The sequence below is a fragment of the Poecilia reticulata genome, chromosome 13 (assembly GCF_904066995.2).
Source record: "Poecilia reticulata chromosome 13, P_reticulata-male-v2, whole genome shotgun sequence".
NCBI classification, from domain to species: domain Eukaryota; kingdom Metazoa; phylum Chordata; class Actinopteri; order Cyprinodontiformes; family Poeciliidae; genus Poecilia; species Poecilia reticulata.
The window spans coordinates 5,888,055-5,954,152 of record NC_088842.1 but is presented as its reverse complement, the minus strand read 5'-3'; the positions used below and the strand labels follow the sequence as shown (position 1 = coordinate 5,954,152).

Genomic DNA, 66,098 nt, shown 5'->3' with positions numbered 1-66,098 from the left:
TGTGGAGTTATCAGAGGTCAGTATCTTATATGCAGTAGAAAGCCATCTGAATAGCTTTCATTCAGAGAAAGAAATAAAGGCCTAGTCAAAGGGTTGTGCCAACAGCTAGTCAGAGAGGCGCACTAGAGAAGAAACAATCACAGCTACGTTTAATGTATATTTGCTTGATGATGTTGACTTGACAAAATGAAATGTTTTTCTTGTTTCATGATTAGTTACTACATTATGCTTTTAAAGCGTCTTAGTTGCTGAAATGGGCCACTCAGATAAACTTAATTTGATTAAGACTTTTATGAATATATTTATTCATAAAATTCATTTTTAAAAAATGTATTCAGAATAATTGACATATGAAAATCGGTGTTGGTGAAGGGGTAAATATGTCCCATCAAAATAAAAGAAGCAGTGAAAAATAAAAAAAACCAAAAAGCTTTGATTTAGCAGGTAACCCGTTATTTTAGCGGTAAATCTGAAAACTGAGAACTTTTAACCTCATGCCGTGTTGAGGGGGGAGGGGGGGGGGGGGGTTGATGGAGGGCATTTTCTAAAGCCTCAGTTCCTGACGTGTAACGGCCACGACACAAATATTACTCTTCTTCCCTTTTGTGACGCCGAGTGAAAATTGAATACAGTTCATGCCTCGCAGATCGACGCCGTTCAATCAATCAGCTGAGACAACCGAGGCGGAGAAGAGACGACGGAGCGATGAGTCACTGCTCCGCCACAGAGACAAACACTCATTCAGCCGCCCGCCGAGAAACAACTACTCGTTTCATTACAAACCCAAAGCTGCTGCCTGCCGCATTCAGGATGAGCCTCGGCCGGCTGTGAGGCTGCCTTTCCCCCCTCCTCCCTCTCCTTCCACTTCTTTCATACCATCTAAATATGCTCAGTTATGGAGCCTTTACATAACCGCTTCCATCCTGCATTTTCATTACCATTACATGAAGCACTAACAGGATTTAAATCTGCCCCCGGGGGAACGTTATTGAGGCTGCGGCTGGCAGCCACATCAGCAGCAGCTCCCTAAATGTTTGCAAGTGTTCGGAGAATAAAAAAATAAAAATGCTCACTGTGAATCACATCCAACAGTTAAAGCATATGTTGCAGTGAGACTAAATCAGGTTGTCAGCATCTAACTATAACATGAGGCGGCGAGCTGAAATTTAAACAGCGTGGTCTAGTTAAAGTTGTAGTGCAGGATTTATAGCGGAGCGAGGTGGGAGTTGTGCTGTTAGCTGTCGATGATTATAGTGAATCGTTAAAGGCCAGATCACTGTGGCCTAATATTTCACTGCAGATAAAGCATGTTATTCCAATAATTCCAATAATAATAATAATAATAATAATAATAATAATAATAATAATAATAATAATAATAATAAATAAATAAATAAATAAATTACTACAGCTGTTTCATTGAAATAGACTGGAGATTGAAGATTCTTAGGGTGTTTTCAGACCTGACAGTCCGGTACGCTCAGTTCAGTTTGGAACCAAAGTTGCAACATTTGTTAGATTTTCAGCTGCTGTGGTTCGCTTTCACTCTGCGCTGTCAAACTAACCTTTGAAAAACCTGTCCCCCTCCTCGCCTGTGGTGGCGCTGCACCGCGAACCATTGAAGGAAACAACAAGACAGAAGACACTGAAGAACACACTGAGCGCAACTTTCTTTGTTAAATATAAACAAAAACGGAGTGACGTCAGATTGTAGCAGTTGTAGGATTTCTCTTTTGTCTTCGGCAAACAAACAAACAAACAAACAAACAAACAAACAAACAAACAAACAAACAAACAAACAAACAAACAAACAAACAAACAAATAAATAAATACATATATAAATAAATAAATAAATGAATAAGTGACTCACGTGTTTGTGCTGGTTGTATTTACCCAGAATGCCCTGCTCTACAGTCCAGTTCCTGCTTTTGGAGTGGTCTCTGGTCTGTTTGATATTCACATTGGAACTGCACCAGAGTTTACTTCAACTGAACCCAGACCTAGGTTTGTAGGTGGACTGAAGTTAGCTTTTTTTGGTTAGCATCATTGTTCGATTAAGCATTCACACATCTCCAAGCAAACTGGACTTTTAAGACAAAGAAACTAGAGTTTAATTAAAGCGCATTAAACAGGGCTGGTGTGAATGCACACTGACTTTAACACATTAAATAAGATAAACAATCTTTTGTTGCCCTGGTTGAGCTCTTCCCTGTCTATATGCAGTGTTTTTAATATGAAGCTGAATTGTCCATTGTTTCACTTTCTGTGAAAGTTGAACGATGAGTTTTGAAAACTAGAAAAATCAATTTTCAGCTGCAATCTGACATGGTAATGTGTAAAAGGACTACTTGACTTGCAAGGCAACTTAGAGAGAAAGAGACAGACTATCACTGAATGACCGGCCGATACACAGGCCCAAGAAGTTGGACTAACTTGGTTAAACTTCAACTACATTATTCACAACAAGATGTTTTTTTTGTTGTTTTTTTTTAATTCCTGAGAGTTCACAGTTGTAGTTCCAAACATTGGTATGCCCGAAACATCCAACAGCTTACAGGCCTCTGGGTGACCTACCCCATGGGGCAGAACAGCTGTGACCCAAGGTTGACGACCGTTTCAGCTGAGAAACGTTAACCTTATCGTTAAGAACGATACTCTTAACTGAAATGAGTATTGTTACACTCAGTTGTTCTTTGAGAAAACAGCATCATAAAATCCAGGGAGGAAACTGTCAGAGAGGAAGCTGTCAAAGAGGAAGCTGTCAGAGAGGAAGCTGTGGAGTGGTTTAAAAAAGAGTTTAATAATGAAACAATAATTTTTTTTTGGTCTACATGAAACACACCGATAGGTGGAACGAGATACAGTGAAGCTTTTCAGAGAGGATGGATGGCATTATTACCATGCTGGGGAATTATGGGAAATTAGTTTGAACATTGTTACATCCTTTGGTTTCAGTAATGTTGGCTCTACAGGTCTGTCTGTTATCTTTGTAACAGACAGATTTGAGACTTGTGTCCAGTGCAGGTTCAACTTCCAGGACAACTTCTCTCAACATCAGGATGTTCAAGGAATGGCTACAAAGTGATGCAGCCATTCTGGACATTTACTAAAAGAAGCCTTTAAATAAATATGCTGCAGCTAGCTTGAACCTGATGCTTCGTGTTTGCTTTCAAAAACTCCATCCGTTTGTTCCACCTGCATTGCTACGTCCAGGCCTGCTCCGGTTCTCAGGATCCCACAAACGGTTCTTTTTGCTGCTTGAATGATAGATGATAATATTTCATCTTCCGGTTAAAGGATGTGTTTACTTGCAGCACCCGCCTGCACTTACATCAATGCCTCCAGAAGCAGTGGAAGGGGTAAGAGCGGGGGAGGGATGCATTTTTGTGTTCGAAGAGCAATCAAAGAACACGTCTGCGGCGTATAATTTGGACCCATCACTTGGACCATCTCTGTGGACGCCATCAGACGGTCGTCGTCTCGGTGGACGGTGGAATTCATTGCGGAGACCACTTCAGGGGATCTCTCAGAAGTGTGGGCACAAGACGAATGGTGTTCATCAATTTACGCCAGCTGCTCTCTAACCGCAGCAAATGAAAATGAATGGCAGAACGCTTCTTTGACATATGAAGACCTCTCATGGGGAGCATCGAGAGGCACTTGGAGAGGGAAATAACTGCAATCTGTTCATGTGGAAACCTCTCAGAGACGCCTCTAAGCAGAGTTTGAAAAGAAGGCGTAAGACAGCTAAAGCATTGTCTGCTTTCAGATAAATGATTATTCATGACTCCAGGAAAAGGCTTCTAATATGAATTTATTAGAACAGTTTTATGTTCAAACATATCCCTACGCAGTGAAAGCTTCTTATGTAAAACTGACTTTTGTGACATCAAATCATGTTACAATGTTTTTCCCTTATTAAGAACATACCTGGAGTGTTGCATTGATTCTTTCATGCATGTTTGAGAAGCCCTTGAATCTCCCGTGGCAACCATTCGGGCATGCCTAAACATTTGTTGTCACAAAGCTCTGCCTGTTTTCACAAATCTCCTCCTCGGAGCGGCAGTCTTCAGTGAAGCATCTTTGTCACAGAGCGCTCCTCCCCCACTCAGCTCCTCCAGACTAGCAGCAGAAATTAGCAAACACCTGGTGGAACTGTGCATCCACTGAGCTCATCATACGAACTGCTTCTCAATCCGACAGAGAACAGCATCACATGTTGCGATGATGTGCTGTGGAGCGCTGGATAGTGTAGGAGCTTCTTAAAGATTCAGAAGGCCAATTTCAATGTGCTAAATTATGAAGTCAAATTTCTTTTAAGTCGTGTTTGAGATATACATGATTTTTTTATAACCAAAGGTAGCATCATTACTTGTTTATACTATAAAAAGGCTCAGTCAATCCTGCCCCTACTATTTAATGCTAATATCTTCTCTTATTAGTTCAGAGGTTTAATCACTTTAAGGGTTTTAATTCACCAAGAAAACATTTACAGCATTCCTCAGTTTTATAGTGCTATTCATACATATTCAAAACCCTTAAACCTTCACATATTTTGCCACAGTACAACCACAAATTTCAGTAAGTTTTATGCAGACTTAAAGTAGTGCATAATTGTGAAGTAAAAGGAAAATTATACATTGTAGAAATATGTTTTTGCTGGAATTACAGTAGCAGTAATGTAGTCTGTTTCTACCAGCCTTGTACATCCAAACAGTGAAATGTTTTCAGATATTTGAATGAATAGTTCAAACTCAGTGAGACAGTCTGTGCAGTTCAGTGTTCAAGTCTTTTGTCCTCTATTTTATTTCCTCTATACTTTATACACTTTTACAGTTTAAAAATCATCTTTCTATTTCAGTGTTGTAGTAAAATCATTTCCCACATGGGTTAAATTATCTATCTATCTATCTATCTATCTATCTATCTATCTATCTATCTATCTATCTGTTTGTACTCTGAACTCTTGAAACTTAGGTGAAATTCCTTGTTTATTAAACATAGTATTTATTGGATTACGGTCTGGAGTTTGACTGGGCCATTCCAACCCATGACTCTGTTTTGATCTGGATACTTCACATTGTTGTCGTGCAGGAAGGTGAAGCCCCGCCCCGGTCTCAACTCCATCACGGCTTTTCTTCAACGATCCTCCCATGTTGAGCTGCATCCATCATCCTGCCCACCCTGACCAGCATTCCCGTCCCAGCTGGTGTTGCTTTGCATTGTTCAAAACAATGGAGGTCGCAGTATTTGTACTTTACATGTGAACTTGTGAATGCATTTACCAGCAGCGAGAACCGTCTCATATTTCACTGATCGTTTTCTTGGCAGAACATGACCAAGGTCATAGTCATGGCCTGCTGTTTTAATAGAATGATGATGAGATATTACATGCTTTGGAATTACATTATGAGGCCATAGTTTTGCCCATGAATGAAATGTGATTCAGAAGAAATACCTTCACACCAATCAGTGTCATTGATTTCAACCAGTTACAGAACAAATTGTCAAAAGTAATGAGACGGTTTCCGTTTGGTGCGCCTGTTCTCTGCGATGAATAATTCTCATGCGTTTTGCTCTAGATAGAAGGAAAATATCTTGTTTTAGCAAAGAAACAGAGTGGAAACCAACCACTGAATTTTACACTGTGGTGAGCAGAATGGGACTCATTTTCAGCCCTTGAGTTTCATGTCTCAGGCTGGTCTACTTTACGTAGCGACGCATTATTATTAAAATAATGTAATTATAATTTTCTGTAAAACCTTGTAATTCTGTGTATTTTTTTAAACTACTTCCAATTCAGCACAGGTTAAAGTTTCCTCCTAATGTAGATTTATTTCAACATGAGAACGCATCTCAAATAATCTTCTTTGCAACACATTCCTTTAATAACATCCTTTTCAGATATCCAAATCCTAAAAATGATATGAGTAAATAAAAAAAATTAAATATCAAAAAAATAAAAATGTCACACTTCAATTTTGCTCATTTTGAACATCATACTAAACTGAGACATTGACTTTTGAAAATTGCCAAGCACAAAAGAAAGTATAGAACGACGTCACCCAAATGACGGAGAGTATAGCATGACTTCCAAAATGAGCTGAAATGACATATAGTTTAGCATAATGTCGAAAATTTGTTCAAATGATGCATAACTTTGATAATGAGTATCTATGCTTGTATTATCACAGTAGTATGTTGTACTAAGTCGAAAAACAGATGTATGTGAGTTTTGGATAGAAATATTCACCACAAAGTTACCGGTCCAGTAAAGCAGCAGACATTCTTTTTATTAGAGCATGAAGTAGCACTACAATAACATAGTGTGGTCACAGGACAGAACAGTCAACCCTGTGTTACACAGGAGCTTTCACTAAACCTTCAGTTCTAGCTTACATGTTCTCAAATTTCTCCTTCGTAAAAAGCTAGATGTAACATCTTTGAATGTTTGGATAAAGTGCACCGTAAGCCTCCCTCCCACTATCAGCACATTGCAATACATTGTGTTATTTTTCTGCACACTTTTCTTTAATGCTACCATGAATTCAGAGCATGCTGCTGCCCTTCACATTAAATATTACTGGGAAACTGACACAATATCACCACATGACACCACGTCAGAAAAGGGACATCACTGTCGGCACTGCAGAGGCTTGAGCACGTGGACCACCCCCCACCCTCAGACTGCTCGTCTCCTCTGGAAGTGGGAAAACACACCAGGAAATACACCACAGTACCATCCGACCACTCTGAGCTCTGGGCGTTCAGTCCAGAACATCCATGTTACTCAATGATCATCTGGTTCACCAGATTATGGGCTTTCAGTCGCTTTGGTCTCAACTCAAAGACTAGACAGCAGCACCATCAAATTTCATCCGTTCTTTTTCAGTAAATATGCTTCAGAAACATCTACACTCACACATCTCACTTCACCTGACGAGAACAGGTCTAAACCTGCAGCTCAGGTGAGACAAAAAAAAGAGGTTCGCTTTCCACCTTTATCTCTCACTGCGGATGGACGGCCAGCGCAGAAGCTCACAGGCCCCAGTAAGGAGCGAGGGTTCTGCGGTCCCTCTCGTAAACATCGGGTATGATCCCGTAGGGCGTCTGCACCATCTTAACAGAGTTCCTGCCAAACAGCTTCCTCTCGTATTCAATCAGCTGGCGCCAGAAGCCGCCGTTGGGCCTGATGACGGGACGGCGGGCCTTGACCCAAGCGTGGGCCTCGGCCAGAGACACGCGGTGGTACTTCATTAGGTACGCCAGGCACAGCGAGGCCGAGCGGCTCACCCCGGCCGCGCAGTGCACCAGCACCGCCCCTCGTTTGCGCCCCACACTGTGGATCTTGTCGGCCACGCTGTCAAAGTACAAGGAGATAGGGGAGTGGGGCATGTCTGCCAGGGGGACCTTCACGTACTCCATATGTGGCCAGTTGAAGTTGGGCAACTCGATGGTGGCATTAACCACACAGGTGATGCCCTTAGACAACAGCAGGCTGCGGTTGGACGCCACATTGCCTCTACTGAGGAAGAGGTTTGGGGTGATTTGGGCGATGCCCCCCAGTAGACTCCCACTCTCCGGCAGCAGCCTTGGCACGGTGGCGGGCACCATGGAGCTGCGATGGTGGTGGTGGTGGTTGTGGAAGAAGCTCTGGCTGCGGGAACCCATCGAGGAACCAGGCGAGTTTCAGGACGGGATGGAAAAGCTCTGAAGAAGGCAAAAACTTCAGGTTGTCAGGATCATAGCAGTGAGGGACCCACCAGACCCTGCAAGACATGAAAACTCAATTTTACTTTTCTTCAAAACTAAATATTTTTCTGTTTCACTGTAGACTCAGGCCCTGAAAACTGCACTGACAAAAAGTTTTTTCACTAGTTTACATGATCATAAGTGTCTGTACAGGTTCATGTATATAACACCAGAGGCAACTGAAAATGTAGTTAAAATTTATTTTTTAAACAATATTTTCAATACATCTGTTTTATGTACTACTTTTTACCTTTTTTATTTCCCTGTGAGGTACTTAGAATTACTGAATATTTCCATTCGTGGAAACATATATATAAAAAAACAAGGACGAATAAAATTGCAACAGTTCACAAACGCCACAAAACAAAGAGAAAGACCTCCATGTTTAAGAGCACTGTGCTGCAAACGAATCCTCCTGGAAATATCTTTTGTTTCTTTGAAAAAAAACTAAAACCTGAGAGTTCTTGCACAGATCAAATCAAACAGAGGCTGCTGCGAGACCAACCAATAAAACCATACAAATATATTTTCAAAAGGTTTTCATGGATGCTTGGTGTTCATGTCTGGGACTGGAGGACCGGCCTGTCTCTGCTCTTTCTGCGTTCAGGTGGAACGGCCTCAGAGCCGCAGGCCGAGTGGCGCCTCCTGCCACGTGACTGGAGGAGCCTCACCTCATCTCATGTTCATCCATCCGTGGCTCCTGCGTACAAATTACACTTCGTCGTCATGGTGGCTGCTGATGTCAATGTACGTTTTTTTTTTTTCTTAGCTCTTTAGGGCAAAAGTTGACACCATTTGTAATTTATTTTCTCTAAAAGTGGCAGCTACTAACATGGCCAAGCAACAGTTTTAACTAGGGATGCATGCACCCATCCACTTTTTTCACTTTCAATACAGATATTTGAGACTTTGTGTCAGTTGATACAGAAAAACAGCTGAATTGACTTAAAATATATATTTTTTTAAGACACAGATATAAATGCACTGAATTACATGTTTATTTGATAACTCTGCACAGAACCAGTAGCTTCACAATCTTGGTCAAACGTCTAAAAACAACAAAACTTTAATTTGTTCAATCAGTACAGTTAGGAGTAAAACAGCCAAAGAAAAATAAAAATGAAACAGAAACAATAGGTCCACTATTTTGGTCAAACATGTAAAAAAAAAATAAACTGAAAGAAACATTGTTCCAGATGGTTCAGGAAGAGCAGTTAGGAATTCTAAATATAATGTAAAATAAATAATAAAGCACAAAGCATAGAACTAGATGATATAGATCTGCCCTTATGTATTGGCCATATTGTTACTGATTCTTGATCTAGAATTCGTTTCAACATCAGGATTGATACAGATAATATGGGATTGGTGCATTTCTCACTTTAATATGTAATAGATGGAAAATTCCTTCTGTATGAAAAAGTATTAGCTGAGACATAAAAGCTGCAGGTTGAACTTTAGCCTCTTGGAAGTCACCATTTTATCATTTTCTTAAAGTTTCTTCACTAAATTCTTGTGAAGAATTTAAAAATATAAAATATAAAAAATATTTTATATTTTCATTTCTTAATCAACAAGATGACTGGTCACACCAGTCGGGATAATAAACTGAACATAAGTAGCAGAGTAACACTTCAGGAGTTGGCTAATATCAGAACACCGGCAGGTCAGAGCTTCATAAAGTTGGTGACCAGAAATAAGCCACAAATTTGTTTTTTAATAAAGTTTTTGTTTTGACTCATTTTTCTTCATCGGCTGTTCTTTAGAATAATAATAATAATAATAATAATAATCAGCCACTTGGAAAGTCCTGGCAGAACCTATGGTTAGTAGATAAATAAGATTCTGCTTCTTTTTCCAAAGATGTCATTCAAGGACTTTTTCATGCACTTGTCTCAGCACAGTCTGCATTTGTTTTCAGGAAGAAAAGCAGCTGGAATAACATAATAACGTCTGCTCAGGCAGCCAACACCCAGTGTCCAGTCAGGGCTTTTCAGAGTGCTGCCCTGCAGGAAGATTCACTGCCGTCGACAGAAACTAGTGATGAGGCAACAAAACCAGAGTTTCCAACAGTAAAGCCGACCAGCAGCAGAGGCAGCACACAGAAACCGTTTGATTTTGAAACTTTATGTGGAAATCCGCTTCATTTAAATGCTGTTTTGCATGTGCATACCTAGTTTAGATGATTAAGAATTGTCAGTTGTTTTTTTCTATTAACTTTGTTTAAATCATAAGCTGATAAAAAGAAAAATGACTCATTTTAAGTCAACAGTTTTATGGGACATCCTAGGAACAGACATTATTCTTTTCAGAGTCGCTCAAGACAATCAAACCATCGCTGGAAAATTTTACTGGTAAATTTAATTTGACATTTTTAGTATAGATAAATAAAAACATTTTAAGGGGCAGCATTACTTGTTTTCCAAGCAAAAAGTTATGTTATCCTTGGTTACAAAAATGCTGTATTTATCAGCATTTTTGTTGTCAATATGACAAAAGAAATTTGACTTTGTAATTTAACATCTTGAAATTGGGTCTCTGTCGCTTTAAAAACTTCTGCCCTTTCTGAAACTCCGCCTTCAGGAAGTCATCACAACACGGCTCCTCTATATAACATATAGAAACATATTTAATAATGTTTTTATTAGCATTGCACTGAGAAGTAGCTCATCTAATGAGCTCAGCAGATGTTCAGTTCCAACAGGTGTTTGCCAATTGCTGCTGGCTAGTCTGAAGGAGCTGGGAGGGAAAGTTGCGGTGAAGGGAGGCAGAAGCTCGGAAGGTTGGAACCTGCAGCTCCGAGGAGTTACAACCAGCTGAATGGTTGCCATGGAGATTAAAGGATTTCTAAAACATGCATGAAAGAATCAAGGCAACAACCTGGGCAACAACCCAGGTATATTTCTGATGGGGGAATATCATTATAACCTGATGTAAAGCTAAAAGAATTTACATAACACAGCCGTACTAACAATTTAACATGTCTCATTTTTCTTTGTGGCCTTTTATAACTTAATGAAAGTTTATAAGGCCAAAAGTTCAACTGGCCCCAACCATTACCCGAATCAAACAAAACTGATGTTTAATGTTTATTCTACGTTTGTGAAGATTTTAGTAGCACAAAGTGCACAGGTGATGGACACAAAAATTGTTTGATTTAATAAATGTTGGAGGGGCTGGTTGACCTTCTATGACTTCAGGAAACTTTTATGAACATCCTGAAAGACAAACATTTGACATTAATGTTTGATTTGAAGAAGGTCGGGGAGGCGGCTTCTCTCAGGTCAGTACCGCACGCTGACCGTTCAGCTTCAGGTGGAGCATGGGAGAGGCTTCAGAGGTGAAAGACGTAGCTAAATATATTCTAATAATTAATCAGGTTTACTTGTATAACATATTTCAGCAACAAAGTTCTAAGTGCTTCAAATCATAAAAACACAAAAAAATACAAAGTCATAAAAAACACCATACAGACAACAATTGAGAAAACCAGAAACAAACATTACATTTTGATGAGTGTCATCACCAAAATCATTGATATACATCAAATAAGTTGGTCAATGTTCCATTTATTATGGTTCAAAAACAACTTTAATCAGGTGGGTTTTTAGCCTCCGTCTAAGGGAACTAAGTGTTTCGGCTGTTTTGCAGTTTTCTGGCAATTTGTTCCAGATTTGTGGTGCATAGAAGCTGATGACTCACTTCATTCATTGGCCTTTTGTGTTCCTCCGACCTCCAGGGGTCATGCTACGCAACAGAGTACAGCTTTATCTTGTTAAATTGCGAATTAGAGAGTGTGTACCTGCAGCTGACCGCCGATGCATCGGCTTGCAACGAAATACAAGATAAAAACTGACTGCTGGGGCGCCTCGCCCAACATCAGCAGGGATCAAGACGTTAAGGGAACCAAATAATCCCCGACAGGCCCTCGTCAAAGTGCTGATGTGCCACAGCACCGGGCTTTTGCTGAGATTTGCTCCATATATGTAGTTATTTATACTGCAGGCTGGGGCGGAGCAAAGCTGCACAGAGCGGAGGAGGGAAAAATTATGCACAAGCTGTCGCCACAGAAAAAAAAATTCTACCACCCGTCGAAGAAACTGCAGCTCAACGCCAATCAGAACGAGGGTCAGTGGCGGTAACGGGACCCGAGCAGAAGGGCCCCTCCACCATCCAGAATTCGCTCCGGCAGCAGGAAAATTTGACGTATTCCCAGAATCTGTCAACAGGTGGTCGCAGATCACAAATCTCCTCACGCTGTTCCCACACTGATAAGTTTCCACAGGGGGTCCGGTTCCCCGCTCCCCTCACACAAACTGGAAACGCGACCCACCCGCCGGAAAAAGCGGAGCGACAGCCACAACACCGGATCGCACCCAAACCGTCGCGCCACTGCAAACGAAGACAAGTGGAAACACTGAAACGTGAGGTAAACGGTGGCCGTTGCCAGCCTCGTTGCTCGGTAGGAAACAATCTACTTATTCAGGCTGAGTGAAGTCTGGAAGTGGCCGCTTGCTGTTTCTGTAATCATGAGAAGAGAATGAGTGGCCCTGTGCCTTTCACCGTTTCTCTGACACAATCGGGAAAAGGAAGAGTCACTGAAGCTTCATAGAAAGCAAAGCTCCAAAGGACAGGAGTTATTTACCTTAGGCTTGCATGAACATTTCAAAGCTACAAAAAATATTAAGTGAAATCTTGAAGACTCGGCTGGATTGGAGACCAAAAGTGAAACATTCGTTACATTTTCAGCTGCTGCGGTTTCACACTGTACCGTGTCAAACGAGCCAAAACATTTGAAAACCTGTTCCTCCTTCCTGCCTGTGGGGGCGCTGCCCCAAGAACCACTGAAGGAAACAAAAACCTCTGATCTCCTTCTTCGTGAAATGTAGTGGCATCAGATTTTAGCGGTTCTACGTTTTCTCTTTTATCTTTGCTAAAAGACCACCAGCCATTAGGACTCAAGTCGTGCGCTTGTTTTGGTTGCATTTACCCAGAATGCCCTGTGATACAGTCCACTTCCTGTTTTTGGAGCGATGTCCAGTCCGCTTGGAGTTCACATATGCATTCGAACCGCTCCAGAGTTCACTTCAACCAAATGGAGACGGAGGTTTGTAGGTGGATCTGACTTAATTTTTTGATCACATTTCCCCCAAGCGAACCGGACTTTGTATGTAAACAAACCAGAGTTTGATTAAAGTGAACCAAACAGGGCACCAACGTCTTTCTCATCTGTTCTTCCAACAACGTAGCCTTCAGCATTTTGAACATGATTAGATGCGTCATATGAGGGCATTTAATGCCATGAGACTAGCATTCTATTAGCATGAAACGATGCAGCGAACACTAGCTAACAAATATTGCAGTCCAAATCAGCCTTTTGGATTTTAATACAGCACACAAATACAAACATAACCATGGAGTTCCGCAGGGTTATACACTTGGCCCAATGTCATTTGTACTTTATTTGTTTTTATTACTTTTCACCCTTAGTGTATATTTAAAGGTTTCAGCTCTGCAAGACTGCCTGATCAAATCCTGGTGGTCACATTGCTCCAGATGAATGTGTGCTCTGGCTAGCTTGGTTGCTCACACTGTTGAAATCTGGAAGCACTTTCTACATTCCTTAAAAGCCTCCACTGAAAAAAATCTGGACAACTGTATAGTAATACATCATTTGGCCTGTTTGACAAATGTCATGTTCATTCATTCTTGTTATTATCATTAAGCAAAACTTGGTAAAATAAGTGGAATTATATCCAAAGTTGAGGCAGATATTTTACTGAAAATGTTGCTGCTAAACTTTTGATTTCATCCTCCAAGTGCTCTACAGATCTCTCTGCAGTTGAAAACAGAACACAGTTTATGCTCATAGAGTTGACTTCTGATTTCAGCAAAGTCTGCTTTGGATTTATCTCTAAAATCAATATAAATTTGTCCTTCAATATAAATTAATTCAATATTTAGGGTTTCAGTTGTGTTTTGAATAACACGTTTTCTGGTGGTTGATTGATTTGCATGCAAAAGACAAATTGAATCATCTGGTTAGACCTCAGAGAAACTCAGTAATTGGTTTCTGCCAATTACTGAATTGTCTGAGTTATGCATGAGACTGCAGTTATCTCTGTGTTGGTCTAGTTAGTTTTACTACAAATAATTTATAAGACTAGTAATTCAAAAACTGAACAACTAACAATCGTAGTTACTTAGATCAAAACTCACTGTGCTGCTAATAGTGCGCCATTGTGATAAACATTAATAAATTCTTTTCCGATTAAAATCAGACTTTAATTATTTCTGCGTTTTTTAGTCATTTATGAATTCCAATATCATTTGTTAAATGCAAGAATAATAATTTTGTTGTTTTTATAAAACAAACCTTACATACATTTGTTTCAAAATAATTGTTACCTTTGCCTTTGATTTAGGTCAAACTTTATGAGAACCTTCACAAGTTTCTCATAACTCATGCCTTAACTTTGGCCTATTCCAAACATGATACTGACGCTCACACACTTCACTGTTCTCTACACAAACTTAAGATTTAATGACAGTGAGAAAAAAACCTTTTTATATTCAGCATAAAGGAGATTTCATTTAAATCCTTTATAAAAAAAAAATTTGTCCAGCATTTTTTAATGCTAAAGCTAATATTTAAGACAGTATTGTGCCACATCCTGACATGGTGAATGTTGCTCAAACTGAAGAAGAACAGAGAAAAGAAAGGGAGACAACCAAATATGAGCTGTACGGTGATATGTTGTCTTCAGACCTTTTGTATTTCCTGTTGTACATTTCATTCAGTGACACTTTTAAACAGCAGTTCAAAGCATCACCCATCACTGCAGCGGACATGAAAAACAGAGAAATGGATCTTCAATTAAACGTGTTAATTATCTCTAATTGATGTTAAAAGTAATGTCAAATGAAGCTCAAATTGCTCTGTGTCCATTACAGGAAAACTCAGCTGGTCTAACATGGTGCCTTTATGCCCCGGGTTTCAATTTGTCGACATTTTAAGTGATTCCATTTAGATTTGCGGTTTTTGATGTGATTGTTGGTTGCTTCTTAGTTTTCACTTCTAAAGAAATCACTTCTGACTGTTTTAAAAAGTCATAAAATCTAATCGCCTTCTGGTTTATTCTTATTGAACCGTTTCTGCCCCACCGTGTGAACACACTCGTTAAATTGAATGAATCCACGTGTTTATTAATTTAGAAGGCTTCGGCTGTGAATGGGGAGCGCCTCTCTGCGCACGCGCTGCTCGTTCATGTGGAAATGACGCGAAATGTGTGCGCGCGCTTCTAAGTTAAGATGCAATATAATAGAAATCAACATTAAATCACCAAAATAGCCAAAGTGAAACGAGAGTCCCGTTTCTTTTACATGACTTTTTCAGTTTTATTTATATTACATAAAACATAATAAATAGAATAGTAAAGATTTTAAATAAAAATATGTATTTATGTTAAAAGAATCTGAACTAAGGTGAGCATAATTCCGACATTGTGCTCTAATCAGTCGTGAAACTCAACTTACCAGTCGGCTCTCACTTGGGCACTGATGGAGGTGTTTTTAAAGCGCCGTCAACCCCTGAAGCCAGAAGCCGAGCCGGAGAGCATCGCCGGTGTCTCACATCCACCGTCAGTCGGTCTGACCGGACTCACCGCCGGCGAGGTGGCGACAACAAGCCGAAACACACGCCAACATCACGGGAAAGTCAGCGGAGAGGGGAGCCATCGGTACATCAGCCAGGTCCTGTCCGCTGTCTGAGGGAGACAGAGTACGGAGCAGCGCTGCCTCTGGTATGACGGGCGATCAGTGCCACTCGCAGGGGGCGGAGCAAAAGGAGGAGCACGTTGCCTCGATGATTCAACGCTTTTCTAATGTGCAAGGAGGAGATGAAAGTTCAGTTAAAATGGTATTGATTTTGACAACAAATATTAACTTATTTTTTAAATATGCTATTTTAAGGAAAATCTAACAATCTTTAGTTTTAGTCAGTTAAATGATAGTACTTTTTAGTAGACAAAACTTATCATGTAGTAGAATAGAACATGTGGAGTAGTGGGTTTATTCCACAAAATGCTGTTAGAATTCTGTTTGAAAGTGCAAAATATTTATGATATTTTATAGTTTGCTGCCATTTTCCACCATTTTTTAAACTTATAGGTGACAATGGGGTCTATAGTTATTCAACATGAATGTAAAAAAATGACTGAATGAACAAATTTTACTGTTAACCAATCAAACCCTGAAATAGTTTTCTCTTGCCTTTTTACACTTACCACCTTGTCTTGTCTTTCAGTAAAATTAAATATCACTTGATTTCATCTGCCTTTTAAAATTTGGTCTATTTTTATTATTTAATGAAAAAAGTATTTTCATCATAGTTATTATCATTCATCGAAGTTTCTTGTCATCAAAACCTGCTTAAAAAGTCAGAGAAGATAAAGAAAAGGAAAGTTTGTGGATTTTTTCCTTTATTTTCATTACCATATTTTTCTCCGTTGTCCTCTTTTTTCTTCTCCAGCCAATCAGATTCATGAGTAGAGTTGCCCCCCCCCCCCCCCAATTGACAAATATGCCAAATAAACACTGAGAGCAAGCCCTATTTTCTTCAGAGTGCATACAGATGGATGGAAGGAGCACATTTTACCGCTCACTGTGTTCATGGGACTGTGAATAAATTGAAATACCGGCTATCAGAGCTATGCTCTCTCTCGATTAATATATTCCCTGTTGTGATTGCTTAATACGCTCCTCAGGAATTTTGGCATGTCACCATAGAACTGCACTGATTTGAATTAGCATAAAATGGAACCTGCTTGCCTTGAAAGGCAATTCACAACATTTGTTGTGAATTGCTGATAATTTATTTCTTTCAGTTTCAAAATCTAATCATTTTTTTCTCTTTCTCAAGCTGAAATATTACTAATTTGCTGAAAAAGTCCTGAAGATTGAATCTTAGTTACTTTGATTGACACTTTACCTCTCTAGTGGCTTCAGCTATATTTTTAAAAAGGCAGTATTATGTAAAATCAAACTTTTTTAGCTTTACAACATGTTATAATGTTATTCCCTCATCAAAAACATACCTGGAGTGTTGCCTTGATTCTTTCATGCAATGCTCCATGTTGCATGAAATCCTTTACTTTCCCGTGGCAACCATTCAACTATGCAAAAGGCCTGAGTCGACCAAGCTCCGCCTTCAAGACGAAGCCCCTCCCCCGTGACTCAACACTTCAGACTAGCCAGCAGCAGCTAGCCAACATCTGGTGAAGCTTCTCAGTGCAATGCTGGTAAAAACATTGTTAAAGGGTTAATAGAGGAGCCATGTTGGGATGACTTCCTGAAGGCAGAGTTTCAGGAAGAGCAGGAGTTTTTAAAGTGAAAGAGGCCCAATTTTAAGGCTTTAAATTATAAAGTAAAAATTCTTTTAAGTCATATTTAAGTCATATTCTTTTAAGTCATATATATATATATATATATATATATATATATATAATTGTTTTAAACAACTGAAAGTAACAAATTTACTTGATGTATCTAGAAAATACATAAAAACACTTAATACTACTCCTTTAATAGATTTGCTCCTAAAACACAATAGTTAATTTGGGAAGACTGATTAAAATGAGGCAGAACTTCAGATACAGTTACTATCAAATAGTCTGTAACATGTGCAATAAAATATTCATTGTATAAGAAGGAGGAATCTTTCCTCCTCCTTTGACCTTGTAGTGCACAGTTGTTCTATACAGCAACCACATCTAATATCTTTACACAAATCTGTTTGTTTCAATATCTCCAGAGATCTGTGAGCTCAAGTTGCAGGTCCTGAACTCTGACGCTCTGTGCACTCTACTGCAGCTCAGGCAATGTGTATATGCAGCAACTCCACACACATTACCAATTTAAATGTTGCCTTGGCGTAGTGGGCTGCAGGCAGCTAGAGAAAACAAATAAACCAACAGTTCTTTCAGGTCCGTTATTTCAAATCTCATTATTGACGCCCTGAGAGAAACGGCCAGAACTCCGAGACCTTCAGGATCGCAGCTGCATCTGCAGGGCTCCCTGTGCGAGGCCCTTAGTGAATACATCCATGTACAGAGCCATAATTAGACATGCCTTCCAAACTCAATCCCATTTCAAAGAGCTCCTGGGGGAGATATTACGCACCCTGTAAACCTATGGCCCCTGCCTCAGTCATCGCTAATTACATTCCCAGTTCAATCATGTGGAAACAAACAGCAGTAGTACCAACCAAAGCAGTAACAAAAGAAAAACAGCTTGAGGGTGACTTTTTTTTTCTTTTTTGCATTTTAGGGATGATCCCACCTGTCTAAGAGATTTCTGAAACTATATCTGAGTGTAACTTTTTCACCCAGGGGCAAGATAATGGAAAATGGGGAAACTGCATTAGTGTAGTAACAAGGTAACGGGGGAAAATTTTTTTTGGAGGTGTGGAGAAGGAGAACCAGCTCCGTGCCAAAATGTCAGATGAGTCAGAGGCATTCTGGGAAGAGCATCTGCCATGGAGGCTGAAAATTTACAATGACACCATCGCCCGTAATAACAAGCACCTGCAGCCGCTCGGTGAAGGAGCTGTCTGCTCTGAATCAGTGGGGGATGTAACACTGATTAACCCTGAGCGCCTGTAACACCAGATAACTGATGGGCTGCCACAGGGATTTAACTGTAAAATTCTGCGTGGATCCCTGCAACAGCCAAACATGGACACTTGATAACCTGCTCAATTGTGGCGACTCATTTAACTTTCTGGAGCCCCAAAACCCATGAATTGTGAGAAAGTACTGACAGCAAACACCCTTCAGATGTAGAAAAATTTTCAACTAGCATCTTTACAACCAAAACTTTCAGCAGATGTTAAATGCAGAAGTGCATTTGGGATTATCCCCTCTGAGTCTTAGTGGTCCGGTGTTTTCTACGGGTCATTGGACATAGCTGACTCCACGCTGATTCTGGAACAGTATTTTCTCTAGTTGGTGGCAGGTTTGTTTGTTTCTGGCAGTCAGTGGGAGACAAGGTACCTGCTGTGCTGTTACCCTTTTTAGAAGAAGGGTGTCGTTTTCATTTGGGCAGTTCATCAACACAGTTTTCTATTGGACTTTGGTGGCTGAATTGGTTGAACTAAGCAAGTATTAGTAAGCTTGATTTATTCCCCTAACATATTGATACAGGCTTCATCTCCATCTTTTTATTACTAGACATTTTTCACTGTTATGCCCTCTTCATCTATACAACATGACTACATTACTTCAGAGAATGTAAGTATTTGGGGTCTTGTCCGGGATCAAACATAGGTGAGCTTGTCTTCCCAATTCATACCTGGAAAAAATTACACTTCCCATATCCTACACAGTATCAGGAAATGTAAAATTTTGTGGGTTTAACTGTGCAGCTAGTTGTTGAAAATGCAACTGTAGCTGCACCAAGAACCACTGAAGGAAACAACATAGAAACTAGTTTGATTAAAAGTAGTGCTTAAATTGTTGACTGTGTTGTATGACTTTGTATTGTTGTATTTTTAAAACACTTAAAAGCTGCCTTGTTGCTGAAATGTGCTATACAAATAAACTAGATTGATAAAAACCTATGACTTCCATCTTTACAAAATGTAAACAGAATGAGTGAATGAATTGTAGCAGTTAAAACAATTTGGGGGCTCGTCTAGGATCTAATGAGAAAGCTTAGCTTGGGTTTTGTTTGTGGTGGTTTTAGACACGTTTTCACAGCTTTTTCCTTAGCTAAAATGAGCTTTTTGACTTGTTAGTATAGAAAGCTATAGTCATAGAGAAGGCAGAATGTATCCTAATTTTTTCATTTTGACTGACCCAACCCTTTTCTTTTGCTTCACATAGCAACAGTAACCTGGCAAAATCGATGGCAGGTTAACAGCCATACGTTGCTTGCAGTGGTTGTGATCATCATTGTATCAGTGTCTTCAGCTTATCAGAGTAATTATCACTGAGAAAGCTAACCAAATTGTGGATGAGATGATCCCTGCTGGCTTGTAACACTAGAGATGTTTATTTTTGTTTGTGCTGATGTGTGTGCGTGTGTGTGTATATGTGAGAGAGTGATGGTAAGATGAGGGGAATGGAAAGTGTTTTTTGTGGTCAGCGGAGATTGAGATGCAGGAGTGTGTGTATGCGTACGTATGTGTGTGTGTAGGTCTAAATAAAGTTGTTGCTGATCCCACAGGCGCCCCCCTCATTGCTCCAGCTGTGATGGTGGTGAAACAGACATGGGATCTAAATGCTCACTGTGGCGACATGCAAGAGTGTCAAGGTGGCTGAGCGCAGCAGCTCGACGCCTCTCTGTCACTCTGATCAGAGCTGCTCCGTCATCCAACACACACGCACGCACGCACACACATGCACGCCCCCCGACCCCCCACCCACACACACACACACACACACACACACACACACACACACACACACACATGCACCACACACACACGCACATTTGCTTGCTGCACAGATGAAACAGGAACCGGCTGCTATGGAGGTCTCTCATCTTATTTCATTAAGGTTATCTCTCGGAGTCCTGCATGGCTTGCTTCTGAATGTGAGTCGGTGAGGAAGAAGAAGCACACAGATGGGTTGTGGGGTTGGGGTGTGTGTGTGTGTGGGGGTGGAGGGTGTGGAAGGTGGGGGGTACAGCAGACTTCGCCGCTCTAGTTAGTCACGACTCCTCTCTGCCCGGCGGATGAGTGTGAGCAACAGGGTGAATGTGAGCTGCCCCTCCTCCTGTTGATGGGTTTACCTCCGTGTTAATCAGCACACGGCTATAACAGCCAGAGCAGAAAGGCGATATATGTGTGTGAGTGTGTGTGTGCGCATGTGTGTCTTTCTTTGTGAGGAGCCAATTTAGTCTTGAGTCAATGCGAGAGCAGATGCGTTTAGCTGTGATCGTTCAGGTGAAAGGGGCTGGGCGGTCCTCGCAAAGATAGAGACAGAAGCATGAGTGTGTGTCTCGGTGTGTGTGCGTGCGTGCGTGTGTGTGTGTGCCCTTTAAAGAGTCGTACAACAACACAGAGCAAAGATGTGGGAGACATCTTCCTCCTTCTTCCTTGAATAGATGCAAAGTTAAAAATCAATAAGACACCAGCAGAGGAGAAGCTCTAAAACCAATGGATCGATGTGTCTTGTGCACTTTGTGGTTTCTTTTTGCATGTTCTAGAAGAAGAAGAAGAAGAAAAAGAGGAAAAAACATGTTTCACTGATATAATAAGCTCATTAAACTACAGGAATAAAAAGGCCTCAAAGAGATTATGCTGAATCACTATATTAATTCATGCACCCATCTATTGCTGACACCTCATTTTGTTTGCAGTCCTGAGGCGGTTGTGATCAATCACAGCTGCATTTCCATTGACCACATATTTGCACAATTCAACATTTCAAGAATACATTTGCTTACTGAAAACGTGCCAATTTTTTTAAAAAAAGTCTGTTTTTCTAAACTTGGTTTATTCCTCAAAACTGCAACGGAAACATTTTTTTTCCGCATCGCAGTCACATGATCAACAACCGGATGTTACTGCTGGCGCAAACCACAAAGAAGAAGATGACAGAAAGTAGTTGGAGGATCGTGGCGTGGCATATTTTTTAATGACTTATGACGTGAACAAACTTATTCACGTGTGATTTTACTTGCGTTTTTTATTTAATGAAAACTGCGCTATTGCGAAATTGTGTTTTTTTAGTCTACATTAGTGCAACTTAGACAAAGTTTTGTGCACATTTGTAATGGAAACGTAGCTACAGAAACACAAGAATCACTGACTTACGCTCTGACTTACGCATTTTGACTGAAAAGTCAGTCAGTCAGCTAACTTTTCGCCAAATGCGTTCATTAACTACATTTGTCTGCATCGTGTCATAACTAGGATTAAACTTGGATGTGTGCAACTGAATTTGTTCATATGATATAATTAGTTTAATTATATTTTACTGAAAATAAATTGGAATCTTGCTGTGCGAGATGCCTTCGGGTGACGTTGTGAGCTGATGCTATGTGATTAAACTGAGCTGAACAAGCAGGCAAAATGTAAATAAAGATGCTAAGCTATCCTGAAGAACTGATAAAGAGCACTTTGAGAAGGTTACCAGAAACTCTTTCTCTTTTAAGAAGATAATAAAAAATGGGTGAAGCTTTAAACTTGAGCACACTGATGCATAATCTTTTTGCTTTATTGTGCTTCTTTAGTCTTTATTTTTACATTAGTGCCCGTTTCTCTTCCAGTAGTTACGCCTTAGCTTCATGTTCCCTCACAGCTGTTTAACGCCTCTTTATCAACTTGTTTATTTGTGCAGCACATTTCAGCAACAAGGCACTTCAGAGTGCTTCACACCAGAAAAACAAAACCCATCATGGAGCAAGTAAACACTGTATTTTACCAAATACCATAATCAGAATCATCAAGCACATATATAATAAAAAATTTATATCAATATTAAAGTTATTAAGAATCAAAGGCAGCTCTAACAGGAGGGATTTACTCTTTTAGACTCCATGTCATATTTTGTTGGTAGCTTACGCTTTCAGCTTTACTCTATTCATGATAGAAATATGAAAACGGACATAAAAAAAACATCCACGGTCATCTTTTATTGCTCTTAAGAATAAGAATAGAATTTACACACCAGAATTTCCTTTCTTAACTGAAGAACAAGAGAAAAAAAATCTGATGGTGATAAAATGGTTAAAAATTGTAAACTGACTAAGCTAAGCTGAAAAAATATTCAAGGACAATCATTCTAGAAATTGACACACTAAAACCAAAAAGTAAACAAATATCCTCCATCTTGCAAACCGAATAAATAATAATTAAAAAAAAGCAACAACACTGACATGCAAAACAAAATCCCACCTCGTTAAAATAAATAAAACATGAGTCAAAGGTGCGAAATGAAACGGATGAGGGTGTGAATATATTTTATTTATGCTCGACAAATTTCTTTCTTTTTTTTTTAAGTCTATTTTCAGTCTCCATCTGTCCTCATAATCCAGTTACATATTTGTTCCAGTGACTTCTTTACTTGTGCAAATAAAAGAAAAAAAAATGTTTGAGCCGTGATGATTGGAAAGCTTCCTACCACGAGAACACGCGAGAGGTTTCCATGTTGAACACTGATCCACGAGGTCAGCGGCAGTTTATCGCTGAGAGTTTAGGACGAGCAGAGCAGGAAGACGTCAGCCTGAGAAGAAGTGTGTGTGAGCGCGCGCGCGCGTGTGTGCATAGGAGGCCTGAGAAAGCGCTGTGCGCGCGCGCCGGGCGCTGACACCGACATCTGCTCCATCTGCTGCCACTTCAGCAGTGGTGGGAAGTAACGAAGTACAAGTACTTCGTTACTGTACTTAAGTACAATTTTCGTGTATCTGTACTTTACTTAAGTAGATTTAATAATGGATACTTTCTACTTTCACTCCACTACATTTTACAGTAAGTATCTGTACTTTCTACTTCACTACATTTCTACAAAACTGTCGCGTTACTCGTTACATCCAAGTCGCATTGTGTTTTTTTGTCCGTTAAAATGTGAAGTTCAGGGATTTAAGGTGGCGCCGTAAAATCCAAGCAATAACGTGACTTAGTGTCTGTTGTCACCCATCCCCTCCACCTTTACTCGCACGCGGAGCTCCAAGACATGCGCAGTGGTTTCCTATGAGCGTCATTAATATAATAGCGCTGCATAAATCATAAGATATGGCGACATGTAAAATCAGCAGCGCTTCGCTTTCACAGACGGTGGGGACTTTGTCCAATTTTTAACGTCACTTGGAAGGAAAGCTTAAAGAAAGGTAAGCTCCGTGGACGTGATGCTAGCAAAGCTAGCTGTATTGACTGAGACACATGTTGCACCTGCGATGACTGACATGTCGCAGATATGGGACAACGCTGTGACCAAAGTGCAATATTGTAATATGACATTCATGGACGATCCGATTCTTCTGGACGGATCTTGACTAAGTCCTATAGTACTGAAGCCTCAGTGAGAGACGTTCTTTGTTCTTGTAATGCTCTGCGTACACTGCAGTAGCTATTTTATTTCATTAAAATATTTTTATATTTAATTGGTGAATAAATAAAACAAGAACGTAAGAACACAGAGCATGCTCATTGCTCTTTGTTTTCGTCACCTGTCATGGTGGCAGACATTGCAGCAGGAGGGAGGATGAGAACAGTCACGGTGCTCCTCCTGCTTGGTTACTTCTTGCTTATTGGGCCTTGGACAGTGTTCATAGTTGAGTGTTGTTAATTGCTATGTTTAATGGTGCAGACAATTATTATTTCTGACATTGGCAATATGGGCAACCGCCCAGGGTGTTATTTCTTTAGGGATGGCAGGAGACCTCTGTGTATTGTGGCACAGAGATGAAAGCAAAACAGAATGAAGAAGAGTTTGAATTGATACTGGTTAAATTTATTTCAGCTCTAAGTATTTAATATCTAGGTGTCTTTATGGGAAAGTGAATCTTTCAGATCAATTTGAGAAGCAGTTTTGATAGGTGCACTTCATTTTATTGTCATGTAGCACGGGTTGCTGGTTTTGATTTGGTCTTGGGTTCAGTGGTCCAGACTACAACTCTGCTACGAGGCTCCTTGGTTCCATGTCCTCCTCTGCCAGTTGGATTTCTTTCAAAATAAATGTGTGGCAAAAAAAGTGAAGTTCATGTTATGTTAGGACAGGAGACGAGATGTTTCCATCCCTGAAATTATGATGCATAGAATCACATATCTAAGTCTAAACTATGTTACAGAGTAAACTCAATAAAAACATGCTTTATCTGTGGCATATGATCATATGATCGGTACACTTAATGATATTAGTGATTAGGCAATGCATTAGCAAGTACTTTTACTTTTAATACTTAAGTATTTTTAAAAACCAGTACTTTTTTACTTTTACTTAAGTAAAATGTTAATGTGGTACTTTGACTTTTACTTGAGTACATTTTTGTCTGTGTATTTGTACTTTTACTTAAGTACATTTTTTGAGTACTTTCTCCACCACTGCACTTCAGCACCGACTCCAGTCACACTGATGCAGAAGGAAGCTGCAGGTGAGGAAACCGGTTCAAATCGGATTCTGCTCAGGAAATAAACGCGGCGGCGCATAAAAAGAGCTGATTAACTCTCCAATTGATTAGCTGTTGTTCCAGGGCGGTCTACTTACTGAAAAAATGTCTCCGTTTCTCAGACTCTCTTCCATTACATCCCTCCTTTTACGCTCAGAATATCATAAAGGGTTTTTTTTTGTTATATCTTTCAAGAAGTGAGGTATAATTTGTAACATTTTGTTTGTTTTAAGGTCAAGAATGTAAATTAACCTTGTGTGCAACCTTTTATGAGAAAGACTATTTTATCAGCAAAGAACTAATAAAAAAAAGAGAGCGAGAAAAACCCCCTGAAAATATCAACATTTTAACTTGAAATTCAGAAATTTCCAAGTTTTTCTCAAAAATGTCTGAGATTAATCTCAACATTTCTAAGTTCTTTGGTGGAAATGTACTCATTGTTTTCCTCTCTACATTTGGTCCTAATGTCGTCATAGAGATATGATGCTGAGCCATTTTAATATATCAAATTTTAGTCTGTAATATGAGGCTCATATTGGTAGAAAACTCAGTCAGGAGGAGGAATTCTTATTTATTTTTCTTTCTCATCACACATTTTGAAGAAGGAATTATGTGATCTTATATATTTAAATGAGATCAATTTTCAGAGTACATTATTCACTACTAATTCAACAAAGTAAGCAAAATATAAAATAAGTGTGAACGTTAAAAAAATAAGCTAAAGAATCAGTTTTTTAAAGAAACTAATAGATACAAATCTAACTTTTCTACAATTTTCAGACTTCTAGGGGAATTTTTAAATTCATTCTAAGATTTATGTTAAATAAAAATGAGGGTTTGATACAGAGGTTTGATTTAAAATCTCAAAACCTCCTAAAAACATATGCACAGTCATCACATAGCCACCACAACAGAACAGAGGTAACAAAAGATGCTTTCTGTGGTCAAAATCAGGTAATCATCTCAACACAGCTTTAGAAAGTGGCACCAGGAATCCACTGGCTTTTAATATTTCTGTGGTTTGTCACTCTGGATTATCCTGAAACTGAAACTTGGAAAAAAGAAATGTTCCTATTTAAGGTGAACCTTTGAAAAGGAAAAGAGAAAAATTACACAAAACTCTGACCAGCAAAAATATAAATACAAAAGCAACAGGAACCTGCAGCATCTGGGGACAGAGACGTCAACAGGCTTAGATCGCCCAATCAGAATACAGATACCACCTAACAACTGACGGCACACGAAACATCTGATGACAGGATGTTTGCACATTTATGGCTTCACTTGTGATCATTGTATAAAATAACAAAAACTTTCAGTTTAAAAACTACTTTTTAAAGATGAATTATTAACTAACCTTATATTATTAATCTAAGAGCTTTCTCAAATGTTAAAAATATGTAAAAACATAAATAATTCACATTTAAAGAATAAGATGACATGGAATTGACAGGCATTTGGAGAAGACAGCCAGCCGCTCAGCAGGACCTTAAAAACATTCATGTTGATTCAGGGCTAATATAAAGAGGACAGCGTCATCACTGGGTTATGTTCCCCTGCTTATTGTTGCATTGTGATTAAATCTGCACCCAGTGTGTATAAATTAGACAGGATTTAGTGCACTACAACAAGTGAAGAGGAGTATATTGAATGATATAGTGATAGGCTTTTCCTCCAGGGGGGATTGCATTGATTTTGAAAGTGCTCCATATTTAACGATGGCCAGCTGGAGAAGGAACAAAAGTTCATGTACTGGAGGAGCAAACAAAATAAACATGGTTTTAAACTTGTGCAATTTCAGGCGTTAAAACCGGAGAGAGAAAACCTGATTAGTTTGCGCAGACTAGCAGGAAAACAAAACAAAACAAAAAAATAAAAAAACACAAGTCCTGATATGGAGAAAGAAACAATCTCCCTCTGCTGATGCCTGTTTATTCTGCAGAGTGAATTTAATAAGACGCACATTTCTTCTCCTTCACATCTTCTCAAGCGCATCTCCTGCTTCTACATTTCAGTACTTGAAGCTCAGGCTCCCTCCCTCCTCGGTCGTCTTATCATCAAAGGTTGAATCCGCCATCATAATCAGATTCAGGCTCTCAGCTGTGATAAGCCGGTAGGAGGCCGGCGGTCTCCTCACTGCCTGCGTCACAGTTTGTTCCCCCAAGTCACACGGCAGATCAAGATGTCTCTGTCAGAGACGAACATTATTCAGCTCCTTTTAGCAGGAATCGGGCAGAAGTTTAAGGACTAAACAGTGACTCAACAGCCCAGCTTCAAATAAAGTGACTGTTTTTTAATAGGAAATATGAGAAATTTAAGATTTTAGGTTATTAAAACTAATGGAGGGACTTGATTGATGTTTTATTAATCGAGTTAATTGCAGCATCTGTAATTAATCGCAATTAATTGAAAAATCAATTGCGATATGACAAAATTTGCAATATTTTCTTTTCTTAAGAACCTTCCTGCTGCCAAGTTATTGGGAAAAAAAGATGAATTCAACAACAAAAATAATTATTGTTTTTAAGCCACTAATCATTCACATAACTTCTTATAAGAATTTTATTTTCTTCGGACTGCAGATGCTGGCATTAGAGTTGTGGACGTCTTTGTTTGCTGCGCCATGGTTAGCATTAGATGCTATTTTAGCCTTGATTAGCTTTGGTGATACGCCACCTCCTTTTACCGCAACAATATGAGCAAAACCATCTTCCCATCAGATGGTTTTGGACACAGAAATGAATCTATAGCTAGCCTATGTTGGTATTACAAAGCTCTGGATCTGAATCTCATTTTTGTGGCTCAAAATTTACTATTTTTTTTTATGATTTGCTTTGAGAAACAATAGAAAGGACTATTTTGATTCAATCATCAAAATTATGTTTCATCAAATTACATTTATCAACCAATCTGACAAGAAATAATTCATTAAAACAGGAGCCAGTCAGACACAGAACAACGCAAACACGACATTTTATTATGTGTAAAAACTGACAACTACGACATGATAACACTGGAAAATAAAAACACTTTTAAAAACACTGTCAGTCTGAAGAGGATTACAGCAGAATGAACCTCTGACCACAGTCCAGCATCCTTTGCACTCCTATGCCTTGGTGATGTATCCCTCTTTGATGAGGAAGTCGTAGATTTTGCGAGTCTTGTTGACGTCGATCTTGATCAGCGCTCGGGCCTGCGCCAGCCGCAGCCCGCCCTGCCGCCTGCACTCGTTGAGTAAAGCCTGTTTGTACTCCAGGTAGGCCCCCGGCACCAGCCGCACCACCTGGCACAGCTACGCAAACACACGGGAAGAAACAAAACAAAAGTGTGTTTTTATGGCTGCTGTACGCATCAGGAAGAATTACCGTACAGGAAGTTGATCAACATCCCGTTTTAGTTTATAAAAACTACAAAAGCAGAGAGCGAAGGGAGTCTTTCAGCAGTAAACTAGGGATTATTTTAGTAATCGATTATTCTGATGAAAAACTGGAACATTCTGAAGATTTTCATTTTCATGCAACATCTTAAGAACAAATATTTGATTGCCTTCAACATATTAACAGCTTCCATTTAGTGAATTTGAAACAAGTGAAGTTAAAACTATTTTGGGTAAAACATGTTTACAGAAAAGGTGTTTTTATCTAAAATTAAAAATTTATTTATATTTTGAGTATACATGTGCGTATACATATTTTTAAATTTGTTTGGTTGAATTACTGCTCTGAGTGTGTTCTTTCAGCAAATGGCCTTTTTTAGAGTGTGTATGCTCCAGTTAATGATTAATCGATTATTAAATTAGATGGGGATTACTTTAATCATCGATTAATCTGATCAGTTGTTTCAGCCATACAGTAAATTCCCAGTAAAACTCAGGTATAAAAAAACAAAGCGCTTACATGATGCCGAGTCTGACAATATCTTTAAATCAACATGTTGTAAAAAACTAACCCTGTAGGACGGTGGATCAGCTCCCTCCATATCTTGGCAATCTAACTAAAGTCCAGAGGATGTTCAGGGTTTTAGAGATTTATTTGTAACCATTCCCTGACTTATTTTCAATAATCTTTTCTTGCTTGGAGTGTTATGTCTTTATGCTGCAAATCAGTTAATACTGATTAACCAGTGAATTTTACCTTCCAGACACAGATGTCTTTAAACACACACAATGCACTCAGGTGATCTCTATCCAACCACCACCAATTGACTGGACCTCTGTTGAATTAGGTCTGTCACTTTAAAAGGGGTGAAAATTTATGCAGTCACTAATTCCATGTTACATGGTTATGTTAGTCCTTATTTTGTACAAATTTTACATTGACAAAGTTTCTTTAGTTAATATATTGTCAAAAAAACCAATGTTTTATTAAGGTCTATTTTGTAAAACAGTGACTAAAAACAATGAATTTAAGCACTAGTTGGATAACAAATATATTTAAAAAATGCTCAAATTAAACTTAATTACTTTCATACCCCAGCATACTGTAAAAAAATGCATCTTTTGGATACAAGATTAAAGAAAACTAGAAACTTTCTGAAGAAATTTAAAACGGGTCCTCCCAAAGTGTGTCTGTCGGTTGGAACCCAGCGTTCCGATGCTAGAATTAGCATAAATGCTAAAGTAAGCTACAATGTACTCAATAGCATGTGGAGAGTCACGGGCATCTTGAGTAACATGAATTGACTAAATTCAATATGTTAAAATTAGTGTATAACATAAAATTAGCCAAAATGCGAATGTTAGCCTAAATGCTTCCAGTGGCGTGTGGGGCATCACAAGCATGTTGTCTTACATTGACTTCCTCCATTCAGCTTAATAAGCAAGGCTAATAAATAAACAAAATAGCTAAAAAGCTTATTTTAGGGAAAAGGCTACTGCTAATGTTTGTGCTAATGCTAAATCACTGACTTCTGATTTTTACTTTTGCAAAAGTAAAAATCAGACATTTACTTTGTGGCACTTGATTACCAGAAAATCTCTTAGCAACAGATTAACAACAAATATTGTTATTGTTCCAAAAACATAAGATTTCTTCTCCTCTTTTGAAATACTTCTTGTCTTATGCTACTTAACATGTAATGTGCTTTTGGTGAATTTGGCAGAAAAATGAAAATGTTTTTTTTTTTGTCATTGATGGTAAGTATGTTCTAAAACACACATTCAACACAAATGTAAAAATCCGATTTATACTTCGTGGCAGTTCGTTACCAGCAAAAAATGGTCATCTCTTAATATTATTAATTATAAAACATGAGCTCTTTTGAAATACCGCTTATGTGCTTAAACACAAGAATATTACAGTTGGTAAATTTTGCAAAAATAAAAATCAGGTGTTTACTTCGTGGCATTTCTTTACCAGAAAATGCGCTCATCTCTTAGCAACAGATTAACAACAAATATTGTTATTGTTCCAAAAACATAAGATTTCTTCTCCTCTTTTGAAATACGTCTTGTCTTATGCTACTTAACATGTAATGTGCTTTTGGTGAATTTGGCAGAAAAATGAAAATGTTTTTTTTTTTTGTCATTGATAGTAAATATGTCCTAAAACAGACATTCCACACAAATGTAAAAATCTGATTTATACTTCGTGGCAGTTCGTTACCAGGAAAAAATTCTCATCTCTTAACACCAAATTAATAACAAGTAATGTTATTGTTAATTGAACATAAGCTATTTTGAATTACTGTTTATCTGCTTGGACACAAGAAATTTACAGTTGGTAAGTTTTGCGAAAGTAAAATTCAGATGTTTACTTTGTGGCACTTGGTCACCAGAAAATGCGCTCATCTCTTAGCAACAACAAATATTATCGTTCCAAAAACATGAGATTTCTTTTTCTCTTTTGAAATACTTATTGTCTTGTATTATTTAACAAGAATTGTGCAGCTGTGAAGTTTTAGGTTTTGTTTTGTTTTTTGTCATTGGTGGTGAATATATTATAAAACAGACATTCAACACTAAAGTAAAAATCTGATTTATACTTTGTGGCAGTTCGTTACCAGCCAAAAATGGTCATCTCTTAATATTATTAATTATAAAACCTGAGCTCTTTTGAAATACTGCTTATATGCTTAGACACAAGACATTTACAGTTGTTAAATTTTGCAAAAGTAAAAATTAGGTGTTTACTTCGTGGCATTTCTTTACCTGAAAATGCGCTCGTCTCTTGGCAACAGATCAACAACAAATATTGTTATTGTTCAAAAATCATAAATTTACTTTCCTCTTTTGAAATACTTCTTGTCTTATGCTACTTAACATAAAATGTGCTTTTGTTGAATTTGGCAGAAAAGTGAAAATGTTTGTTTTTTTTGTCATTGATGGTAAATATGTTCTGAAACAGACATTCAACACAAATGTAAAAATCTGATTTATACTTCGTGGCAGTTCGTTACCAGGAAAAAAAATGCTAATATCTTAACACCAAATTAATAAGTAATATTATTGTTTATTGAACATAAACTATTTTGAAATACTGTTTATCTGCTTAGACACAAGAAATTTACAGTTGGTAAGTTTTGCAAAAGTAAAAATCAGATGTTGAAATGCCTTACATTGTTGGCATTTCAATGTTCTCTTATGCGTTGCTATGGCAGGGCCCAATGAACTAAAGTTAAAGTGCAACAAAACACTGTTATGAAACTAACTAAGGTCTAAGTTAAAGATCCACAGAGAGTCACGGTGAAATAAACATTTAGGCAGCATCAGGCAGGAAGTTTGGCCCTACAGGCTGCTTCTGCGACAGAACAAAACTTTCTAACCTTTCTAACACCCGACTGCAGATGAGCCAGAGATTAAATCACTGAGATTAATACTAGGGTTTTGGGTGACTATGGCAACAAATAACTTTGGGAGTTCTTGCAGCAAATGTTCCCGAGCACAACAATAGCAGCCTTGGGTTGGTTAACTGAATAATGAAGCTACTTGTTAATTTTTACAGGAGCTTTGAAAGCACGAATACACTGAGATTAAACAGTCTGATGCTCACAAAATTTCCTGGTAAAGAGAAAGCTGAGTCTTTATTGATGATTCTCTCCTTCAAGTCTCACCTAAAGGGACAATTTCTTTCTTCTGAGTTAAATCTCATCTTTCTTTAGAGGCTAGAAAAAGACCTGGATGTGCTACTTTTATACGGTGCATGACCTGTGGAGGTCATGGTCACTCCTGGAAAAATGCCGTTCTAATCTCTTATGATTACCAGATAAGGTTTTATGGAAATTTAGAGGTAAACCTTTGGCTTAGATCATTAGAAAACAGTGAGCAGTCTCCTTTCTGCCTATGCAGACAAATACCGGGACTTGGCAGCTTTTCTCAAAGTTCCTCCTATAGATGTCCACAAGATGGACGCCTGCAGTGTGTGAGGCTGTCATGGCCGTACCTCCTTCTCACGCTCGTCGAGCTTCTCTGTCCCTGGAAGTCCGGTCAGGTTGAGAGGAGGCGCGCTCCGCCTGCCTGTTGCTGAGCAGCAGACATGTAACAACGTTTAAAACAGTCAGTTCACACAACTACGCTGCTTTAAACATCAGACAACAGACTGTTCACTGTCAGGGGAACAAAACGTTACAAAGCGTGAAAAGGTTAAAAATAATAATTTCTTAACTTGTGATTTTCTCCACTGACTTAATGCGGTGAAATGCGGCTTACTGTGTTCTAAAATGTTCAGTTTCACAATATGCTACTGTAATAAAATATGACTTATCTCAACAGGGCTCTGTAAACCTGCCACAGAGCTTAGCATAGCTTACCTTAGCATGGTACAGTATAGTATATGTCTAGTGTAGTGTAGCACAGCACAGTTTAGCATTATAGCCTAGTATAATATAGTAGAACAAAGCCTGACACAGCATAGTATAGTCTACTATAGGTTAGCGTAGCATAATATAATCAAGTATAATACAGGATAGCATAGGATAACACAATACAGTCAAGTATAATGAAGCATAGTCATAGTACAGTACAGTATAGTTTAGTATAGTCTGGTATAGCATAATACATAGCATAACATAATGTAGTCAAGTATATTTATAGCAACATGGAATAGCATAGTATAGCCAGGCATAGCAGACTATACTACTCCAGGCTGTACTAAACTATTATCTATATTTGCTATATACATATAACTTATAGTATATGCTATATGTTTAGCATATACTAAGAATGTACTATGGAATAACAGTGTAGCAGTGCAGTATAGTATAGCATAGGAAAGCATATTATAGCATTGTATGGCGTAGTATAGCATACTTTAGCATAGTTTCATATAGTCTAGTAGAGTCTTGAATAGATCTATAATACTGCAATACCATCTGGGAAATTCTGTCTCATTTAAATAAAACTAAAGGTCTAGAGACATGAGAGTTTTGCCAACTCCTGCACATGCAGAGATGTAGGAGGGTCCAATTTAAGCTCTGGGAGCAAAAAGAACCAATGCTATTTTAAACGAGAGAAAAAGCTGAATAAATATGTGCGCGAAAGTGTATTTTTGAGTATTTAAGGAGAAAAGCTCTATTGTTACGGGTGAGCCCTGGAGCCATGCTGAGATGACACAGAGGATGGAGGGCAGAGGAAGACTAGGAGAGAAACTTCCTACCTGACACCGTGATTGTTGTGACGGCTGGAGTGACGCCAGCATCTCTGTAACAAAGGGGAGGAAGAAAAAGTCTCATTATCTCTGCTGCTGTGTTTATGCAGACACACATCCCACTTTTATGCAGCCTCTCTGTTCACTACTCTCACTCTCACTCCAGAATGTCATCAAAAAAAAAAGAAAAAAAAAAAGATGAGTCATTCCGTTTGAGAGGTTTTATTTAGAGGTGGAAGTTGGACGGCAGACAGTGGAAATGACGACGATGAAAGAAAAGAAAACAAAACAAAACGAAACCGGAGTGGCGCGTGTTGAAATGGCAGCACACGCTAAGGTGAGGATGGGGCTTATTGCAGCATAGCATAACACGCAGATCAGCGCGCAGAGCCGTCGAACGCTCACATGGCTGCCTGCTTGCTGAGCCACTGCTGACACGCTCTGCCGTCCTGGATGTACTGCAGAACGTCATTCAGCATGGTCCTCTTCCTCCGCTCGTCCTCACGCATCCTCTTCACTCGCTCGTACACCTTGGCACCTGGTGGATGGAAAACGAACGAGGAAGAGTTCAAACGTGGAGCCACAGCAAGCTGGTAACTGCTGCAGACAACAGTGGAAAGCAGTGCAATGCATTGCCATATGGGTTAATGCAACAGTAACCAGCAAAGGAATGCCACCTTAAATGTTTTCGGTTTGTTTTTATTTATTATATATCTATATGTTTCAGTCATTTTTAACCTTTCTTTACACAAGTAAAAAAAGAAAAGAAAAAACTCAATGCTGTAAAGAAAAACAAAAGAAGCAAAAGCAAAAAAAAAAAGCTAGTACAGAAATAAATATTTAAATTCCTGCCAATGGCAAGAACACAAAGCGTAGAGTGAAAAAATTATCAGCTTATGTTACTTTTTTACACGTACATCGTCATTAGGTCTGTCACTATAACATTTTGCTGGACGATAAATTGTCCCAGTAATTATTGCGATAAACAATAATATTGTTTCTTTGAGGCCATTTTAAGTAAAGTGTCAACAGTAGAATAGCAATGAAAGTTCAAGACTAATAAACTTTAGTTTTGTAAAGGACACTAAACATTGGTATAAACATTGAATATCCTAAATAAAACATGACAACCAAAATCAATAAATAAAAACAGAAATGAAAAACATAAAATGGATGCCAATCTGTCAACAAAACTGCCATTCAAAAAATATCAGTCATCAAAATGGAAATTATTGAGCTCATTTTAATTCCTCATGTGGTTAATCGATTAATTTCTTTTGCGACTGGTTAAACATCATCTAAATCAAAAATCTGTCCTGTATACTTTTCTAATACATATCTCCAAAGAAATCCAACTGAACCTGGAGACAAACTAAATGTTAAAGGAAGATTAAGAAAAATGACAAAAGTTCATCTGAATTTGTGTGTGTAATATTTCCACTTGAAGACACAGTTTGACCTTTGGATCGTAGACGATGTTGTTGCTTCAACAGTGTAGGCAGCTTTTTCATAACTGAGGCCATTTCCCAACATTTATCATTAAAGTCGGGCAAAGATTTAAGATACTTATCTCTTTTAGAGAGTAAAATTGTGTTGTCGGAGTACAGAGATTCTAGGACATCCAAAAATTCTCAGCTCATCTTTCTTAAATAGCCACAATTATAAAACTACACATAACTTTTGATATTTATATTGGAAAATTCATATATATTCAGAAAATGTGTCTGCAATTGTTGTAGAAATCACATCTTTCTCTCAAATGTCCATAGAGTGCAGGGATGTTTAGAAAATGTGTCCAGTGTCCTGAATATGAGAACCATAAACAAACACTCAGGTTTATACTTGAAGTTTTTGGTCCCAAAAAGTGAAAATTTCAAACTCAACTCACTGCAGAAGGACTTGATTCCTGCCTTCCTGTATTCCTGCAGCCTGCGGATCTCTCTCCTCAGCTCGAACTCAACTGTGAAGAGGAAGAGTTGAAGGTCGCTTAAGCACATCTGCACAGACTGATTCATAAACAGAACAATAGATGCACATTCAGAGCCGCAGACTGTTTGAGTGGAGCCCTCCAGACACTCTGGTAGATGCAAAAATTGAGTTAAGTCCTTCAGATGGCTGAATAAATACAATAAAAGTCGGATTTTTATACAAGTTCAAGTCAAGACGGATTTTATTTTCTCTTCAACAATAAAAAAACCCCAAAAGCATAAAGTAAAACGAAGTGACTATCATCAGGACTGTGGTGCTACAGACAGAAGCTGAGTCTTCATTACAAATGTGCGCAAAACTTTAACGATATTTGGATAAAGTTAAAATGACAAAATTTTGCAATCGCTATGTTTTCATTAAATAAGAAACAAAATAAAAAATAAAAAATCACACGTGAATAAACTGGTTCACATGATAAGTCAGTAAAAAAACAACCCACATCATCATCCTCCAACTACTTCCTGTTGTCGTCTTCTTTGCGGTTTGTGTCAGTGGCAACACCTGGTTGTTGATCACATGACTCATGTGATCCAAAAAAGTGTTTCCTATGGAGTTTTGTGAAATAAACCAATTTTGATATGGCCAAAAAACACCTCATCCTGGCACCAAAACTTTTTATAGAGAAATTTGTTTGTTTTTTTCAAAATTGCTGTATTTCCATTAAAAGAATTTATTTTCTTACTGTCAAACTGCGCAATTATGTGGCTAATGGAAACACAGCTAGAGGAACAAACAACAAAAATGTTTGCTAAGTGCTCCAATTGTCATCATGTCTCTGCACATGCCTCCAGAAATCAAGGAAATATAAGAAATATTGAGGAAGTATTTTATGAATTCTTCCTCACGTATTCTAAGCCTGGCGGGCACCAGGCTACGTGCTGTCTGTTTATTTTAAATAGTTTCTTATAAACCTAGAATCCCTACCACCAAACATAGCAGCTTTTCTGGGGAATCTGGGTTTCTAAGTTGGCTTCCGAGAAATGGCTTCATCCTGTATGAGTGGCCTTTCAGCCCGTGTCGGTACAGGACTCATTTCAATGGTGAGAACAAGAACAACATTAGTTTTAGATTTATAGAAGGTATTTGCCCTTTTCTCTCAGGATGAAGGGCACATCTTCCATCAAACAAGTTCATCCATCCAGACCCTAAACGGTAAAATGGCTGGGCAAAAAACTGATGTGTGTATTTATGCTTCAGGTGACAACAAACATATAAAAATGGGGATCAGCAGGAAACAGTTTTCTGGTGTTGCTCAATGATGACAATGAGAACTTTACATCTACCAATGCAGGAATGGAAATAAGGTACTTTTCTTATTCTTAAAATATATTTTTCTGAAAATTGTTAAAACAAAAAACCAGTCAGCTCTCAAGTAATTTCAGTCAGTCTCAAGCGTGCAGCACCTGCTGCAGATAGAGAAGCCTTCACACACTCACACACACACCCTGTTCTCTATGATCAGCAGAGACACAGGGACGTTTCAGAGCTAACGCTGTGTGTCAAAGCTTGAACAGGAATGGCAGATCATGCCACACCAGACACAGTCGCTGCTGTGTTACATGTCCATCAATTACTGAACGCAAACATGCCTCCAAAAAGCAGGTGTGTGTTCAGGCAACACCAAATCATCCCTGGTTGGGTTCACTGTGAATAAATAAGAGCGAGATGACATCCTGAAGTGCGATATCTGGGGCAAGAGGTATAGAAATGTGCGTCTTCTAAATAAATTTAAATCTCGTAAAATCCAAATAAAAACTTAAAGAAAAAACATTTCTAAAGATTAAATAAAATAAGAAAATATCCACACACTTTCTAAAAACAGAAAGAGGTAATGTCACTTGGTCTTCCCACCAGGATTAAAAGTTACATCTTTTCAGAGTGAAAATCTGAAAGCCAGGTTTACTCAGTCTGGGCTCAGTCTTGGTGAAGAAACTCTGCATGCTCACAGGTGAACGCGCCAGGTGCAAATACTGACGTGCGTGACTTTCGATGAATTTGTCGTGTTCAGTCGGTCCGACCACTCTGGCGAACCGCCTCATGACCTCATACAGCTCCTGCACCTCTTTCGGATAACATCGCTCCAACACTAACAGGAGACAGAGAAGAGAGGACAGGAATGAGTGGGCAGCAGATCCAGGAGAATACAACTCAGAAACATGAAAGAAGCGATCCACCCCCTCAGGAGCAGTTTACGACTTCTGCTGCTTCAGCTGGAAAGTCATTTAGTTTGTTAGTTAATGGACAGAGAACAAACCTGTTACCTTAATGTCACTCAATGGCTTTTAGCGATGCTCTTACCCACTGTTTTTCTAAAGTATAAAAGAAACTTCAAGCTGCAGCACCTAACTTTTATTAAAAAGTGTTGGTTTTTTACACATTTGCTTAAACTATGTTTTAAAAGTATGAGGCAGACAATCTGTGAAAAGATCGAGCTCCTCCAACTCCTCCCTGAGCTGCTATTGCCATTAGCAGAAATGCATAACTGATGATCAGAAATAGCCAATCAGAGACGACCCTGTTTGGCAGGAGGCGCTGGCAATCAGGAGGCCCTGCCAATCAGGATCGTGCCCTGCTCAATGTGCTAGTGGCAGAGAAACCACTGACTGTTCCAGGAAAACAATTTTTCCACCATCACCGTGGTCATGCTAACTAGCCTTAGCAATCATGGCAGGGTCTGCTGTGGGGGAGGAGCTGTAGCATAGCAGAGAGCAAAGATGGAAGGTGTGAGCAGCACATACACAAGCTTGATTCACAGTAGTAAGATCCTCCTGGCTCTGATTGGTTGTTTCTCAAGTTGTGGTTGTTTTAAATAATCTGATAGGCTGACATAGGTTTTAGCTGTGCGCTACACTGCCCCCTATGGTCTGGCATGTTTTAAACAATGCTCGGGGGCGGATTTGTGTGGGTTCGTGTGGATGAAAACTTTTCTGAAAGCGATCCCGTGTTTATGATATTATCTTGTTAAACAAAGTGGTGGAGATATTTGCCCAGCTCCGTGTGTACAGGGCATTAATCACATATTATGACAATTTAAGTGTATTTGAACTTCAGTATTGGCACATTCCTCCCTGTTTTTTTGCCAATATCACTTTTGGCAAATAGTGACTTGGACCATTATTTTAGGAAGGTGACAATATAGAATTGTGACTGTGTGGATTAAAGAAACCCCAATAAATTTCAACTTTTGCACCAAATTTCTGTTTAAAAAACGAACAATAACAAAAGTGATTTTATCAAATGCATCAATGAAAACTTGGGTTTATAACCAATAAATATGAAACATGGATAACGTTTGGGCTCCCCATCTAATACCCAACACAGAAAAGATGTTCTCATTTCTAAAATAAGTTTGCTGAAAATAAACAAGCATTTGATATAATCAAATAATTTTATTGCATTAATTAAAGACTAAAACATAAGAGCCCAACAGACCAAAATAACTGAACTCGGGATCACATTTAGACTGTGAAAAACGCACATTGTTGACAGTGATTCATGGTCCGTTTATGCTATTTTCCCATCGCCACTTCCACCTATTTATGCTCGACACGGGGGGATGGCCGAAGGAAAACAGCGACAACTTCCCGACCTTTTATCCTCAGCTTGTGAAACGATTCAGCGCCGCAGTCAACGGAGTTGATGGAGGTCCAGCTACTTTTTAAACCACAGGAATTGTTTAGGAATCAAAGTATGACTTCAAGAGACCCGGCGGGTAGATTTAGCACATTGGCGGGGGGATACACGCCCATGATCAGAATAAAACCCTGCCTGTGCGCTGCTGTTGCACCTGTTATCACGACCGCTCTGTGGAGACGGGGCTGATACGATCTCCTGAGGCGGCTGCAGGGAATGAATTCTCTCCTTGCAGCTGAATGGATCTTCGCTCCTCATCCAAAACCACTGATTACACAAAAAGCTATTAACACTCAGGATGTCTTTACACAGCTCAGCTTGCGTAATACAGTCAATACAAAGATCTTTAATTGTCAACACTATGTATGAGTTTGCCTCTCAGAGCTCTCAATCTGGAGAGGGGAAATATTGAAATCACTAATGTAGCAACATTTCAAGGTGATAAAAATAAAACCAGCACCGGTAACTGCTTGATAAAGTTAGATTTTTAATTCTCCTCTTCCATTAATTTATTTGGAATGTGAGAGGTGACATTATTAGAACATATTAATTTCTGAAGTGCACCGTTTCTGATCTGCTACAGGAAAAAAACGGATCAGCTGCATTAAAACTGATTATGAGTCTACAGTTTAAAACTGCACCTGCACTGTAAAAACACAAAATCTTACCAAGCAAATTTGGTCTAATGTCTAGAGCAAATACACTTAAAATAAGGCAAAACTAACTTACAAATAAATTTTCAGAAAGATAGTGGAACTTTTTTCTATGTCAAAAATTCCGTAGTATTTATGAATAAATACTAGGTCCTTTGGCAGATAATTTCACTTATAATAACATGAGAAAATTTTGTTATAAGTGAAATAATTTATCAATGGAACTACTATAAAGCCCCAGGTCCCCAAAAAACTTAGTCCTAGGTTTAGGACTAAGATGTGAATTCAGTTTAGGTTGGGCTTCGGGTTAGGCATGTGCTGGTAATGGGTTTGGGTAAGAGTTAGTTTAGAGAAATGTATTGAAAATGAATGGAAGTCAATGCAAACTCCTAATATGCATAAAAATATAAACTTATGTGTGTGGTGTGTATGTTAGAAATCCTGGCTGAAATCCTGTAAGAGGATACAGAGGTTGTCCTAATGCTAGGCTAACTTAAAAACACAGCAATAAAAAAAAATACTGAACAACTGTAAGCTGTAGTGCTTTAGATTGAAACATTCATGGGTTAGATTTGCTTGATCAAGAACCAGACCTAAATCTAGCCGAGAATCTGTGGTAGTAGCTGAGAGATGATAACATCCACTGATTCTCTCCATCCAATCAAACTGAACTTGAGATTTTATTGCCAAAAAACATCAGCAAAAAACCCCAAAGGCTGCCACTGGAACAAAAGGTGGTTCTACAAAGTTATGGCCTTAAGGCGGTATAAATGTGTGCCACATCTATTCGTTTCCAGCTTAGAATTTTTTTAAACACTTTGTGCTGTTTCTCTTCTGCTTTTCAATTTGTGATGGCCTATCACATAAAACCTTCAAGACCAAAACAGAGTACATTGAGGTTTGTGGTTGTGGCGAAGCAAAATGCCACAAAGTTTCAGGGGGATCAATAATTTTATAAGAAACTGTATATATACAAGATTTACAACTCGTTCAATAACCTAAATGAGGTGCATTTTGGATGTCTTATTTACTGCAGAGGAAAAACCTCAAACTCAATAAAGCATTCAGCAGCCTTGCTGCATGGAAACAGAAACTCATCTCTTTTCTGCATGATTTGCCAGAGAGACGCTCCGCTGGTGAGTGTTCACACATTTAACTCCCTTGAACACGGATACACACTCTGAGACTTGTTGTGTTCGCCTGAAAGCTTCGGCCGCGTTGCCGAGTAACAAGACGAGTGTCGGAGCCCGAGAGGAGAGGCTTCTTTTGTGGGTTCAGACTGCGGCGTGTGTGAGCGTTAATTAACAGCTGCCGTCTCCGGCTGAGCCTATGAAGTCGTGCTCCTAACTGAGCACCGGACACACACGCACGCACGCACGCACACACACACGCACACACACACACACACAGGGAGGAGACCAGACCTCCATACTGGACCCAAACAGCCAACGACAAGCGGACTGACGGGTCGCGAGAGACACCACCACTCCCATGATCGCATGTGACAGATGCATGAACGCGCACATATACACACACGCGCTTTTTGACAGTCTCCATGGCAACCGGTGTGCAGCTCCAGTCTGAGTTGGCTTTTGTCTTGAAAAGGCTGCAGAGATAAGGCAGCAGGGGCTAACTGGTGGACTGAAGGGAAACGTCAATAAAAGATGAGGGGGAACTGTTCCGACTCCAGAACCGGGAGCGGACTCTGCAGAGCAACACATGGCGAGGCGGCACGGCGAGGAAAGTTACGAGGCACTATAACCGGACAAAATCTTTTCGCGGCGCAAGCTCGCCATAAAAATCTAAACCCAATCTGCTCCATCTCTGCAAGGAATTATATCACTGAGCCCGGTGAAATCCAACCTGTAACAGGTGGAGGATGCGGCCGTCTCTGCAGCAACGCCCTTCAAAACAGGAGAGTGAGGTTATGCCGATGTAACCTCCCACAGCCCATACTGACAGGAAGATTCACACATTTTTCTGTTTCTTTATAAAACATATATCATATTTTATGTTTGAAGTGTGAACATAGCTGTAATTATTTGTAGTTAGTGAAGGTTTTACTCATCCATTATGAGAACCGATGTGCAGAATGTATTCATGGTACAAAACAGGGAACGAAGTTAAAGCACAAAATGTTCTCCTGTTGAAGACATAAAAACAACAGAGCTATCAGGTTTCAGATTCTTAGCGCTGTCAATCAAGCTCATCTATGCAATGCAGATAGCCTCCCCCTTGCTGAGATTAATCTCAGAAATTTTCTAGAAAAGAAAAGAAAATTCTCAGAGCAAAGAGCTGAAATTTTTCTACATTTGAAACTGAGTGAATTTCCAAGTCGAAAAATTTTGACAAGTTCAAAAAATGACCAAGTTCTTTCTAGGAAATATGTGAAATAAATCTCAAAGTTTCAGAGTTTGTTTTTTTTAGGAAAATTACCCCCCTTTCTTTTTTCTTGTGTTTATGATGGCCCTAATACGCTGTCAGGCCATTTCCATCATTTAGGCAGAAAAACACTAATCTTAGCTCTTTAAGTTAAAAATGTACCTCTAGTCTTTTTTAAACAAATTGGACAGAAACATTTATTTCTGTATTTATCCAGGCTCAAATATAACTAAAAATAATGTAAACAGTCAAGGACAAATTAAGGTTATTACAGCACAGTTTTGTTTGCACACATCCTCCAGAAAGCAGAGCAGCGATTTGGCTGCCAGCTATGAAATGTCTGGCCAAGTTGTTGTGAATGACTCAGCAGAGCTGATGAGTTTCTGAAGGGAACTCACTCTGGAATTTGCGCAGGTTGATCAAACCGTGGTCTCGAATGATCCTGAAAGAGACAAACAGAGTGGTTCAGAAAAACGATCCTTTGATTGCTGAAGCAAACCTACAAGAAACCGTCACAAAATTAGAAATGGAATACACCAGGTGTAATTTTATCTCAGTATAAATATCAAATAAACTCCCAATAAAGCTGTCTTTTTATGGCGATCCTAAATCACTCTTCGGTCAGTTTGTCTATCCTGAAGCTGTGAGACGAACTCTTCAAACCCAGGATCTGGAAGGCTGCCAAAAACAGGACTACAATTACTAATACTTATTAGGCAGCAGTTGAACTTCAGGAGGAATCGGGTGATACAGGAAACCGTGGAGCCAGCGTCAACGTCGCCAATTCCTGGAAAGTGAAACAAGGCTACTGCTTTTTAAAGCAGTCTAAAGTCAGTTTCTACCAAACAGAATTCAGTGCTTTTATGGCCGGAGAAAGCTCAGAAATGTGAGTTCTGATGTTCGGCTGCGGAGCTCAAGGTCTGATCTTACAATCCTCTCTGACAACTTAGCAGAGATAAAATAGGAGCCTGGCTGTTTGAGGTAGCTGGGAAACGCTCTGCGAGCCTTGAATGCCATTCCACGGAGTTCAGGGAGCAGAAACTCGTTAAAGTTGACTCTGTGATGGATGCGAGGCACAGTGTGTAGTGACAAAGAGTGACAGCTGGCAGGACAACAACGGAACATTTATGTTCCTCCTAAAAGAAAAAAGAATGTTAAAGAACACCTATTATGCTTCCTTAAAAACAAGTTAAGAGATGTGCATGGGTTCTACAGAACATGTTCATTACATTTCTTGCACAAACTCATTCTCAGATAATGAAATGTCACCTGGTCACTCAGTTCTGCCTGTTTTGAGCTATGTTCAAAATTAGCTGTTTTAGGGTACTGTCGCTTTTATGCAAATAAGTTGCTTCTGGCCACGCCCCCAAACTCAGCATTCACACTATATACATGTAAAAAAGGGTCAACCAGCCAGCCCAAATTTGCAAGATCAAATGAAAAATGGCGTCAATCAACTGTAATTTTTAAGATATTGTTAAAAAAAAGGTTTCTATGGGTTACCAGAGATCAACCTGCTCTCCACACTGCAGGTTAACAAACTCTAACAACATTTATATAATTAAATGCTGCTATGTTTGTGCAGCTCATTGCCACTTCTGGAAACTGGATTGACTGGTGGAGCTTTGATGACATCTGGAAACATTTATTAATATCTTTAAAATGATAGTGAACACAAATACAAATTTGTTCTGCTCAAATATTTCACTTGAGTTGAAGAAAGTGGGAGCGGCCCACTTCACTCAGGTGTAGTCCGACCCAGAAGAAGAAGAGAAAGTCCCTGTTCTTTATTGGAGTTAATAAATAATGCACTCGTCTTTTTTCCAGCAGTCACAGTACAGAGCATATGGTGGAAAAGCCAAATGTGCTTGTAATAATGAAGTGGGCGGTGCTCGACTGTAGTTGCTACAAGAGAAAAAGAGACTGAAATCTTTGGTTCTAATCTGACAAAGCGCAAAATTAAAAGTTTATGAATATTTTGACGTTGCACTGTACTTGTGGACATTCAGGACGTCATTTTGTTTGTCCGACAGTTTTATTCTAGCAGTGAAAGAAATGTAGTTTTATTGTCATCTTAAGATGATTATTTAAAAGTTCAGTTTTCTTTGTTTTGACCAACACTAAACTCTACAAAGATATTAGTATTGGCAAATATTAAAAAAGACCAAAAAAAGAAAACGCTTAAATAATCAAATATTTATGTGATGATCTGAACAATTAAAGTGGAATGAGTAAATCTGCTAGAATTTCATGCGAACAGTGTTTAAGATAGAGGAGAAAATGCAGGGAAACAAAAAGACTAAAAGTGAGGATGCTGCTTTCTGTAAACCGGATTGTTCTTCAGGATTTAATTTTTTTTTTTTATTTCCTTCCTGCTGGGAGAACGGGCATGTTGTCAAACAGACTGGCATTCACATGTTAGAGAAAAGAACAAATGCATTTCTAAATATATTCAAGGACTGAACAGACACCCTGCTGCTTGTAAATTCAACCTGAAAGACTAAAGGCACGGCAGCAAACAAATCGGCTTAAAATTAGCAACCCGTTCAGTGATAATCCCATCTACTCTGAACTGGCGGCTTTCGACAAAACACCAAACAATGTTATAAATACATCCATCCAGTGAAATGCTAGATGCTAAGTAAGCAGAGAGCTGCTGGAAAAGGTGTGAATTACTAATTGTAGCCCAGTGTAGAAAACACCAGGGCAAAGAATACAGAAGCTTCTGACGCCATCTGCTGAAAAACTGAGATCACTGCATTTTCACATGAAACAAACACCTACTTCTTTCTTCTTTGTCTCTCTTTTAATCTCGAGTGATATATATCGACGACTGCGAGCTTGAGAGCTGTGAAAGAAGCAGAAAGTTAAAGTGGAAGGTGCAAATCAGACAATATGATTTAAAAAAAAAAAATGTTTAAGTAGCCGTACCGTGCAGTATATCCGAGTCATCGTCCACAAAGTCGATGTCTTTCAGATCCCATTCTGCGTAGTTGTCAAACTCCTGGGAGAGAGACAAAAATGGCGTCAGGCTCTGATGAGGTCGCTATGACGACTCGCTGCCGGGTGACAACTCATGGTGTGAGTCACTATTTTCGTTAACATTTACTGCCGAGCCCTCTGGTGGCTGTTTAACCGATTCACTCGTCCGGACAGGTGAAGTCAGCTCAACCTCACCTCCATGAAGTCCGCCCTGGCTGGCATGTACCCTGCCATGTCCCGAGACAGAACCGAGTCAAAGGTCGGCCGGGGGGGGTCATCAGACGCTGTGGGATCAGAGGAATACATGTAAGAGGCAAAAATGCTTCAGTGGTTTGGCATTATTTACATTCTGGGCTCACATGGGCAGTAGCCCAGGGGATTACTTTTTGGGGGGCGTCTGCAAAATAATTTTTTTTATGAATGCAGATATTGTCATATCAGGTGAGATGTAATAATATTTGGGGGCTTTTATGAATATAAACAATACTCAAGTGTCTGAAAATGATGAAGTTACAGTCTCTTTTTTGGGGTCAAAATCTACCATTTTCAGTAGATATCATCAGTTCATGCCCAGTCATGCATGTAATATTGTAATATACTGTATTAGCAAAGGAATTTTTCTTTAGTTGATAGGGCACCAACAAACTAAATAATTTCCATCCCAGGGGCCAAAATCTAATCCATAATACAGATTATTTAAGGAATAGTGTGCAATCTGTGAAATCTTTATTGTTTGCTAAAATAAGAAAGAGGAGCTCAAGAATAAGAACCACAGTTTTACCAGAATTTAATGATCAATAATTTGGATTAAAAACTTGAAAATACGTGTAGCAAAAGCCAAGTAAAGCTTTTTATTTAAATATAAATTTTGTACAAGTAAAAAGCATGTTTCTCAAAAAAATTTATTTGAATCTTATATATGATGGAAGATAAAGTCTGGAATTGCAAACATTTTCCACACTTCACTTAGAAAATGACGTTTTATTAATTCCCATCATTTACAAAGCTACCTTGAAACACCGTGTCAGACTAATCTCATTAACCATCATTTCATAAGAAAATAATCGGAATATTGTGTCTCTTTCGAAGGGTTTTGTGTCCTGTTGTGAGAGAAAATGAAAGAGATAAAACATGGAAACGGCTTACGTTTGAAAGGAATGGCTCCGTCTGCATAGCAAGAGTCTTTTGCTTTCCGCAGGCTGAGCAAGGTGGAGGAGAAGAGCGGGTTATTGATGAAATTCTTCATGTAGTGGCTCTCGCATTCTTCTTTGGTTTTAGTGCGCATCTGATATGCTACGTCCTGCCTGGAGAGGTGAGAAAAACACAAAGATTCATCCTTCCGCTCCGCCGAGGATGGTTCGTCCAGATTTATGAACCGGTTGCTCCGGGTTGATGGGTTTAGGAAACACAGCGCAAATACTGTGTTTTTATTTATTGTGTTTAATTTAGGTTAAGAGTAGGAGACAACAAGATTGCATTCGACCAACTAAAAATGAGTTGGGGTGTTTGAATTGCTTGCGTAGTACGAGGTGGGTTCCTTCGAGTTTTAAAAATTCCCACAGGCTAATATTTCAGGAATTTTTAAAGCGGCAGCATTATGTATTTTTCATCCACACAGAGCCATTTAGCTCAGTTAAGCAACTGTGTTGGCTTCAGTTGCATATATCAAATATGAATTAAAAGAAATTTGACTTTGTAATTTAATGCCTTGAAATTGGGCCTCTGTCTCTTTAAAAACTCTTGCTTTTTCTGAAACTCCGCATTCAGGAAGTCATCACAACATGGCTCCTCTATTAACCTTTTAGCAATGAATTTACCAGCGTTTCACTGAGAAGTAGCTTCTATAATGAACTCAGCAGGCGTTTGCTAGTCTGAAGGAGCTGAGTGGAGGAGTTATGCGGGGGGTGGAGGGCGCTCTGTGAGGCGGAAGCCCCGAAACTTTGAAACTGGATCTCGGAGGAGGAGCTGCACCTTGAGGGCGGAGGAAGGTAAACCCAGGTGTTTTCCACAGCTGAATGGTTGTCATGGAGATTAAAGAATTTCTTAAATATGCAGGAAAGACTTAAGGCAACACTCCGGGTATGTTTTTGATGAAGAAATATCATTAAAAAATGATGTTCTTCTTTTGTTTCTTGAACATTTTTCACCTCTCATCCAAAAGTCTGATCACTTTAACAAAAATAACCCATCATAAGAAATGTACTGGATGGAAAAATATGTGGATGAGTAGACAAACAAATGGACGAAAGCTATTGTTTTCTAGCTGGAAACAATAAATGACAAAACAACCTTTGGTGGAAGAAGATTTCCTCACAGACCAAAACATCAAACTCATTAAAGTATCACAAACTGAACTCATTCAGCCGAGAGTGTTCACGTCTCCCCGGAAGGTCAAACGCTCGGCTTCGTGCTTCGTGTTGGGCTCTGAGCTACGACGCAAACATTTAATATTTAACCTGAGAGCAAACGGCAGCGGTGTGATGAAGAGCTTCAACCCCGAGGTCATGAAACCCAGAAACAAACCTTGAAACCTTAAATAAATGACACCAGAGAGTGTGGGAGAGGGGAAACAATCAGGCAGACAGCCTTCTCAAATCACAGTGAGGAAGTGCCCACCAGTTCCCAAAGCCGCAGTCCATGACCGCCTCCAGCAGCGCCATCTCCTCCTGCGCCGTCCAGCCTGGCTCCAGAACCGGGAAGTCCGACGTCTGCAGGGTGGGGAAGTAGAGTAACACAACTCAGAGGACTGTGTGTGTGGGGGCAGGGGGGTTGCAACATGGTGAAGTAAAAGAAAAATACTCACCATGATTTCATATTTGTGATCACTCTGATGTTTTTTGTACTCAAATCCCCTGGTGAAACACTGAAAGAGATCCACATGGTTAGACTGACTGAAGTCACTCTGACGTCCTACTGAAAAGACTTTTAAAACCAGGAAAAGATTCTCCTGTTCTGAAGCTTTTAACCCTCCAATGCGACCAGGGGGAAGCAGATGGGTTGTCCTCGGGACAAGATTTGATTTGTATGTTATTTCAAGAAAGTTCTTGCACCTTAAATATGTTAAAATCTTGTCTTTTTTGGGGGGGAAGTGTATGTGCAGCAATTTAAACTTTTTTGTAAGACCATGTTATGACTGAAACCTTTCAAATAAAGGCGCCACATAAATTCGTAACTTTAGCCAGGAACAATCTCAAGAAAACACTGCAAAATCCTGCAGGGACTGACTAATACCTGGAACCATTCAACACCTAAACTAGACAAATATCTGTGGAAGACTGAATCGATTATAATCTAATATAATAACTGTATGAGTCAAGATTATATATTACTACATATAAATTGCTCTTAGCAAGATGCTAGTCCTGCTATTTATAGAGGATTTTGTTCTTGCATATTTTTACACAGGTGTAATTATAAAACAAAAAATAATTCATCTAGGATTAAAGAAAACGCAATCATCTTTAAAAGAAACATGGGCTCCTATACACAAACAAAATGTTTGCAGCTTTTTGTTTTAGCAATGGGCACAATGCTACTCTAGAAATTTATACTGTATTAAAATAAATGAATGGCGACACAAAATTTCCCATGTAAAAGGGAATTTATTGGAGGTTAACAAAAAGAGGAGAGACTGTTTCAAATTTAGAAGCAGACCAAAGCCACAACTTTTAATCTGCTCCTCGCTACATTAGCAACCTTTAGTCCAAAGATAGATTATTACCTTCACTTATATGAGGTTGTCCACCTAGAAACTACACATTCCTGTTATGTCTCTATAATCACGCCCAATCATGGTCTACGAAGGAGCATCAGGGTCACTTGGAGCAAAAACAGATTTTTTTAAGCTTTTCTTTTACAGAATAAGGTCAAATATTGACTTGAAAAATAAAGTCAAAATGTTAAGAAAATTATGTCAAAATTCTGTTTTGTGATAAAAGTCAAATTATTGAAAATAAAGTAGAAATAATATCTTAAAGAAAAGGCAAGATGAAACTGTTATGTTCTTTCCAAGCTGTGTTCGTCCACAGGATGTGCTAAGAGAAGAAAACTGACATAATGACACACAACAAGAACCACTTCTGGAGCCACAGGCTGCAGACCCCCAGTCCCGAAGCTTATCTCAGTCCAGAGATATTTTAGGAGTGCTGAGGAGCCAACAACGTGCTTTATCTCTTTCATGCATAACACACAAGTTAATTTTAGCAATCAACACCAAACTCGACTAAAATCAAGTGCAGGAAAGTAAAAAAAACAAACAAAAAAACAAGCATAAGAGAAGATAAATAGAACCATTCCCTATAAGTGGATTCAGTCAGAGCTCTGCTGATGAGCCACGTGTTTGTTATCCACTCACCTGGAGGCAGAGCAGAAACGGAGCTGGTCCACATTCTGCACACTTGATGTAAGGCTCAGTTAGATACGAAGAGCATCCTCTGCAGGGCGGCTTGTCAAAGGGATCATCTGCAATATTACAGGCGTTATGATTAAAATATCATGGTCACGGTTTACTTACTGATTATAGACTGCAGAACACTGATACATATAAAATATAATCATTAAATAGATATTCTGTAGTCAGTCAGAATTACAAAGGGGTTTAATTTAGGCTATAAAATAACATTTGGCTGAAAATTTTAAAGCTAGCTAATGTTTGTATTTAGTTCCTTATAATTAGCTTCGCGTTTGCGTCTTTATCGCTGCTTAACTGGTGTGGAATATCTTCAGCAATACCAAAATGTATGCTTTTATATTTTAAGGCTTTGAATGAAACATTTAATGCGCTTTCTTTATCTATGAATGCTAACGTTAGCATGGCTAACAACATAGAGCAACGGCTTGGAAAAACTATCATAAACACGCCAACACTGAAGGAACAGCTGCTGAATTTAATTTGTTGTCTATGTGTTTTTACAGACACTTACTTGTAAACGATGCTAGACAGTCCATTTTAGTATGATTTTTGGAGAGAAAAAAATAAAATCAAAACCCCGAATTGAGGGTCAGGATTGATCTATTTCTCAAAGCTCAAGTCAAAGCTAATCGAGTGCATATGATTCGAGGCGGAGACTGTGGGATACACGAGTCCCAAGATTTTAATATTTTTAACATGCAGGTTGAATGGACATCGTTGAGTGCATAAAAACAATATGTTTATGCATGCGCAGTACATTTAGATGCATATAAAAAGAAACGATTCCTAAACTTGTGATTAAAGAAATTGTTTTAAATGTTCATTTTTTGCTTAAACCTCACGACACATACAAATTGCCTACTGTAAGCACTGGGTTGATTAGTTTATGTTGAAAAAATATATATTTGTAAAACGATTTCTTCTGCCTGAATTTATTTTGCGATTGTATTTTTCATATATTTACTTATTTTCATTTTAGATTTTAAGATACCAGAATTTCAAAATAGCTTATTTTGTTTCGCTTAAATCCTTACATATTTAATCAAATGTTATGATTAGTACATACTCATTACATACATAAACATGTATACAAATACACATTCGATATATTTAAGCAATGTTTCTATTCAGGACACAAGGAAAAGGTTTATTTCCCCCTTTTGCCACCAGGCGTCGCTCTTGCTCCAGTGTTACATATGAAAAATACCAATGCCTTGCAAGCCTTTGTTTTCACTCTCCGCACAGGCTACCTCTTCAGCTTTGTGTGTGTGTGTGTGTGTGTGTGTGTGTGTGTGTGTGTGTGTGTGTGTGTGTGTGTGTGTGTGTGTGTGTGTGTGTGTGTGTGTGTGTGTGTGTTAGCATTTCTCACCCTGTACGGTCCGTTTGTCCAACATATACTACATTGTGAGGACCCACTGCTCCTCATGGAGCAATGTTAAGTCCTTGTGGGGAGAGATAGTCATACTGTGTGTGTGTGTGTGTGTGTATGTGTGTGTGTGTGTGTGTGTGTGTGTGTGTGTGTGTGTGTGTGTGTGTGTGTGCGTGTGTGTGTAGTTAGTTGGTTAAGCTGAGAAGTGGAAAGACATGAGATGGATATTACAGTTCATCCCAAAACGCCCCCATACTGTTTTTCGTCCTCAGTAGTGCTCTTCCAGGCCTGAGAATGGCATGATCCCCCCCCCCTTTAATATAATAAAGTAATAAATATCCTGTTCTAGATATTTTCCACAAGATCTTTCCAGTTCTGGCCCCTGAATCAAATCAGAACTCCAGCAGCAGTTCAAGCACTCCCTCTGTCTGCACAAAAGGGGATCCAGCAAAATGAATACCTCTAAAAGTTGACGCCTAGAACTGCAGCTTTGCTTCTGGTCCCACCACTTACGGTCCACAAGTGAGTTTATCTGACCACTGGATGTTAGTTTTCAATTTTTTTTTCTTTGCTTTGTTAGCTAAGTAAGAGCAAATACACACAGTAGGAGCTATAAGCCTCAAGAAATGAAAAGTTCTGCATGAACTTGGAAGTGCTTGTTAGGTTAAATGAACGTCCTCCTGCTCCCTGTGAGGACAATCCGCAGTGACAAGCGTGTTCAGCCCGGTAAAGCGTGCGTCCCGTCTCCCGACGCTCTGGGTCGACAGCGGACCTCGAGGGAGAGACTCATTGAGAGCGGCGGGGCCCGAAGCGCCACAGATACATGAGTAATAACAAAGTGGCTGTCCAACGCAACAGAACGGAGCATGATAAAGGGACGGTTGTACTTCCCCTCTCTGTGTTATTTCCAGCTCGCTGTTGAAACGGTTTGTTTGACAATCCTGTGGGAGCGTTACAATTTGTGTGTCTTTGAAAGGGAACTTCTCCTTTCTATGTGGCAGTTTGTAGTTTAACCAAATGAAGCCAGCCTATCCCTGTGTACTCTCTTTCAAAGTCTTTTGTTCTTCAAGGATGAACCAAACCAACCATTTCGTTCTGTCATTTGGACAATACCATTGGTTTAAGGTTGAGGGCCAACAATAGGCTGAACTGCCTTGAAAAGAAAAACATTCTCGTCCCCTCAGACCATACAGGCATTTCAACTATATAGGGTCCCTGTATTTTGGGTAGAAGAAGATCAAGGCCATCCATTGTCGGTTTTCAGTCTCGTATCTTGTTTTAAGAGAATTCCCTAAAGTGCTAAATGATGAAAATAAAAATGTCCGAACTGAGCACATCTCTGTGAAAACCCTTCTTTATTCAGTGACGTTACTGACCTGTTGATGAGAAAAAAAATATAAAACAAAACAATAAAAAATAGCATGTGTTTTCACAGGAGGCATGGGAACGCAATTCTTTCACAGATCATCTGTCTCAGTGAGAAACATATTATTATAAAAGTTACCTACTGTAGCTTTAACGTTTATGAGGACACCGGTGTCTTCATGGACACATTGTCTGAGCTCAAGATGGATGGATGGATGGATGGATGGATGGATGGATGGATGGATGGATGGATGGATGGATGGATGGATGGATGGATGGATGGATAGATCAAGTTTATTTGCTTAGCACATTTCAGCAGCAAGGTGGTTCAAGGTGCTTTACATAATAAAAACACAAAAATTACAAAGTTTCAGAAAAATACCATCAACAATTGAACAAACGTTACATTTTGATGAGCGTCATAACCAAAATCATACACATCAAATATGTTGGTCAATGTTTCATTCATTATGGTTTGTTGGCAACTCTAACCGGGTGGTTATTTAGTCCTGATTTAAAGGAACTCAGTGCTTCAGCTGTTTTGCAGTTTTCTGGATGGAGTTTTGAAATTAAACTTTATAAACTTCTCAACCCAGTGTGTTTATCACAGTATTTGGTGTAGGCCAGTTACTTCCCGGACATTCACTTAGATTGTGAATCCATTGTATGATTCACAAATGTTGCTGAGAACCATAGCATTCAATCCAGTTTGTAAGTATTCTTGCAAAAGAGCTCTTTTTACGGGGAGGGAGTAGGAGTGAGATTTTAACTCCTTCTATTCATTCGATAGATTTGACAGAGCAATACTCTTAGCTGCAGCCAGTCTAAAATGCCCAAGTCAGCATATGTGGAAGCAAACCGTATCAAATCACATCTTGGCTGGCAATGCAAGGAAGACCCCAATATCCACATTAACAAAGAAAATGTTCAAGTTCTCTCCACTGCAGCATCAGCGTCATCATCATCATCGTCGTCTGTGCAAACAACCTGCTGTCTCCCCAAACCCCCTTCTTCCTCTGTCCCTCACACCTACAGAAAGGCCCTCATGCTGCTAATTCACTTCAAAGGCTGACAGGCGAGGGCTTTCTCTGTTACAGGCGTGTGCCAGATTAGGTGGAGGCGAATCAAAAAAAGACTGCCCCCACCCAGTTACATTTTTAAAACCCCCCCTGGTGTCTGGCCACTCCTCTGCCTCAAAGCACTCCCCAGCTGCCGGGGTTTGAATCGGAGGGCCTCCCTGAAGAAAGAAAGGGGCATCTGGCACACGCCTTGGAGGCGAAGAGTAAAAGAAAAAGAAAAAAAAACACGTCAAACTGCTGCTTTCAATAAAATATACCACTACTCATACTACTTTCTGATGATTCACGAACTCCATCTCGGAAAATCTGCAGTATTTGCTTTTATCGCCATGACCTAAAAGTGTGCATATATATTTTTTAATGTTGACTGTGTACTTTTTTAAATTACACTTTCAGACTGAGATTTTTTTTTAAAGCAAGCTATCTCCATCTGTAACTGATTAGCAGAGTTACTTAAAAGAAATTACCTTTTTTTTTTGGGGTGACTCGTTAAGATCGTTATGTATCTCCTGGGTCTTTTATTTGTGCTTTACTGCACATTTAAACACAGCCAAAACATAAATGCATCCAAAGAGTATGATTTTTTGTTTTTATTTAATGTTCTATGAAGAAATGTATTGTTTATATTTGGAAATGTTTCAGTTTCCACTGTTGGTTTTTATTATGGTTCTGAGTACTTTTAAGAGGCAGAAGCCATTAAAAAGGCTCCGGGTCGAATTATCCGTTTGGTCAATTTGAACCCTATTTCGTGTTTTGCTTGTTGCAGCCTACTTTTGATTTTGTACTCACAAACAAACCATGTAGTCACTAAGGACGTTTCTGTTGAACTTTTACTGTGCTGGATGAACTGGGGAAAATATTTAGTCATAAAAACATTTCAATCTCACATATTGTTTATTTTTATTATAATTTTTTGTTGATCGTCACCCTTCTGCCTGCATAGGAAGAGAGAAAAAAAGACAAAGAAAGAAGGAATCAAAGAAAAGAAGAAAGACATTTCTTTAAAGATGTCACACTTTGTTTTGTACCTTCAAACAATTTTGTAATCCATAATGATGATAATATGGTTTTGTGAGCTTCTGATTATTCTAGCAAACATGAACGGCAATGTGTGAGCATCACTCGACAGAGTTTGAAGTACAATCGATATGACATCAGCACTAAAACATAATCAAAACAGCTTTCAGAAGATGCTGACTGAAACGCCGCTCAGAATCAAAGAAGCCATATAAATATTTTTAAAAAGCCACATTACAGTTTTATAGTCATAAAACTCTAATCTCAGTTACCAACCAAAATCTGGGTTGATCTGAAAACGATTGGCAGGAAAAGCAGTCTATAAACCTGACTCGGTTTCAGCAGTTCTATCAGCAAAACCGTACCAAGCTTCCAGCTAGCTCCCGCTATTCTGAGAAAGTTGTGAAAGGATTCCTGAAATGTTTCACCAGAGTCAATCTGCTTAAAAGGTAAATCTACTTAATGCTAAAAAATTTATATAAACTAACTTAACTTTCCAATTTTCCTCTCTTCCTGTAGAACCTGATAAAAAAAAACATTTGTGCATAAAACACTAAAACAACATCAGCTTCGAATTGGGAAAAGGTCGACTGAATCAATATTTTTGTGCACATTACCAAAACTTTGGATTTTTCTTCCCTTCCCTGACATCAAAACTCAACAGACATTTAGTGTAATCCAGTTTAGTCTCAGATTCTTTTGACATGCTCTACTTTGGCGTGGAGTGCTGTAGTTATGCAAACAAGAAAAAGACTCACAGTCACATGCGTTATCACTGTAAGAAGGTCAGCTTTGACCTCGAGTGGTAAATCATTTCTATAAATAATCATGTTCAGGTAATGAGCCAACAATAAACCAAGCAGTAAATCTGGTCATCTTTTCACTTAGATTCTCCATTCACACTGTTTTTGAAGTATTTTCTGCCAATTCTTGCTTTATAAATCTTGTTCTTCATGTTTCATGCTGCCAACTATAAGTTTGTGTGGAAATAAGCAGACGATAAAAGTAAAAAAATAAATAAATCACATTTGGGTTTTAAAAAAATACCTCCTAGAAAACTTGTTTTCAAAGTTTATTTGGGTTTTTATGTGTGCAGAGTTTTGAGCTCCGATTGAAGTGGGTTAAATATTACATCCCACAACTGAGATTATTACAGCTGGATTTATTGAGTTAAATCATAAATCATTTCTGTTTAAGGCAAATTTCAGAGAACCATAACACATCCAGGGATTCTAATCTTGACATAAACATCTTGAAGAACCCTCCACTATGCACAGTAAGGAAAAGTAAGTTATTAAAAAGACAACAATCCATCAACACCGCAATGTGTTAACATGTTTTGAAGTCCTTTGTTAGATATATATATTATATTGAAACCAGAGCAAACCCTGATGGGTCTTTGCTTTTTTGGCTCAGTGAAAGGTTCCTCCTGTAGGGTTCTCCTCCCTGTGAGCTCATGTGGACATCCTCTTCCCCACGGCTGAGGTAACTCTGAAGAATCAGCGCAGTTCGAGTTCATGAAGGTCAACAAGTGGGTGTGGAATGTAAGGTTTTTCCCATGTAGAGCAACGCAGCAACACAGAGGCTCAGTGGGAAAGCATGTGTTGGCCTTCAAGACAACCCACAGAAATTTAAAAAGCACGGCCGGCTCAAGTTAAAAGAAGTAGTTCAAAAAACATTTTCAGACTGGCAACAATAATAAGTCATCGCTGCAGCAAAACCCGAATTTGTTGTTGAACTATTTTAACACTACATTGTGAGTAATGTAGCTACTGCCTACATCACCCACAGTGAGCTTGGAGCTGGGTTTGACCTGAAGGAAGTTAATGGTGAAGAAGTCGGGATTTCAAAGAGGCGATGCCCATAAACTGTGTTAGCAGTACCTGTTACAAACAACATGTTTAAACCTTTATTTTCCATAAGCAAACACTGCTTATAGTTTGTTCAGGTTATAGCTGCAGGCGCTATGTAACAGTGACTTTAGACTCGTGTCGTGTGTCTTGTAAACTAAACATGCTGCGCCACAGTAAAATGTGGCGAGCTGCCACATTAATGTGAGGAGCCGCCATATTGAAACACGAAGTGGACCTTACAAGTCCTAAATGAGGGTGAAGGGGGGTTGTAAATGTTTTAATATTCAATAAAACAAAAAAGTCATAACTGGGGTAGTAGAAGTTTCTATTTGGTGGCAAAGTTGTTTGCCAATCACATCACAAGTAGAAGAAGTCAGATTTTCTCCCAGTTTCTAATTCAATTTGAGTTTGGAAACTTGAATTGAAGCGCAATAAACAATGTTATATGATAAAAACAAAGCAACCGTTCTTTGCAGAAAGGTTTTCTAGCCACAGGCTAATTTTCACTTCTTAGTTGGACCAGGGGGAAATTCGACTTCAGTGTGTTCCAGTTAATTTTTTTGACTAGGAGCTGGAGCGCAGCACAACATTCTGTTATTTCTGACTGATTTAGCAAAATGCCAGCTGGTAACAGTTTTATTTAATTTCAGAGCCAATTATTAAAATTTAGACGATTCATCTTTGTCTCCTTATGTGAAGTTGGCTACTATATGAAAATCTGAAGCTCTAATATAAAGAAAACCCTAAGATTGTGAAATAAGTGGGATAAAACCCAAAAATAAACACAGCAGAAAGTACTTAGTGTATTATCTCTGCTGTCTTTTGTGGACAGCTTATTAGAGCTGGACTAGGAGGGTATAGTGCTAGATTTTACTATCAAAAAAGCTCAGATTTTCTGTTTGCTTATAAAAACAAGTGCTCTTTGTCCAAAGTAAAGCTGTATCGCTCCCACAGGATTGTCAAACAAACCTTACCAGACAGCCGTAAGGAAGAAAATGCACTTTCTTATCAAATCCCAGAGTTTTGTCATGTCTCCATCCTCTTTCTTTCAGAAACCATTCACACACAGTGGTTCTCTCTCTGCAGTATAACCACAACATCCCTTTATTAAGTGTTAAAGCTAAATTCAAAATAGTTTCAATTCAGTTTACTAGATTTTTTCAGGCATACTTGAGAAATTCTTCAATCTCCCATTCAAACAGAGCTAAACGCCTGGGTGGACCTAGCACCGCCTTTGAGGCGCAGCTCCTCCTAACAACTGCCTCACAGAGTGGCCCTCCTCCATTCTGCTCCTCCAGACTAGCCAGCAGCAATTAGCAAACTCCTGATGGAACTGCAAATCTGCTGAGCTCATTGTACGAGCTCCTTTTCAGTGCAGCAGTGGTAAAAAAAAAAAAAAAAAAAATCTCTAACAGATGTTGTGACGACGTCCTGAAGGTGGAATTTCAAAGAGTGGTTTTTAAAGAGGCAGAGGCACAATTTCAAGGAATTAAATTACAAAGTAACATTTCTTTTAAGTCATATTTGACATGTATAGCATTTTTCTAATAACTGAAGGAAACTCGATTGTGCTATAAATGATTCTATGTGCCTGGAAAACACATTACACTGGCCCTTTAAAACAGTTCTAACAGGCATTGCTTTTTCTTTTCTTTCTTTTTTTAATCTCTGCTCAGAAATAGAAACCTGCAGGAATGGGAAACTAGGTGAGTGGAGGAAATATGTGCCCACACACACGTATGGAGGAGAATCCCCACTGAGGCCGAGCCATGGATGTTAAGAGAGATCTCCCCCTGTGAAGCTCCGTGTTTCCCGTGTTTCCTCTCACAGCAGAGCGGATCCACCACAACACTGCCACAACGCATCAGCCACGGAGGCCTTGACGGCTCTCACAGCACGGCCCTGTTGCTTTAGCAGCTGCCTGCCTAGGTCTCGGTAATGTGGACACAACACAAAACCCTCAGCGGAATAATATACAGGAAGAATGAGGACCTGCATTGATGTATTGTCCGCGCTGGCGTTTAGGAGAATGGGCAGAAACAACAGCGAGAGGTCAGGGAGAAAGTTTTCATAATAGGCCTATCTGCCGCAGCTGGAGCAGAAACGGCCCAGAGGTCCTGAGCCGTCGGCCCCGGAGAGAACATTATCCTCCTGACCTCATTGCCAGGTGGCTGGGAATGTGTGGCGTCGTCTTCCTGCGATATGCCATGCGGCCTGTCAACGGGGCTAAAGTATTCTTGGATGTCACCTGCTGCTCTTTAGGAGTGAGAGTAACGCCGAGGAGGAGCGTTAAGTGGCCGTCAGTGAGGAAGAGGAATGGGACGACGAGATAAAGAGACACGCTTCCTGCTCACCCTAACCCACACACCGGCCTCAGTCAGGGTGGAACCGTGGCATTTGGTGGCCATGAAAGAGGAATCCCCCACAGCTGGAAACCAATGACTGGATTGCAGATTTTATTTTCTCCCTTTTTTTTGTTTTTAAATCTCTACTGTGGATCAGAATACTGTCTTTAATAAAGTTTGAATTAAATTAGTTAACCATCTTAGTTGTACATTTCACAAGATTGGAGTACAATATTTTTTTAAAACTACACAGTATTTATGTTGAAATGTTGCCCTGTCTGTACAGTATGTTTTTTTAATTCTGTTATTTATGTATTTTTTTAATACTCTATGTTTATGTGAGACACTGTGCTGCTGTTGCACAGAAATTTACCCATGTTGGGACAATAAAGGATGTTTCTCTTCTATTCAACTTCAATCCAGCTGAGTCAGGAGTTTCAAAGTGCAAAGACAAAATTTGACTCAGAAATTGACAGCAGTTATTTCAATCGAGGAGACAGTGATTCTTGAGAATAGGGACAAAACAGGTCATATGGATAAAGCACAAAATTTGAATAAAATATACACAAAATGTAATTTTTTCAAATATCTGACTAAACTAACCTGGGTCATGTGAGCACAACAATGTATATTTTCCAGGTATTTCCTGAATATTTTTTTATTTTAAACATTGTAGTCGGTGGATGATGCCTGTAAAAGCCATTGTCCAGGAGCAGAACTCAATACATTATAATAGTTTAAAACAAATAAAGAAATACTAAAATTATATATTATGACAATTAAGTATAAGTAGTCATATAAATAATTATAAAAGTATCAATAAATTGAATTAAAAATAATTTTTATATATTTTCTAACTCCATTGAAATTTGTCCCTAGTTTTTGTCAACACCGTCAGAAATTAAAGAATGTAAAAAAAATCAGGCATTATTGGGGGCACCAGAACTTCTGAGGACCCCATGACCACTTCCTTTCTGTCCCTTTGCTAAGAGGGCTAGTTAGCTCTGGCTAGCTTAGTTTTTTCTTTTTATTCCTAAGTTGTTTGTCACAACCATGATGTGTCAACACCATAATTGACAATTTACACAACTTTGATGAAATTTTGCGAAATAAAAGCTTAATTTTTGTATATTGTAAAGATTTCATAGACCTGATGAGCTACAATATGGCCTCCTTCAGAATAACATCATATAAATTGAGTTAGTTTGGCATTTCGTCAACTCCGTCAGATGTCAACTCCATCAGAGTTTTGTGACTTTCAGTGAAATTGTTGTCAAATCTCACTTAAATGTGCAATTAATTCATTTTAATGTATTTTACATAAATTGCAATATTTCACATGTATCAAGTTTTTCATTTTACTCACTAGTTTGTCACCACCTTCAGTTCTGTGTCAACTCCGTCAGATGGACTTTTTGTTGTTTTTTGTTTTAAATAATATTTATTTTGTTTCTTGAGAAGCATTTGTCTGTAAAATGAGTAAAAATATCACTAATAGGGTCATTAAAAATAATTTTTAATTTATTTTTGTCAGATGGTGATGACAATGTTATAGGTCAAGTCGATTGAAAATGTAATTTTTTAAAAAAAATGTTGCAACTGGGAGCCTGTACATTAGCATCTTTACATTTCCAAAACATTATTTGTCATATTTGCATACATAAGGAATAACAAAATGACAAGAAATAACAAAATAACAAGAAATAACAAAAAAAAAATAATGGGAAAATTAAAACCCATTTTGTCCCTATTCTCAAGAATCACTGGGAAAAATGTACAAAGAAATGGATGGTCAGTGAGAAGGACAAACAGACGGACAGGAACAAGGTGTGAAATCCTTTTAGCTACTTTCCAAACCTCAATTATGTTGTAAATCCATTTTTTAATGCAACTGTTGCTGTGAAACGGATCATGTCAGAGAAGTGAGATTTTTAACTACACTTCCATCCACTTCTCCTTTGAGCTCCAAAACCGCTGCAGAGTTGCTGACATCAATGATTCAGTCTAGCTTTCAAGACCAGAAGGACCAATCATATGTGGAAAAAGTGAGATTTTTTTACTTGGTCCCAGTGACTTTGAATGTGCAACTGTCAGCTTCAGATGAATAGATCATTTTCTTTTTCTTTGTTTCTCTCTGTGTGAATTGTTCCCACTGCGCATAATAATGCACATTAGGGTTTATCTGGTGCTTAAACTATTAGAATCTGTAGTTTTTAAATGGATCTAAAATATCTGCAGATTTTAGCAGCCATGAAAAATTTTCTAAACTACTGACAGAATGGATGGACGGATGGATTAAAGATCAATAAATCAAATTCAGACTCCTCCAGGCTGCAAGAATCCTGCACTGAGAGCACAAAGTGTGCCATGAGCAGCACACAAGCGCTGCGTTGATGACAGCAGACAGCTGAGTGACACAGATGACACATAGTTCAGACTTCACAGACCGACCGGGGGCAAAAGGAGCGCATTTACAAGTACATCCCAGTGGGAAGGTCAGTAGTGGGAAGGTGTGCCGTGTCAGGCGGCAGCAGGAGCAGGAGCCTTCTGGAAAACCGGAAACATGAAAGTCTTGGTTTCCACAAGTTGAATTACAGCAGAGAAGCAAAAAAACAAACAAAAAGAGATAATAATACAATGACAATTAACCAATTTTACTTAAATCCTTCATGACTCTTCAGGAAAAAAAAAGTTTTCTCTTAGCTACAGTACACATGCACTTGTGTTAAAATAACAATGCCTTGTTCAAAACCACATAATAGCTTTAAATTGCAAACACGTTGAAGAAAAATGTATCAAATTTGTTATTGCTCCACATAAATTGAAGAATCTGATATTTAAGGTTCTTCAAAACTTGGCTGTCTGCATTTTACTTTCCAACTAAAGAAAATATTGAAAAGAAGGAAAAATGCTTAAAGAGGAAGCATTATGTAAAATCAACTCTTTTTTGAGCTTTACATCATGTCCTGTTATTATTCCCTCGTCAAAAACAAATCTGAAGCGATGCTTTGATTCTTTAATGCATGTTTGAGAAATCCTTGAATCTCCTGTGGCAACCGCTCAGCTGAGCAAAATGCCTAGGTGGATCTAGCTCCGCCTTCGAGACTCAGATGAATGGCTGGAATAGCATTTTACATAAATCTGATGGTTGAATAACCTGAATAACAGAATACAAAAACAATAAATACCATTGTTGTTGAATTCATGTGTCCATTTACTCAATAATTTAACAGCAAAAAACATTTTTTTAACCTAAAAGTTTGTTTTGTTCATATATGGAGATTAATTGCTGTTAATTCATTTCAATTAACTGTATTAAAAAGTAATTGCAGTAATTGAGGTGTCTGAGTTTGTCAGAAAGAGAAAAGGTTAAAATCATGATAAAATGCTAGTCAGCAGCTAACCAACCATGGAAGATCAGCTCCTAGCTATACTAGCTGATCTAGCACAACTACTAGTGCATCAATTATTAGAAACATAGTTTCCACCAATAATATAAACAGTTGGATTTCTAATATTCAAAACACAACCACATCAAACAAGTTGTTTTTTTTTTACCTCTCCACACGCTTGTGTTTTATTGTACTTATCATTTCTGTTGCATGTTTCAAACAGCTCTGTAGTTCCTTTGGTTTACATCACATTTCCTTTCATATGTGGAAAAAGTGAGATTTTTTTACCTGGTCCCAGTGACTTTAAATGTGCAACTGTCAGCTTCAGATGAATAGATCATTTTCTATGATCTATTTGTGAAAACTTTTATTCGGGAGAAGTTCCGTGTTTCGGGAAGGTTTAATAAATACCGAGCCATTGTTTGCTCGCTTGGGAAGAGGACACGGCTGAGCCCAGGGACGACAGGGTTCCCAGATTTCTGGGCTTGAAAACTGACATGTGGTTCTCATTGCTGCAGTTCAGTGAGTAATGGCTGCGCGCTGGAGCCTCGATGGGCCTCGACCTCGCACGTGAGCCCATCAAAACCACATGTTCCAGTACGATTGTGTCTGTGGGATCGTAAAAATCGGAGCCTGGGCCCAAACAGCCTATTCAGACCCCTCTTTGGATGTTTTAAACTTTTTTTTTTTCTTCACCCTTTTGGCTGATGCAACGTAGCATCCACATGGAGAGTATTTTCCCTGACTTAGTAGTTTGGGATCAGATTTACGGTGGAGAACTGTTGCTGAGATGATTTCTTTTTTTATTTAAGGAGTGGAGTTTTATTTTTCTATAAATGATCCACAATTTGATCCATTGGCAGAGAAGAAGGGCAGTTATTAGAAATTATTTACGATCAAAACCAGATGACAGGGGTTTTTGTTTTTTCAATTTCTAAAATAAAAAAGAAAGAAAAAAACACTCACTGAGTTGGTTTTGGCTTTAATGGATGTAGAAAGTTTGTGTTACTTTAATGCAGCTCTGCATTGTTTCTGCTGCTACAGATTATTCTGTCAGCATCTGGATCACATTTCTAAAAGTGCATTCCTTTGACTTATGAATCTATAAGAGAACCGTCTTCAGACCAGAGACAGAAAAATGCAAATCTGCTGCTTCTCTCAAAGACTTAGTCAGAAAAAACAAGTCGACCAGTTGGATCTTTTGGTGCTCTGAGAAAGGTTTTCTTCTCTTTATGTCTTTTATCTTTGTAAAATGATTTTATCTCTAGAAAATGACAAAATGTATGTTAATAAGTTCATGGTCAACAAACAAAGGGCATTTAAATTAAAAAAAGGGATTTTTTCCCCCCGCCTGCCTGATTGTGTGTGTGGGATCAGAATGACTCACACAGCCACACAAACCACTGCTGGCATGTTTTAGGATTTTTTTTTCTCCACTCATTGCTGCATTTCTGATGCAACGTACAACTGTAAATGTTCAAAATGAGACGGGGGTAACGCAGCAGCCAACAGGCAGCGCTACTTTCTGCATTAAATAAGTGAATCCTAAAAGCCCAAAATTATTCATACCCTTAACAGATTTAAATTAGAAAACTATTTTCAGAACGCAAAGAAGTTTGTTTTCTGAATTTTAAAAGACAATATATATAAATAAATTTGTAAAAATTTCTTTTGATCTCATAGCCATAACATGTTTTTCAATGTCCTGTTTTACTTTGGCCTTCCACATATTCTCTATATAGTTTATTATTACTTCAAGTAAAAAAGAAACATGCTGGTAAAACTGAAATCAATCTAACTCCAACGGGGCTGTGAATACTTTTGGACTTAACTGAAAGCTTGCGTCTGTTCACCTCTGTAAAGTATCATTTTTGTTTCACTTATGACAAACATTGACATCATACGGTTTTGCATATTCAAAGATGCAAATAACTTCTATTTTTAAAAAAACGTTAGTTTTTAAAGATTTATTAAAGCTATCATTATGTCCTTACAGTATAATATGAGAGACAATCTGTGAAAAAAATTCAGCTCCTCTGCCTGTGGTCCTACTGCCATCTGAAGAAAAACACCTCTCTGTCAGAAACAACCAATCAGAGGCAGGGGGTGGGTCTTAGAGCAGTCAATCAGGGTTGTATTACTTTCTATGATAAAAGTGAACATGAACAGCTGACTGGATCCAGTAGGAGAAATAAGTTTTGTTTTGTTTGTTTTTTTTTATTTTTATGTATTAATCTACTTCTGTAAGGACACTCAGTGGGGACCCGGAAATTCAACCACACACAGGAGTATACGAAGGAAAAAAAACAAGTTTAATTTATTTTCAGATACTGGTTGCTGCTAAGGAAGAGGTCATCAAACACAGCACTGAGGAGAGAGGGGAGAAGGCTGATGATGCACAGATAAAGGAGGGGAATCTTAGAAATGATCAGCTTAACTGAGAGCAGTAGACGGGTGGAGCAGGGGAACTGAGGATCTGATGACAGGGAGGTGCAGGAAACCAGAACAGAAGGGATCCGTGAAGGGTTTGGCAGGACAGAAAGGGGTCGTAGAAACACTGAAGGCTTGGAAGGAAACGCTGGATCTCTACTGGCTCATGGCTGTCGATAATCTGGCAAGGAGGCAGAGGCTGAGAGGTGTTTAAGTAGGGTGGGGCCCAGGTGGAACAGGTAAGCAATCAGGCGTGGCAGGTGAGCTGAATGGACAGGACATGAATCATAACAACTTCATAAAGTCTAAGTTTTCCCTAAAGATGATTTAATGGATGGTTACAAATCGGTAACCATTTTGAAGATATTTACATCTCATCCGTTTATTATTGTAAATGTGCAAGGATTGAGTGGCGGCCATCTGCAGCTGTCATTGATCACAACCCACTCAGCTCCTCCAGACTAGCGGCAGCAAAAATTAGCCAACACCTTTTGGAACTGGAGTCTGCTGAGTTCATCACAGAAACCACACCTCAGTGCAATGCTACTAAGAATGGTAGAAGCTTCTTAAAGAGACAGAGGCCAATTTCAAGATGTCAAATTGCAAAGTCAGGCACAGGAACAACTACAACAAAAAAAGAACTTTCAGTCAAACTATTTTGAGGAGTTCTCCATTCATCCATTGTTTACACCTGCTGATCCTGGCGGGCTGGACAAAGTTTTCTCTTTTTAAGTTTTACCATTTGGATTCTGTTTGTTACCTTTTCTGATTTTCACCCTCTCAGCCACATCAATCTGTTTTCAGCCAGAGCGGCTCGGTTCACTCGATCAGATCCACCTCTCTGCACCAGCTGATCCTCTCTGCTGTCTGCTGCTCACAGCTGCAGATTTACCTCAATAAAAGCTCCCGCAGAAGCTAACTGCAGATCTGAATGACTGATTAGATCAAATAAACTACTTTTCCAATCAATGACTTGCTTCAGATAAACTGGTGTCTTAGAGTCCATTCTGAGGGTCTCCAGGCAGAGAACCAGAACCAGCAGCAGCAGCGTGGTGGAGCAGCCAAGCCTTATCTCCTGCAGCCAGGATGCTGATTGCAGGCAGACTGTAGAGGCATGCTCATACATCACGCTCTGTGTCAGAGACATCATGGTGGTACATCGGCCTCAGCAGCTCCGCACATGTGCTCAGGGTCAGTATTAATGCTGCCCGCTGTAGCAGGGATGCATAGGGGCCAGATTCGCACCACAGCATTGTTTGATGTAAACTGCTTCCTTGGTCACAACAGGTTATGATAGCAAAACTATGTATTACATAAGAATCTGCTTTTTTCAGTCTGCGGGGTTGTTGTTGCTTCAAATGAGGCCTTTAAAGGAGAATATTATGTGTTTACCAGGCACATAGTGACACTTTATAGCACAATCAAGTAACTATGTTACCTTCAGTTGTTGTAAAAATGCTATATATATATATATATATATATATATATATATATATATATATATATATATATATATATATATATATATATATATAATCTGACTGAAAAGAAATGAAACTTTGTAATTTAACGCCTTGAAATTGAAACTTGTCTCTTTAAGAAACTCCTGCTCTTTCTGCGACTCTGCCTTCAGGAAGTCATCACAACATCGTTCCTTGATTAATTTAACACCTGCTTAGCTCCTATAATGAGCTCAGCAAGTACTGTTCCAAAAGGTGTTTGCTAATTGCTGCTGGCTAGTCTGAAGGAGC

The 66,098-nt window shown here is 38.9% G+C and overlaps 2 protein-coding genes across 2 annotated transcripts; both read right to left on the bottom strand.

Annotated features, from left to right (window-relative positions):
* Positions 1-6,268: 6,268 nt before the first annotated feature.
* On the bottom strand, positions 6,269-15,589 carry dusp14 (dual specificity phosphatase 14). The gene is made up of 2 exons (XM_081614769.1): positions 15,290-15,589; positions 6,269-7,770 (listed from the first exon to the last, which is right to left on the bottom strand). Exon 2 carries the CDS (start codon positions 7,670-7,672, stop codon positions 7,040-7,042), a length of 633 nt encoding a protein of 210 aa, XP_081470895.1. The 5' UTR covers positions 7,673-7,770; positions 15,290-15,589; the 3' UTR covers positions 6,269-7,039.
* A 12,233-nt stretch (positions 15,590-27,822) lies between these two features.
* Positions 27,823-50,165, bottom strand: tada2a (transcriptional adaptor 2A). The gene is made up of 15 exons (XM_008424918.2): positions 50,009-50,165; positions 49,441-49,547; positions 47,890-47,949; positions 47,703-47,794; positions 46,233-46,390; positions 45,282-45,370; positions 45,036-45,108; positions 44,889-44,952; positions 42,503-42,546; positions 37,412-37,522; positions 35,336-35,407; positions 33,853-33,985; positions 33,457-33,500; positions 32,245-32,324; positions 27,823-28,157 (listed from the first exon to the last, which is right to left on the bottom strand). Exons 1-15 carry the CDS (start codon positions 50,031-50,033, stop codon positions 27,972-27,974), a joined length of 1,338 nt encoding a protein of 445 aa, XP_008423140.1. The 5' UTR covers positions 50,034-50,165; the 3' UTR covers positions 27,823-27,971.
* Positions 50,166-66,098: the final 15,933 nt, after the last annotated feature.

Coding starts and splice junctions, on each gene's coding strand:
- dusp14 (XM_081614769.1), bottom strand. CDS start 7,672: ATGGGTTCCCGCAGCCAGAGCTTCTTCCACAACCACCACCACCACCAT.
- tada2a (XM_008424918.2), bottom strand. CDS start 50,033: ATGGACTGTCTAGCATCGTTTACAA. Junction 37,523..42,502: donor CAACCTGCGCAAATTCCAGA/GTGAGTTCCCTT, acceptor GTCTCCTGTTAG/TGTTGGAGCGATGTTATCCG. Junction 33,986..35,335: donor AGGAATCAAGTCCTTCTGCA/GTGAGTTGAGTT, acceptor TCCATCCACCAG/GTGCCAAGGTGTACGAGCGA.